The sequence below is a fragment of the Raphanus sativus genome, chromosome 9 (assembly GCF_000801105.2).
Source record: "Raphanus sativus cultivar WK10039 chromosome 9, ASM80110v3, whole genome shotgun sequence".
Lineage (NCBI taxonomy): Eukaryota > Viridiplantae > Streptophyta > Magnoliopsida > Brassicales > Brassicaceae > Raphanus > Raphanus sativus.
The window spans coordinates 16,812,315-16,878,650 of NC_079519.1; the positions used below are offsets into that span (position 1 = coordinate 16,812,315).

Below are 66,336 nucleotides of genomic sequence, written 5' to 3' on the forward strand. Positions count from 1 at the left end.
TCCGATAGGCCCAGAGTACTCCGTGTAGTTCTTCTGCCCATCGTCCATGGGCGTCTTCTAGGCGCTTCTTGAGCATGTTCACCACTGTCTTGTTAGTGGATTCTGCTTGGCCGTTAGATTGAGGGTGTTGTGGTGCTGAGTAGGAGAGCTTGATGTTCCAGTCCTTGCAGAACTTTCGGAAGTTATAGCTTGTGAACTGTGGTCCGTTGTCTGTGACAATCTCATGGGGTGTTCTGAAGCGTGTGATCACGTTAGTGCATAGGAATTTCCTAATTTGGAGATCAGTTATCTTGGCTAGTGCTTCAGCCTCCACCCATTTGGTGAAATAGTCTGTCACGACTAGGAGGAAAATCTTTTGCCCCGGTGCCATAGGGAACTTCCCTACGATGTCCATGCCCCATTTTCGGAAGGGCCAAGGAGAACTTAGGGATTTGAGGTTCTCTGGTGGAAGGTTGGAGATTGGTGCATGCTTCTGGCATTTACTGCAGAGCTTTGCTTATCTGAGGGAGTCCCTCGCCATGGTTGGCCATCCTGCTCTTCTAGCTCTAGTACCAGGCTCCGACCACTAGAGTGGGAACCACATTCTCCTTCATGCAGCTCTTCTAATATCCTGACGGCTTCTCTAGGGGTAAGACATCGTAGATAGGGTCCTGAAAAGGATCTTCGGTATAGTTTCCCCCCGGAAAAGCAATACCTTGCAGCTTGGTGCCTTATCTTCCGACTTTCGTCTCGATCTTCAGGCAAGGTGTCATACTTTAGGTAGTTGATTATGGGTGTCATCCAGGTCTCTCCTTCGTCTACCACGGATATTTCTTCAGGTTCCGTCTCCTTTTCGGTCGCGGGCCATTGGAGTACCAGTAATGGGATGCTCATATGACTTGTAGTTTCTAGGGCGGACCCTAGGTTAGCTAGAGCGTCAGCCTGGGAATTGTGCTCCCTAGGAATCTGGGTGAGCTTACAATGTCGGAACCTGTCGAGTAGTCGCTTAGCCACGGATAGGTATCTGATCATACTCGGATCTTTCGCCTGATAGTCTCCTTGGACTTGGCTTATGATCGATTGTTAATCGCTGAAGACCTGGATATCTTCCACCCCCATCTGTTTGGCGAGTGTCAGCCCTGCTATTAGAGCTTCATACTCAGCTTCGTTGTTCGTTGCTTTGAAGTTGCAGCGTACGGCCCTTGAGGCTGATTCCCCCGTGGGGGAAGTTAGGACCAGTCCCACGCCTGCGCCTCTTACGTTACTAGACCCATCGACGTACAGTGTCCATTCGCCTTTCTCCCCTTTGCTATCACGAAGCTTTACCTCTTGTTCCAGGGCTGGAAGCATGGCATGAGAGAATTCAGCTACGAAATCCGCCAGGACTTGCGATTTGATGGCTGTTGCAGGCCGGAAGATCACATCGTATTCCCCCAGCTCTATAGCCCATTTTACTAGACGTCCAGACACTTCTGGCTTATGCAGAACTGCCTTGATAAGGAAGGAGGTGACTACCACGATTTGATGAGCCTGAAAGTAGGGACGCAGCTTTCGGGCTGCATTGACTAGAGCAAGGGCCAGCTTCTCTAGGTGACTATAGCGGGTCTCCGCGTCTAGTAAAGATTTGCTCACGTAGTAGATAGGATGTTGTTTTCTTCCTTCTTCCCTTACTAGGACCGCACTGACTGCGTGTTCCGATACCGCCAGATAGAGCAACAGGACCTCTCCTTCCAAGGGTTTTGAGAGGAGAGGTGGAGTAGTGAGATAGGCCTTGAGATCGGACAGGGCTTGCTCACATTTCTCGGTCCATTGGAAGTCTTTGGGGTCCTTCAGGGTTTCGAAGAAAGTGTGCGACTTATCGGATAGCTTGGAGATGAATCTGCTCAAGGCGGCCATCCTTCCTCTCAGTCTTTGCACCTCCTTAACGTTGTGAGGGGAAGGTATCACCTGAATCGCTCTCACCTGCTCTGGGTTTGCTTCAATGCCCCTGTGGGTGACTATGTACCCTAGGAACTTTCCAGAGCTTACTCCGAATGAGCACTTTGAAGGGTTCAGCTTCATGTTGTACCTCCTGAGAGTGGTGAAGGCTTGTTGAAGATGTGAGATATGGTCTTCGGCGTCTAGGGACTTCACCAACATGTCATCAATGTAGACTTCCATGGTCTGCACTATCTGATCGGCGAACATCATGTTGACCAGCCTTTGGTAGGTTGAGCCGGCGTTCTTCAATCCGAAAGGCATAACCTTGTAACAGTAGATGCCCCTTGAGGTCATGAATGAGGTCTTCTCTTGATCGTCAGGATGCATTAGGATTTGATTATATCCAGAGAATGCATCCATGAAGCTCATCAGCTCGTGACCAGCCGTTGCATCGACCAGCTTGTCGATGTGAGGCAGAGGGAAAGGATCTTTAGGGCAGGACTTATTAAGGTCCGTGAAATCGATACAGACTCTCCACTTCCCATTCTTCTTCTTCACGACCACCACATTGGCTAGCCATTCTGGGTATTGCACTTCTCGTATGAATCCAGCATCTAGTAGGTTCTTGACCTCTTCGTTGATTATCTCATCCCTTTCAGGAGCGAATTTTCTCCTCTTCTGTCTGACAGGAGGATGCATTGGATCCACCTTGAGTTGGTGCATGATAACATCAGGATCAATTCCAGGCATGTTTTCATGAGACCAGGCGAAGCAATTGGAGTTGGATCTTAAGAAATCGATCAGTCTCCTTCTCAAGCTTTCTGGAAGCCTGGAGCCTATCTTTAATTTTCGACTCGAGTTCCCTTCCGTGAGCGGGACCTCATCCATTTCTTCCACTTCCGGCTCTTCGGTGTGTGGGGCCGGAAGTTTCTTCTGTAATTGCTATAAGACCTGAGTCTTTCCCCTAAGGATAGTCTTCCCTTAAGGGTAGTTTGACCGCTCTGATGCCCCAAGGGGTTGGGAACTTGACCAGCTGGTGCAAAGTTGAAGGTACGGCTCCCATGTCATGGATCCAAGGCCTTCCCAATATCACGTTGTATGATGAGGGGCAGTCGACGACCAGGAACTTCGTGGCCTCGTTTACCCCTTCGGCATACACAGGAAGAAGGACCTCTCCCAAGGTTTGTTTGACTTCTCCACTGAAACCTACGAGGGGAGTTGCCTTTCTGGTTAGAGCTGCAGGTTCCAAACCTAGATCGGCGAAGGCCGAATAGAAGATTATGTTGCTGGAGCTTCCATTATCTACCAGTATCCGCTTGACCAAGCAGTTTGCTATGGTAAGTGAAATGACGAGAGCGTCATGATGAGGGACGAGGACCTTCTCCTTCTCCCTTGCAGTGAAACTGATCTAATCTGTTCCAAGGAGCAGGCGCGTGGGACCCTCGGCCCCTCGGCAGTTCCTGGCATTGCGAGTACTTTTCTTGGTTGCGGCACTGCTAATTCTGCTCACCTCTGATCCGCCGGTGATGACGTGGATCACCCGGTCTTGCTGTGGTGGCAATGCAGGAGCTGCCTCGATAGGGAGACTGGAACCTTCTTTATTTAGAAGGTTCTTGGCTTTATCCGAGAGGAACTCCCGTAGGTAGCCTTTCTTGAGGAGCTCAGCGACTTCCATCTTTAGGGCTATGCAATCCTCCGTAGTATGGCCATGATTACTATGGAACTCGCACCATCGCTTGGGATTTCGATTAGCCTCCGCGGCCTTCATCTTAGGAGGCCACTTAACTTGAGGACCCATTTGTCGTAAGAAACCGATCTGCTCCGGTTTGGTTATCGCGAGATGGGAGATATCAGGCCAAGTAGACACCATCATCCCTTCGGATCTAGGCAAAGGTCGATGCTGATACATGCCCCTATTCGGGTTGCTAGTCTCCCTTGCGGACTTAGAGTAAGAAGACTTGTCGCGGTCACTCCTTGCAGGTTTTGATGGCTTCTGATCATACTTCGGACCGGCTTTAGCCCTACTAGCAACATCTTCTTCCCATCTTACTTGAGCCCAATCACGGGAGAGCACGTCTTCCATAATCGTGCACTTATATTTGGTCAGCTCCTTGTAAAGGTCTCCCTCTGGAAGTAGACCCCTCTTGAAGGCTGAGATGGCCATATCAGCGTTGCACTCATGAGTAGCCACATTTGCCTGGTTGAAGCGAGCTATGTAAGAACGAAGGGGCTCATTCCTATGCTGGAGGATCTCGTAGAGATCATCCAAATTCTTCTCTAGATCACGGCTGCTAGCGAACTGTTCCACGAACTTATCGCTAAAGGCCGCAAAGGAGTTGATGGATTTGGTGGGCAGGTTGATATACCACTGAAGAGCGGGTCGGTCAAGGTTGATCCGAATCCTTTGCACATGGTAGCTTTCCGTGCATCCCGAGGGATTGCTACTGCTAGCATGCGTTGCTTGTACTGAGCAATGTGATTGTCGGGATCCCCAATACCTTCGTACATCTTTATGCTTGGGAAAGAGCACTTTTGCGGCATCTCCACTGAAGCAATCTCTTCCACGAAAGGTGTATCGGAGTAGGACCCCTGATTGCTTCTTCGAATAGGAGGAGCTGCCCCTGGGAGCCTTTCTACCATAGATTGAATGGTGCCGAACCTTTCGGAGACCACTCTTTCTAAATAGGCTGCTAGGGCTGGATCTGAGATCTCGGGATCGTCGGGTGAATACTCCTCGTCCTCCATATCGGAATCGCTATCTACTTGTACTCGGGTCCTATCATTCGCGGCTCCTCGGCTCTCGGGTTTGTCTTCGGTTGAGGCGGGTCGACGAGGTACCTCTTCACTGTGTCGCGGCGTGTAGAGTGAAGCCATGAGTCGTACCTTAGTCCGGAACCGCTTTCGCTTGTTGCTAGCTTCACCGAGGGTATGGTTCTCTTGTCGGAGGACAAGATTCTATGCCTCTATGGCGTCTAGCTTCTCGCTTTGCTGTAGTTGCTTGGAGTGCTCTCCAAGTTGGTCTTTTAAGGTTTGAACTTCGAGGAGAAGTTTGGGACCTCCGGGTGTTGTCTCCCGAGCTTTGTGAAGATCGGTGATCTGACTCTGAAGAGACTCAAGCTTGTTGAGGAGCTCGATCTCTCTCGGAGTCATCTCCGTCTGGTTAGCGTCGTCCTCTAATGCCATCGTCACGTAGTTGGATCACTTTCCTCTCTCTAGCGCCAAACTGTTAGGGTATTTTTGTGTAGGATCGTTTTAGTACTACGGAACACTAGAGAACTTATATGAAAGAGTTGTAAATCGAGAGGAAAGAGATGTTATTGAGTTATTGATCGGGACTACAACGTTTTGTGGTGTATGAACCCTAGTTCTAGCCGCCTAAACTCTAATCTCTATGTCTCGAAGTGCCGATCCCTTATTCTAGGGTTTGGGCTCCCCTTTTATAGTTGTAGATGTCGGCTTCAAGTAATAGAACTCTTCCATAATCCGAAAAATGGAAGTTTTCCCTTAGGTAGAAAACTTATATTTTGCTCCAAGGGGTCGGTCCGATCTAGGGGTCGGACCTAAGGTAGGGGTAGATCCCTGGTATCTTCTTGAGCAAGGGTCCGGAAGTCGGGGACCTAGCCAGAAGCTAGAGAAAACTCATGTCTGGATATTTTTCCCCAACAAGAATGGCCGTTCGACGTCAAAAAAAAGAAAGAAATTACGTCGACGTTGAAAACAAAAGCTATCATAAAATTTGACTAATCATAGGAAGTTAAAAACAACGTTATTACATGTTTCCGATATAATAGTGTTTAGAAAAATGATATCATATAGGGGAGACCTAGTATAGCTCGAGCAGACATAGCGGTTTCAATTATAGCTGTTTATAGCTACAAAAGAATATTATAGCTGTTTTCTTGTGCTAAGAAAAAACTTTTTTTTCTTGTAGTGCAACCCATAACAAACAAAATTTGTTCACAAACAAAGTCAATCTATGAAACGTAGACAAGTCAATAACTGTATTCTTTCAATCGGTTCACATAATGAGTCAACAAATAATGACGACACTATTTTCTTAACAATCAAACATGCAAAGAGGAACCCGAGGAAGACAAACACATAACAACAAAACCCTTTTCACTTGAACAACATGCAAAGATAAAGGTTGTCTAGGATTATCCACAGGAGGACATAGCAGTAGAAAGGTTCTTCTTTACGAGAAATCTGAACCAGAAAGTTTCGAGAAAGGATTCGACTTTGCTTCAGTGATCTGGTAGAATCTTTGGAGTGAAACGAAGGGTTTCAAATGGAGAAGACTCGATTGTCGCTGGTCACCGGTCTCGTGTTGTCTTCACGGAGAGAAGAGACAAAAGTTGCGTTGTGTCATGAGAGAGAGACGAAATCGCCTTCTTGGCGTGAGAGAGAGACGAAACCGGGATTTGGTTAGATATTTAGTTAGTTTAATTTGGGTGTTTTAGAAACCACACGCCATCATGCACCGCTCCGAGCCCAAAACAGATCCGGAGGAAGAACCAAGGTGATAGACCCAAGGAAAGGCACTCGTCCGGTAAAGTTGATATGGACTCTGATCCGGAAGGATAGAGAACTGGTGGGATGAATGGTGACACAATGGGATGCGGAAAGGCCCAATGATACTACCAGACTTCGATCGTTGACGGATGTGACGCACCGGTCCAACAAAAGAAGGATCGAGATTTGGAGATAAAATCACAAAGAAACTTAAGAAATGTTATAAGCAAAGAACAAAGAGAAAAACTCATAAAAGGAGAAAACAATCTGATTTTATTTCATTGCAGAGATTACATATTTATAAGGTTTATAGTCAAAGAAATACTTAATGAAAGCACAGAAAATAATGCCTAGAAAATACAATATTTGACTAGATAATTATTAATGAGTCAAATGTGCGGAAAATGATATAGTCTTGGTCAAGGTTGCGGAAACTGATGAAGACCAGTCAAAGTGGCGAATTTGAGACAGTCTTGGTGAAGGGTGCGGACTCTGATGTAGATTGGTCAAGATTCATCCAAGCGTCCAAGTGCATCCATGATGATCGGGTCCATCGCGGTAAGTAGGGGTGGGCACTTCGATTATTTTATCGGTTCGGTTCGGGTTTGGTTCGGTTTGGTTAATTGGGTTCAATGATTTATCCAACCAAAGTAAACCATAGTTAGTTCGGTTTGGATCGGTTTCGGTTCGGTTTGAACTCAGTTCGGTTTGAATTCGGTTCGGTTTTAAAACACAAACGCATGGTCATAAAATCATCGTGTTGACGATTATAAAAAACTAAATTATGTTGACTAAATTCATTATAAAACCGAAAAAACTTTTAGAAACACAAAACATTTATAAGAGCACAATCAAATCAAAGTTAACTATAATAAATAGAAAATTAAAAAAACATCATTAATAATACCTCTACAAAATAAACTATGTAAATTAAATATAATGTAAAACTGAAACAAAAACTTTAACAAATTATAAACATCAAACAAAAATTAACTAAAGTAAATAAAAAACTAAAAAAAAAATCCTTAATAAAATTAACAATAACTTTAAACTTAGCATTTTAGTATATTGTAGTATATTGCTAATATGCACATTACCGAACCCATAACCAATGTGCATATTAGCAATATACAATATACTAAAATGCTAAGTTTAAAGTTATTGTTAATTTTATTAAGGATTTTTTTTTTAGTTTTTTATTTACTTTAGTTAATTTTTGTTTGATGTTTATAATTTGTTAAAGTTTTTGTTTCAGTTTTACATTATATTTAATTTACATAGTTTATTTTGTAGAGGTATTATTAATGATGTTTTTTTAATTTTCTATTTATTATAGTTAACTTTGATTTGATTGTGCTCTTATAAATGTTTTGTGTTTCTAAAAGTTTTTTTCGGTTTTATAATGAATTTAGTCAACATAATTTAGTTTTTTATAATCGTCAACACGATGATTTTATGACCATGCGTTTGTGTTTTAAAACCGAACCGAATTCAAACCGAACTGAGTTCAAACCGAACCGAAACCGATCCAAACCGAACTAACTATGGTTTACTTTGGTTGGATAAATCATTGAACCCAATTAACCAAACCGAACCAAACCCGAACCGAACCGATAAAATAATCGAAGTGCCCACCCCTACCTAGCGGTAAGGAGAAGGATGCACGCTGGCTGGTCGGGCTGGTTGGCCGGGTGATCTTCTTGAACGAAATGAGCTGATGGGTTGACACGTCAGTAGATTCAACACGATCTGAAGGTAAAATCTCGGTTTGGTCGAGCTGGTAAACAAGACGCCATCTTGGACCGTGTCCTTGAACCAAAAAGGACGGTGCTCGATTTTGGTTCTATCATACTCCCCCTCTTCAAAAGGATTTGTCCTCAAATCCATTTTACCTGAATCAAAAGAAAATGAATCAGACAAAAAGAATTTTAAGAACATCAAAAATTCAATGAAGGAAAATTTGGAAAGAAACTTCTTTGGAGTTTTGAAGTCATTTTCTTCAAGTACTTCCATCTCCAAAGGCTAGGCTGATAAGCACGGTCACTGCTTTCATTTCTTTGAGATTGAACCTGTTTATCCTGAATACTTAAAGCAAACATTAAAATACCAGGATCATATGTGCAAGGCAAGTACTTGTTCAATTCAAAAATCAAGATCTCTTTTCCAAGAACAAGTAGCACACATTTGAGCCTTTCAAGATGTTCATCAAAGTAGACATTACAGACCATAATGGTGTCAAAGCATGCAGCAATATTAATCATTTTTAAAGCATGCATATCCTTCTCAAAATCAGAACACAAAGGAGTAAGTTTAGATTGAGAAATGTTCATCAAAGGCTCACGATGTTTTTCAAAGAAAGTGTTGTAAACCAAAATATCATCAAGGCTCAAACAACACAATTATCACGAAATGATCTCAGAAAATGCCAAGTTTTATCAGTTCTAGAACACACAAGACCAGGCTGCAGAACATAATCACAAAAATCAAGATCACAAAAATCAGTTTCGGTTTCAAGTGATTTCTGTTCCAGAAACTTCTTAGTCAAGTAACTGTCCAAGGCAAGAGAAGATGCAAACAAATCACCAGTGATCAGTGTATGTCCAGAAGAACTCAGATCAAAGCCAATGCCTTTTAAAACAAATGAATCAAACGGTTTTTTAGCATAGAAATCAGGCGGCTGCAAATCAAGCTCAAAAGTTTCTTCAAAATGATCAAAATATTCATTATGCTCGCTGTAGACATGAAGGATATTCATTCAAGCTCAAAAGTTTCTTCAAAATGATCAAAATCCTTTGTTGAACCTGAATGTCCGGCTGCTTCACATGAGTTGTTGGGGTTTCAAAATATTCATTCTGCTCGCTGTAGACATAATCAATAATCTTGCTGATAGTAGTCATTATTCCTTTCTCATGATCTTCAGTCATCTTCTCTATCATGTAATCAAACCTTTTACTTCGAATTGCTACAGCTTCACTGAAAAATTTACCTAGGAATGCGCTTTTGATGTCTTCCCAACAAGTTAGAGATCTTGGCTTCAACTTACTGAACCAGCTAAAAGCATCTCCAGATAAAAAATAGGGGAAGATCTTGCAGATAATGTGATCTATATGTACCTCATTCTGCGCGCTTGCTGATGAGGCTAACCCCTCGAGTGTCTTGATAAGATCTTTGGGGTTTTCAAAAGGAAGACCTTTGAAAGGGTCCTCGCTTCCCAAATCATACCATTGGCTTGTCAAAGCAAAGTCGTTTGTCTCAGCAACATCAATCACATAAGGGATCACATAACCCTCTACATTGATCTATTGTCCTCAGGTGTTGCAAGGACGACCTTCTTCGTCTCGTTAGATACCTCTCTTATCAATCTTAAGTATGAGTGCTCTTACCTCCTTTGTTTCCCCGCAAGTGGTGTCGGTTGACTCTTGATGAACAGAATTTTTCAGCGTCGGATGAACAGTGTCCGGATGAACAGTACCCGAATGAACAGTGTCGCGGTGAACAGTGTTTAGATGAATAGTATCGCGATAAACAGTGTCGCGATGAACAGTACCCCGATGAACAGTGTCACGATGAACAGTACCGCGATAAACAGTGTTTCAGTGAACAGTGTTTCAGTGAACAGTGTCAATCGACGCGGGATGAACAGTGTCGATGGACGTCGGATGAATAGTGTCGCGATGAACAGTGTCACGATGAACAGTATCGATCGACACAGAATGAACAGTGTCGATCGATTTCGGATGAACAGTGTTCGGATGAACAATGTTTTCGTGAACAGTACTCCGATGAATAGTGTCGGGATGAACAGTAATCGGATGAATAGTACCTGGATGAACAGTACCTGCGTGAATAGTACCACGATGAACAGTACCTCGGTGAACAGTACCCATGTGAACAGTGTTCGCGTGAACAGTGTCGTTTGACGATTTGTGTACTCTGTCGATCACCGGTTCTTGTAGGATATCGATCGATTCGTGATGGACGATGTCGATCGATTTGTGGTGTATGCTATCAATCGATGCTGCTTGGAGGGTGTCGATCGTTGCATCCCTCGCAGACTTACAGATCGTGCATAAACCAGCAGGTTGCTTCTTTGAATAAGCTAAAAATCTTTTCTTCATTGTTGCTTCTGGTATGTACCTGAAACAGAAGAAATTTTTTTTTATGAGATTTTGAACAATAGTAAAACCTAGACTAAATCTAACAAGAAAAGATCTAATGGCGATCGAAGCTCCCCGGCAACAGCGTCAAATTTGATACCACTCAAATTACCCTAAGGAGTGAATTACTCTCATCAAAAGAGGTCAAGTTATAGTACTTAGGGATCGAATCCACAAGGAGCTAAGGCACACACTAGATCTAATAGTTATGATTAAGCTAGGCTAACAGTAAATAGATTATAAAGCAGTAAATGAAATAGTAAATATATTAAATAGTAAGGGTGAACAAGGTAGTTGTTCTTATGAAACCAAGGTAGTTGATGGAAGGATGGTTGCTAGATCTAGGGTTTCTATTTAGGTATTGGGAATTATAATGTCTATAAATGCTTTAACAAGTTGCTTGCATGATACTATAGATCTCAGCCGCTTAACTCAAGTGAAGTATCACTGGTTAAATAATCTAGATCTCCGGCCACATCTTTCGCATGATGATACAGAAAAAGTGTCGGTCGATATCCTTTTGAGATATCGAGCGATACACCTTTCGCAGCGCCGATCGATTCACCAGTCGGGATATCGATCGATGGCTTCTAGATCTGCCTAGGCGCAAGCCGAATATGAACACAAGGTCTCAAGGAGGAGCTGTCGCTCGTCTCAACGGGAGACAAGCAAGTTCAAATGGATAATTCAAGATAATCAAAGATCCTAGTGATCTATGTTCTAGTTAGCTAATCTAGAACAAGCATTGGGTGCAATCCATTTGATGAGTACCACAACTTAGCAATTATAGTTTGAGGCTAATCCCACAAACCTATCTGAACCATAGATCTAACAGGTGGATCTATTCAGACATGATAGTTCTCACAGAAATCATAGATGAATAGATGAAAATGCAATAGATAATATAAAACCAAAAGCAAAGGAGTTCCAGGAGGACTCTCAAGGAGTTCCTCCCTTCTCTCCTCACTAAGAACAATGAAACCAAAAGAAAGCGTAAAAAGCGTCTAAAGCATAGCCGTCAACAATGGCTTAGAAATAACATAAATAGGGTTTCTGGTCGTCAAGAGTATTTTGGTAACTTTGTGGTGACTCCTGGGCTTCAGTTGGTTATGAAATATACTCAGCCCACATTCTGATGTCCCTGTCGATCGACTTGCAGTGTGCTGCATCGATCGACATACAATCCTCTTCTCGGCAGCCTTCTCTCGCGAGGCAAACTAACCACTCTTCATTAAAACGGGAATAACTTCCGATCTAACCGTTGGATTGATCTCACACCGGTGGCATTGGAAAGATACCTCAAAGCTCTATCTTGTATCAAAAGATGGGAAAAATCCAACCGTAGGAAGGTCTCCATCGAGAGCTAAACATCTAAAGCGTCTGTGCAGTTCTGCACTTCGAAAGACTCCAAAAGACACCAAAATCACCATATATCTCCAAATCGTCCCTGAACCTGTAAACACTCTAAATAGACTCCAATACATAATAAATAGTATATAAAACACTTATAAACCATGGGTAAAAATGGGTAAAATCCATGGTATATCAATATCTCTACATCTTTAAGACGATCCAGCTCCTCCTCGAGCTCGAACCCGCCCTCCAAGTATTCGGCCAAAGCCTCGATATTTGCGTTAACCTCCTGTAAGCGCATCTCCGCAGCGCTTTCCGCCTTCTTCCGTTGGATAGTCTCTCTAGCCTTATCGAGGGCAGCATCGTAACCCTTGGCTACCAACCGACAAGCAGCTCGCCTCTCGTAAATTATTTACCCACGTTCACGTTCAATTTCATCGGAATCCGAGAGAAGTCAAAATCCCCAACCGTCACTGGATCGACCTTGAAGACAAAAAACTTGTCCGTCCAATAAAAGTCTTTCCCGGGAATGTCGGTAATAATCGAGCGACCTGCACGCGGAGAAAGAAGAAACGCTCTAGTAACGCCGCTACCTCGCTTGAGAGTGTAGAGCTGCTTTAGTTCGGTCAAACCGAGCTCTAATCCTTCCTCTCTGGCTCGAACGAACGTCGCCAAGACGTAATCTTGGTGAACGACAGCTGTAGTTCCGCTAGAATCTCGAGGAGGAACGAAGGAATAGGAAATGACATAAGGCCGTCACGGAAAAAGCACATGTAGGCTCTGCAGTATCCTGGTCTCACGCTTCCCGGAGTATCGATGTTTGGATAATTATTGACAGCTTCGTACGGAACCCCCCGAAGCTCCATAAGGGCTTCGTATTCAGCTGGGGTAAGCGGGTCCGGTTTACTCTGAGACGCCATGATATATGAACGAATGGGAGAAGTTTGCAGAAGAAAGAAAGTCGAAGCAGAAGAAGAAGATGAGTCCATTACAAGAAAAATCTATCAAATAAATAAAGGGAAAACGACAGTTCCCAAGACAATCTTCGCAATCAATGAGAGCCGCACGATCTGGGAAGAGTGGCCGACAGGTCAAATCAAAACAAACGCGTGTGGCCACTTCGCTCCGAGATTCGCGACCAAAGGAAAAGTGCTCGCCCTTTCGATTTCTTAAAAATAAACCGCATGGGCTGGGGGACAAATGTTAAACCCAATTTCGGTCTTCTAAATGATTGGGCTTATTTTGGATTATGGGCCACAAACAAAGAAGCCCGCGAGGAAATATCGATCTGTTCCATAGGAGATAGTCAAGAGAATGCATAGCTCGAGTCAGAGATTCTACGGATATAATGGACTGGGCCGAAGTTAAGAGGCCCACAGCGACGTCAACAAGGTGGAAAAGTAGGTCGCCGAAGTCGAGAAGGTCGCGGAAGCAGTTACAAGTATAGCGGAGTCTAACCTATAAAAGGAAAAGGATATCAGGGCTAAAGGAGACAGCAAAAACCCTAGAGAGAGACCACACCACACATTTACATCTTTCTTACTTCGTTTAGATCTCATTCTTGACCGACCTCCTTGTTATAGTCGATCTCTTAGCTATTCTTTGTACTCGACCTCTTAATCAATAAAAGTCCATTTTTGACTACCGAATTCCGATTACATCATTGTGTTCTAAGGATATCGTTGCCTACATCTTTTGTCACTTCCCTAATTTACTTACAAACACTACAAAATATTTGAGTGTAGATTTTAGGTTCTACAGATAGTCCAGTGGCTCTTCCTCAAAAACCTGTGGAGACAAAACTAGACTCTTCGGATGCTCCGGTTGCAAAACAGTTAGTTTTAAATAGTCTGATCATTATCAACAATATACTCAAGTTCAATAGAAGGAAAATCAAAATTTTTCTCACAAGAAAACAAGCTTTCAATTGGCTCTTCATCAGGTTCATCAAAAATGGGTAAAGAATCTGAAAAATCTTTAAACTCTTCAACATGGATTTCAGATTTACCTTTAGGTTTTTCACTGATGAACAATGATGGCTCAGCTACAGGTGCACGTGTGGATGTGCTCTTCTTATGGATCTGGCTGATGTCCTTTAGGGCTTTCATCATTTCCTTCTCAAAGTTGTCACATATCTCTTTGACATCAAACTGAAAGGATCGCCTCTTTAGATCAGCAACATCTCTAGATGATCTAGACTGCTCTCTACATCTTTGGTTTGGCTTTTCCTGCACACTAACAAACTCATCAAAATTATTCAAAGGATATTTAAATGGAGTTTGAGAGATAGAATGTCGTGTGGGCTTCTCCTTGCTACTTCTCTTTTGAAGACCAAACATCATAACCTGAAATTCTCAACACAAAAGTTAGTAGATAAAAATCCTCACTCTCTTAAGTGTTTGATCTCACCCACTCAAGTTTTTCTCTCGATTTTATAGTGTTCACTCACAAGCTTTATACTCAAAGTTCTAAGAGAACAGATCAAGAAATCCCAATGGGCAAATCCAAGCAAGATCAAAGTGTTTAAGATAGAAAGATAAGAGATTTTTTTGTTTAAAATCCGTTTTAACCACCTCAAAGGCCGGATTTTTCCTCGGCCAGCAGGCTTTCTCTTCCACCACCAATCCACAAAACAAACTTTGAAATCTTTGGAAAACTTTGAAACTCTTTTTTTTGATCGGATCTGATTTTTTTTTTCTGTTTTCTTTTCTTTTTTTTCTCTTTTTCTTTTTTTTTATATAGAAAGTGGATGGTAATGAGGGGTCCGGATTTAGGAAAGATAGAAGAAGAAGTGTTTAAGAAATGGAAGATGAGAAAATATGGAATGAAATAGAGTTACCGGAAGAGTGGCTCTGATACCAAATGATAGACCCAAAATCGGGAGGATGGCTTTGGCCGGGTGTTGGATATGAACCGAGAAGTCGAAGGAACTTCTGGAACTGGGATGGATTGAACGGATCATCAAGAGGTGTGTAATGACTCTTTATATACCAACGATCTAAGGCTAACCACCAAAGAACGGATGAATGTGTTGGCTAACCACCAAATAACACACAAAGATGATTGGCTGACCACCAAATCAACAAGCCGGTTCAAACCGATGAACTAGCTAAAGAACTCTCTCTCACTCAAAGAAGAAGGACAAAAATAAACAACCAAATTGAACTGATTTTTTCATGAAAGGGACTACATATTTATACTACTTGTAGTCAAAAAGAGACATAAAGAAATTGTGGAAAATAATGCATAGAAAAAGACAACATTGGCTAGAAAATTATTAATGAATCAAATTTGTGGAATTTGATGAAGACTGGTCAAGGTTGGTGAAATTGAGGCATACTTGTCAAAGTGATTCTTCAGACACTGTCCAGGTTCATTTTGGTCGTGCTGGTCCATGGTGGGAATGATCAGGATGCACGCCGGACGATCCACACAGCCTGAATTCGCGAGAACTGAAGATCACCTGATTTGTAAATTGCATAACTTCCACATCTGAACTCTGTTTGATCTGATTCTTCGTCGAGGAGCTCCGTAATTGAGTTGAGCACATTCTCCAAGTGATTTCATGCGTATAATCCTCGTGGTTTGGAAGATATGAGTCAAACAATGAACATATATCATTACTGCTTTCCATGACCAAACCATGTATGTCTGTTTTGCCCGGTGTGCTATTCAAGGGTGCATTAAAACCAGCTACTTCTTCAGTGTCACTTAGCTCATCCAGCTCCATAGTAGTGCCACTATCTGATGGAAAAATCTCGGTTGGATCAAGCTGGTCGACATGATCCCCATCTTGGGCCATGTCCATGAACGAAAAAGGACGGTGCTTGATTTTGGTTCTATCATACTCTCCCTCTTCAAAAAGATTTGTCCTCAAATCTGAAACATTAAAAGGAAAATGATTATAAGCAAAAGAACCGTAATTGAAATGTGGCTCACCTTGAGTTTGGTCCGGTTTGTGAATGGAAGAAGATCCTTCTTGATGACCACGGTTTTGCTCTCCATCTGACTCTTCTTTCGGTTCATGTTCATAGTCATCGAAAATTGGCAGAGGATCTTCCTTTTCTGGCTCGGTTTCAACTTTCTCCAAAGTCAATAACGATTTCTGTTTTTTGCACTTGTTAGCATAATGACCGACGTTATGGAATTTGAAGCAGCCGGTAGAAAGAGCCTTGCTTGTGGGTTTCACAGCTTTTCTTTTATCAAAAGAAATATCATTAGTTTTCAAATCAAAATTTGAAAGATAAGAAGACTTACATTGCTGTTTTGGTGCTGAAGAAGTGTTGGTGTTTTCCTTCCTTTTGAGTTGTCGGACAGTATGAATCGCCTTATGCAACATCTTCTCCAAACTGGCATAAGTCTGAATCTCATTCTGATCAAACACATCACGGCTGCTTCTCTTGGTTTTGGTAAAGGGACGATCACCACTTCTGACACACTTCTCATCATCCGACCTGTTTTGTCTCTTCCTTTATTTCTGCACAAAATCAAACTTATTAGCAGCAAACTGTTTCTTATTTCTAAAAATTAATTGCTCTTTTTCCGAAACAGTTTTAAAAGGAAAGAAGATATCATCTTGTAGTGGTTTTGATTTCTTGAGAAGTCCAAACATCATGAAACACTTAACAAACGTTAGCACATAAAAATCTTCACACTCTTGAAGTGTTTAGCTCACGATTTTTAGGTGATCACTCAGAGTTCTTTTACTGGTTCAAAGGATGATAGGCATTCAAAATTCAGCAATCAAAAACCCAAAATAAACTTTGTGGAAAAAGAAAAGAAATGAAGATGAAGAGATTTTTTTTTGTTTTGTGGATCCGCCTTAACTGTCCTAAGGCTGGGTTTCTCTTCAGCCAGCAGGATTACTCTTCCACCACTCCAAGTGATTCAAGACAATCTTTTACTTTTTTCTTTTTTTTCTTTTTTCTGATTTTTTTCTTTTTTTTTTATAAATGGTCATCACAAGAGAGTAAAGGAACAGCCCAGATCCAAAAAGAAATAAGAAATGATGAAGAGATGAGAAGATGAAAAGAAGATAGAAAACAAACCATCCAAAGTGGCTCTGATACCAAATGATAGACCCAAGGAAAGGCACTCGTCCGATAAAGTTGAAATGGACTCTCATCAGGAAGGATAGAGAACTGGTGGGATGAATGGTGACACAATGGGATGCGGAAAGGCCCAATGATACTACCAGACTTTGATCGTTGCCGGATGTGACGCACCGGTCCAACAAAAGAAGGATCGAGACTTGGAGATAACCTCACCAAGAAACTTAAGAAATGTTCTAAGCAAAGAACAAAGAGAAAAACTCATAAAAGGGGAAACAATCTGATTATATTTCTTTGCGGAGATTACATATTTATAAGGTTTATAGTCAAAGAAAGACTTAAGGAAAGCACAGAAAATAATGCCTAGAAAATACAACATTTGACTAGATAATTATTAATGAGTCAAATGTGCGGAAAATGATGTAGTCTTGGTCAAGGTTGCGGAAACTGATGAAGACCAGTCAAAGTGGCGAATTTGATACAGTCTTGGTCAAGGGTGCAGACTCTAATGTAGACTAGTCAAGATTCATCCAAGCGTCCAAGTGCATCCATGATGATCGGGTCCATCGGGGTAAGGAGAAGGATGCACGCTGGCTGGTCGGGCTGGTTGGCCGGGTGATCTTCATGAACTAAATGAGCTGATGGGTTGACACGTCAGTAGATTCAGCACAATCTGAAGGTAAAATCTCGGTTTGGTCGAGCTGGTAAACAAGACGCCATCTTGGACCGTGTCCATGAACCAAAAAGGACGGTGGTCGATTTTGGTTCTATCATAAGGGACCTCAAAACGAAACACAGCCCTCGGGAGGAACTCCACAACAGACTACATGTGCCAATAAAACCAAGAAAAACGAGGAACAATCTGCCCCATGGTTCGCTGAAGAAATCCCACAACGGGACGATCGGGGAGCCGATGGAGAAAACGAAACATTCCAAAACTACATCGACATGAACGAGGCTGAGCTTAAGAAACTACACGGCATCATGCACTTGGCGACAAGTGCGGCCCCGGACATCGATCTCGCTATCGAAGAAACCAGGAGAACTCCGTTTACCAACCGTAAATTCGGGGATAACAGACGTAAAAGCCCATATTCTAGCCTTCAGACTTGCGGTATCAATGGCGCATCTGAGCAATGATGAAAAAGAGGCAGGATATTGCCGTTTATTCGAAGAAAACCTTACTGGTTCTGCCCTAGACTGGTTCGCAGGCTTGGAAGAAAACCCGATCGATAATTTTACACAGTTGGTCTCAGCTTTCCTAAAACAGTACTCAGTGTTCATCAAAAAAAGAGCAACCGAGGCTGATCTCTGGAATCTCAAGCAAGCCCCCTTCGATCCACTGAGAACCTATATAAACAAGTTCAGGGAGATCATAGCCAAGATCGTGAATCTACACGACGAAGTAGCTTTGGCAGCCCTGAAAAACGGCGTTTGTTCTCCTCCAAGTTTACAGAGGAAATGACGGTCAGAGCCCCGATCTCATTAGATGACACCTTGCACCGATTTACCTTCTTCGCGAACTACGATCTAAAAGAACTGTTCTTAGCAAGCAAAAATAACGCCAAAAAAGATCAAAGCAACCAAAGGACAACCCACCCGCGGACAACATTCTTCCGCTATAGACAAAAAAATCTTTGACCTATGACCCGAGCAAGTATTGCACTTTTCACAAAAGAAAAGGACATTCGACCGAGGAATCTCGAGCCGTGCTCTGTAATAAATGTCAAAATAGTGAACGATATTAATTTTCTCAAGAAGAAGAACCGCCATCCACACCAAGAAACAATAAAAAATTAAAAGTGTCGTCTAACAAAAGAGCTTGAGAAGCCGAGAACGAATCGCCGAGATCACCACTGCCCACCCCTAAGAAACGAGTCGACATGATCTCATGGAAAAGAGACCATCAGCATCCATATCACAAAACACCTGCAACGAAAGATATGTCAGGCGGAGACAATGTGTTTACAATCCAAATCTCGGGACATCAAAACAAACCTGGCATAGCATAGGAAAGCCGGCCTAACGGAACCAAGCTAGCGAACAAAGTCAGAATATTCCAGAAAAGGCTGGAAACACCGATAACTCGCAAATTAAAAACAAAAAGATTGACAGCATTCACCCATACAATCACAAACTGTCTGGAGGCAAGGACAATACCAACTTGTACTAACCAAGAAATGGTATCACCCCACACAGAGCAAGTATCAGTCCGTACGATGTATCAACTTTATTTACGGACGACCAATTTCTGCAACCCCGTGAATTCCATCAAGGCCCACCAGCGAAGAGCCGAAAAAACCATCGGAACTCGAGAATCCCTGTCAGGCCCCAACAACAAAATCACATTGGACGAGAGCGAAACCACTGACCTCGATCAACCTCACGACGACACTCTCATTATACGACTTGATGTCGGTGGACGCAAACTATCCCGAGTCATGATCGATACCGCTCGGCCGAAGTTCTTTGCTACGACGCCTTCAAAAGAATGGGATTCACCAAAGCTGTCCTCAAGCAGGAACGAACCCCACTCATCGGTTTCGCTGAAGAAACTACTTATTCCCTAGGATTTATCGGCTCGCGGTCACCGCAGGAGACATAACGAGGATCGTCAAATTCATCGTAATTGATTGCCCGACTCCATTTAACGCCATCCTCGAGAGACCTTGGCTGTGCAGTATGAAAGCAATGCTGTCGACCTACCATCAATGCCTTAAGTTTCCAACCGCAAAAGGCATCGAAACCATTCGAGGAATTTTTCGAACCTGCTACCTAGCAAGCTTCAAGGGCATCGAGCCACAAAACTAATCGAGATCGACGTCCCGAATCAGACCTCCCAGGATAGTACGACCATCCGTACACAAACAAAAGCGCAAACGACCTTACATCTAGGGGAAATAACTAAACTATGTTATAAAATGATCCCTCTTCGAGGGTACGTAGGCAACAATAGATGTTTTATTCACAAGCAGAATCAACCCGCTCCGGTTACCTTTGATTTATAATCTCTATTGTATCAGCATTTCGAATATAATAAGAACAACGTTGGCAAATTCGCCTCCTCAAATTGCTTTTGTCTTAAACTCAAAAACGAAAGACACACTATCATCTCCAAGCACCTAACGATTGGTTGTAATTCGGAACTATGATCAAGTCTTTGAATACAACTGGTCCTGCCAGAAGCGTGTCATGATGGTTTTAAAGAAAATCTCTTACTACACCATCGCATGCATCGATATACTATCAACTAGATTCGATCGAATGTCCCTAGAGAAACAGGGTCCAATCTTTAACAAAAGCAACCAATAAAAAACAAACGAATTCTCCTCCTTTATTCAAAATAAAAACTTAAAAAGCAAACAATATGAGAACCAACGAGTTTCTTATTCAGAAACATAAAAGCAAACACCGAGACCTAGTCCCCTAGAACTACTCTTAAGCGTCAAACTCACCATCCTCATAGTGACCATCCACCCGCTTCAACTCGTCACTGTGCTCGCTTTCCTTGGAAGCCTCCTTCGCAAAGAACTCCTCCGGCAATCTCTCAAATTACGAGGAAGATCCAACTTCCCAACAAAAAAATCCGACACCGCAGTCACGTCGAGCTCACCCCGAGCTCGATCTCTTTAGCCCAAGACGTGGCAATTCGTCTGAAACCAGTAGGTTGTTTTTCATTATCTCTTTTAGGAGATCAATGTTCGCCATAACTTCCCTCAGACGCAATTCACAATCAGCCGAGGTCTTCTTCTTCTCCCATTTTTCCTTGAAGGACATCAGGACATCCAGGTAACTATCAGCCAAGACCTTCTTCGCCTCATACGTCACACGACGAAGATCGTCGGCATGTTTCAAGGAGCGAGACTCAATCTGCGACTAAAAAAGAAACCTGCTCAAGGGCCGACTTCCTTTCATTGCTCACGACACGAAGATGAGCTTCGAGAGAGGCAGCCTGATTTCCCAGCTTCTCAGCAGCAGGCAACTGATCGTCATTCGCTTGCTCCAGATCTTGCGCCAGCTTCAACTCTCAAACAACCTTATTAATCTCATGAAGCTCATCAGATCGAGGGACACACTGCAAACGCTTCTCCAAGGTCACCGCGAACACGTTGTTAGCTTCCATAGCCTGAAATTGTGGCATGAGCAATGGCCATCTTCAACTAAAGACGATCAAATTAAAGTTTCAAGGCGGCGAACTAACATTGGCATGAGCAATGGCCATCTTCACATAAGCTTCTCGTTCCGTCAATTTTTGGATAGAAGGAAGCGGGCATCCAGCAGGCTTAAAGTGTCTCACCAAATGGGCCACGCTATCCGGATCCTCTGTAATCGGGCAATCTTTAGAGTGAGAAAACTGCCAATGAAATGGCTTCGTGGCCACATCACCTGAGATACGGGACGATGTTCAGAGCCATTCGTCTTTGCTTTCTTCGGAGGACGATCACACCCTTCCGACCCAGTGGGACTACTCGACTTCGTACGAGTAATGGACTTCTTACCATCAGAATATTTCCCATCTGGATAGGATAAAGCTTTAGGAAGATGGGTCTCCTCACGAAGAGCCTGTGTGAGGGCCTCACTCACATCTCCTGGACGAATACATTACGTGCTACTACTTCCAACTCGGTTTCGTATCCTCTCAGATTCACGAAGACTCAACCTTCTCCATGACATATCTCGTCAACAAAAAGAGAAAAACGAATTCGAAGTGTAGAGATGAGACTCAAGCAAAACAATGTCTTATAAAGATCAAGAGCCCACTGAATCTCAACAGTATAAGCAAACGAAATATCGAAAAATAAGAGGACAAAGATATCCCGAAAATTTGTATTTACTCGAAATATTTGGAAGAAACTGAAAAATCGATCCTAACTGAGAATCGCAAAGAAAAAGGATAAAGTTCGGTTTAATAAAATAAAAAATAAAAAGAGAAAGAAAGCTCAAACCAATAAAAATAAAAAATAAAAAGAGAAAGAAAGCCCCGTCAGCAGCAGACGATCCCTCGGCTTCACCAATCGAATCTTCAGAAACTTGAGGAAGGTCGAGCTCGGAGGGCGCCAGTCTGGCACGACAGCCAAAGAAACGAGACCCTCACAATATTTCTCTATTTCCTTTAGTCAAATTAGCTCGGCATCCACGGATAAGCTTCCATCGTTAAGCTCATTCAGAAGATCGATATTGGCAAACACTTATTGAAGTTGAATTCTAGCAGAAGTTTCCTTCTCCTTGCTCACCCACTTATCTTTCAAGAATTCCAGAATCCCTCGGTACTTCTATGCGATGTCACGTCGAGCGATGCGAGAAGATCGTCTGATATCACGATCTCTCTCTACCTCAAGCTCCACAATCCTGGCCCTTTTAATTGCGACATCGGCAGCGAGGGTTGCACTTTTCTTGCAAGCTCTCTTCCAATCTTTGGTCAAAGCTGCGATCTTCCCAACATCCCTCTTACCTTCAAGCTTGGTTACTTCGAGCTCCGCCAAGAGTCTCTTAATTTCCAAACCAATACTCTCAATCTCCTTATCGTTTCGGGAGGCCTTCAACACGATGCTCTGCTGCTGAAACCAGTTCGTTACAAGCCTCCATAACCTACGAAGACAAATCTAGAGAATTCATAACACCGTTGGTAAAAGAACAATCACGTCAAACAACGTACCGAGAAGCTTGCAGTCACCATCTTGGCATAAACCTCTTTCTCCTCTTAAGTAGGAAAGGACAGAGGAGGAACGCTCCCAGCTCTTACACATCGAGCCAAATACACTAGATCATCCTTGGAAGCAGCCAGCAGACCAACTCCTTCATGAATGAACCTCGGTCCCGTAGATGCCGATCTACCTGAAGAAGGACCGCGGTCCCCAGCGGAACCGTCCCAGATACGCAGCGAATCTGAGACTTTGGAGCAACGAACTCGTCTCCTGAATCAGAACTCAGCGAAATCGGTGACCCCTCTGAGATCTCAGTACCAGCTTCCCTAGAAAGCAGAGCAAGGTCTAGAGGGGACCCGCTCACGATTTCTCCCCTAGCTGACGGCGTTGAAGTCCGAAAGGACGATCTCCCGGACCGTCGAGGAGGTCTGTTTAGGGGCGAAGCGTACTGAAAGGAGGAGCTCCTTCAGAACCAACTCCCTCACCCTGGCATTCTTATTGTACGCAGGAGCGACCCCTTTGCCACGAGGGAGCAGGAAACCAGTTCGAATTTGAGCTTCATCGAATGACGACCACAAAGCACAACCCCTTTGGAAGACGAATAGTAGACCCCAAAGCTGATCTGATACGAGTGATTCCCATGAACGAGCTGAAGAAAATAACGAGAATGTTAGGAACGTAAAATGAATTCGGCTAAAAGAAGGAACAAACAAAACACAGAGAAACTTACCTATAGTCTCAGCCTAAGACCGAGGAAGCATTTCAAAATCGAAATCATGCACCCACAGACGCCCAATCCACCTTGAAAACAAAGAATTGCTCACATCATTTTTCATCACGATAAAGAACATTCTCAATGACGTGATGACCTGGATGCAGAGGTAAAAGGAAGGTCCTGGCACTCTGGTTATTCTGCTTTACCAAAACAAGGTGACGTAACTCATCAAGACCAAAAGGAAGACCTTCCTCTCTGGCTCTAACCAAGAACGCCATAAGGTGCTTAAGAAAATTTGGGCAAATCGGAGTGAACACAAACCAATCTCCGCCAAGATCTCGAAGATGGACTCTGGGATCGGGAAAGAAAGACGCAAGATTAGAGGAAAGAGAAATAAGCTCCGCAATTCCCCCCTCCCCCCCGAACGGTCTCGGGAGTCTCAGACGAAGAGGCCACGTCAAGAACGACGTAGGGATCGACTCCATGCACCTTATAAAGATCTTCGAGGTGATCAACCATTGTTGTCGGACGAGGAAACGTGAATGATGAACTCATCTCAATAGAATTCGAAGATCAAAGAATCGCCAATTGATAAATAAAAGATCGGGAAAGAGAGAGATCAGAGTTGAAGCAAAAAAGAAATCCTCCGTATATTTATAAGCCTCCGGAATCCTAACTGCTCTAGATAATGATGACCTAAGGTTAAACCTAGCAGTGGCTAATATAGCTGTTACATACAAGTTTAAAAACGCGCGGAAAAACAGTCTTTTGTTTCCTTCATTAAACTGGACCGGAACCAGTTTTCAATGACAAAATGTAGGTTAAAGTGAACCGCCCCTTTCCATTCATTCGACAAGATAAAGAGGCCCACAACGAGTACGGGAGCTCAACATGAAGTCTTCGAGGTTCCGGAGATCGAGGAGGAGGTTACAAAGATCGTGGAGCGGCGAAGCTATAAAAGGAGATTAGAGGCGAAGTAGGAGAACACGTGAAAAACCCTAGAGAGAGCATACAATACACATCGATCTCATTCGAATTTGTTTTAGAGCTATTCTTTTATCGATCTAAAATACCTTAATAGATAAAAGTCTATTTTTGTCAATCGATTTCCAGTTACACTGTTGTGTTCTAAGGATATCGTTGCCGACATCCTTTTCATTCCCCGTTTTACATCTCAAACACTATCAAATACTTAGTATAGGTTTTAGGATCTAAAACACTGGTTTTAGGATATTCATGACTTTAATATGGGATGTAGTAGCGAAATAATTATGATACTATTTCAATATCATGACTCACCAGCATGGCAGGCCAGACCTAATTCTCCGGCTGTCCATCCTTGCATAATAGTTAGTACCTTCTTTTGCGATTATAAGAAGGAATGGAATGTTGAGATTGGAGAAATTTGTAGCACCAGATTATATACCATAAGCCAAATCTCACACCGAGACAATTATTATTGAAGTTTTACAAAGAGTGGTCAGTTACTGTTTACACAGTATCTCATGACACTGTGTTACTAGACATATCCTAATTATTAATAAGATGTTGTATATTTAAAGCCTCGTATCATGAATCTCAAAGCATTCCTTGGAAAATAAATGCCTCACAGAAGATGCACCATCTTATGTGGCTGTCACAAAGAATTTAAAACATCTTGTCATATGCAATGTGATAATATTTATCCTAGATGTGGGAAACATGATGAGTCTGTAACTCATACTATTTTTGAATACCCATTGCTTTATAAGCATAGGTGTTACTAGCTACAACATATCATCCTAACACTTTCCCAATTTCAAGCATATATACCAGAAATATGAATTTATCTCTTTTGGCGGAAAGATATTATTGAAGATTAATCTAGTATTTATGGAAAGTTTGAAATTGTAAATTAATCAGAGTGATTAACAAGGATCCACTTAACCTGATCAGATATACAGAAAGAAAGAGAATGTCGAGTTCTGTTCACAGAAAATGCATGAAATGATATTTCGACACAAATAACATCATTATCTCGGCAACTTTTATGCTTGGATAACATATATTGTAAGTGCAAAGATGAAACTACAATAGTACTGCAGAAAGTAAATCAAGAGAGACAATACACAAACACACCCAATAGCTTTATTAAAAATCGCCTTGTACAACTTAATTACAAGTTCTGCTTAATCAGCCTCGCTAGCCTGTTAACACCCTAACAACTGCTACTGAACAATTTCTAAGCTACCCGCTTATGTCTCTCCACCGTCAAGTACTTCAGCCCCTGCTTCAGCACGACCCAGAACACCTCCAGGAGCTTCTCTCTTTCTCTATAAGATCAGCCTCTGTGTCTCTGTCTCTCTACAGACGACTCCATAGGTATCTTATACTAACTCCACGTTCCCGAAATCCTAGTCTCCAAGGAACCACAATATGGACATCTTCAAAAACATTAAGTGCAACTTTTTTTTTTTTTTAATGCACTTATTCCTCTTTCCTTTAAGTCATAAATTTGCTCCTCAAGTTTATTCCTCTTTCAATTTATCTAAGATACTCCCTTGCTCTTCAAGTCCACACGACTCCAGCTCAGCATCTCGACTCCACATGGTCTTCACCACTCAACACGACGTCTGCCTCATCAACTACGTCAGCGACTACTTCAGGGCGGACATCTTACATCAACAATCTCCCCCTTTTAGCTTTGTGTGCCGATCAAGCACAACCTTTTTATGGTTCAACAACCACGTTCCCCACCTGGAAACATCCACGCTAAATGTGCTCTTCTCCTCCATGAGATGTGCACCACACCATGCTTTTCTCCCCCATGAAACAAGCATCATCTACTTCAGGACGTCCATCACTATGCTCTTCTCCCCCACGAGATATGCACTCCTTGGACCAGAACGTCACCATTCTCCCCTCCTTAGATGTCAAGCCTTACATACACACCCGTCTGCTACTGCATCACCATCTGAAGCACATGTCGAGCTACCTCTCGACCCACTTCTGTTGAGGACCTGGCTTCCATCATGTGTCGTCTCCTTGACCATAAGCATCTTCTCAACCCCACTGAGTGCACTATGCAGTTGTTGCTACTGTCTTGGAGTGATTTCGCTATCACCCCCCTGAAGATCCTCTCGTATCACTTCCTGACGCACTTCGATCTCCTTCTCTTTTGTGTCACAAACAACTCAGTGTTCTGACTCCTCACTTGATGCTTCTTGATCTTCCTCAAGATCACTCCTACCAGAGCTGCATCCATCTTCTGATGTTTCTTCCTTGACCTCATCAAGTAAGCCACTCTTGGCTACAAACACCTCTTCAACCCTCTTGGGTTTAGTGAACGTCTTGTTCACCCTCTTCGTCATGTTTCTGCTCTTTTCACGAGAAAAACACTCCATCTTTTTGTGTCCAACCTTTCCACAGAACCAGCAGCACATCCGATGTTTCTTCTTCTTTGGCCTGACAAAGTTGCTGATGCACCGATCAGCCTCCTTCCTTATACCAGCTGCACAACCATGCTTCAGAACCCCATGTCTGACCTTCATGTTTCTGCACTGATGAACAATCTTCGGCTTGTTGCTCACAGCCACGCGCTGTAGCACTTCCTGTCGTACTCCTTGTCTTACGTCCCAACGTACTTCCTGACAAGCTCCTTTGACTCCACCTTTTGATGTGCTCCCTTGCACAACGCGTGACAGACCCTTCTGCTCATTCTTCTCTTTTACAGTCGCAAGTTCCTCACGAAGTTCCTCAAGCAGCTCGTTCTGCTTCTGAGCCATATTTTTGAGCTTCAACCACTTTTTATACAGCACATGATACTCATCACGGTCTATAAAAACATCTGAAGCCGAGGATTCACTAGATCCCTCCTTGCGTGCACCAAATGCAACCATATTCTTAAACATATTCTCATCTTCTTCAGACTCTGACTCATCAGACGACTGCGATGAAACTCCTTTTCTCTTTTTTGAGTTTGGACATTCACGTCGTGTGTGTCCAACACATCTACAGTCAAAACACTTAAGTTCTCTTCGTCGTGCTACAGGACAATTAGCCCTTATATAGCCAACTCCTTCACACTCATAGCACTTGAGACCTTCTCTCATTCTGCGATTGCCTCGACCACCTCCATGCTTCACATGAGGAGGCCTCTTCCTATCAAACCAGCCCATGAACGTGCTGAGGTTCTTGACTAACCATCCCACGGCATTGTCAATCTTTTGAAGTCTATCAACTTCTTTCAAAGCCACAAGGGCTATACTATCTGGCATACCTCCTGATGTAGACACTGAGCCACTGCATGTCTCCATTTCTTCCGCCTTCAGCATACCCACAACCTTGTCAAACTTGAGCTCATCCGTGTTTGCAGTCATATTCATGACCTCCTTCTGGGCTCCAAACCTTGCTGGAAGACAGCGTATCAACTTTTTCACCAGCTTCTTCTCCTTGTACTTCTTCCCAAGTACACATGCTTCATGCGCCATAGCACTGAGTTTGACACTGAAGCTCGCCACCGTATCAATATCTGACTACTTGAGGTTCTCGAACTGCGAACCAAGATGATCCAGACGTGTCCTCTTAACACTATCATCTCCTTCAAACAAATTCAGCAGGATCTCCCATGTCTCTTTAGCTGAATTACTCCCCTTGAATCAGCTGGAATGGCTCCATTTCTACAGCTCCAAAAATCGCCGATAGCGCCTTTGCATTAAACTTTGCTGCATTGCGCTCTGCCTCTGTCCAATCCGCCTTTGGCTTAGGCTTCTTCTCACCTGCTGTGACTATGGTAGGCTCCTCCCAATCAGTCTCCACAGCTGTCCACGCATCTTCATTGATTCCTTGAATCATCTGCCTCATGCGAGCCTTCCAATGACCATACTGGTCAGCCTTCAACATGATTGCCTTCTGCATCGTAACAATCGTGTCCATCTTCACTTCAGGATCACTCGAAAGTAGTCGTTAACTCTATCGAGCCCCGCTCTGATACCACTTGTAAGTGCAAAGATGACACCACAACAGTACTGCAGAAAGTAAATCAAGAGAGACAATACACAAGCACACCCAATAGCTTTATTAGAAATCGCTTTGTACAACTCAATTACAAGTTCTGCTTAATCAGCATCGCTATCCTGTTAACACCCTAACAGCTGCTACTGAACAATTCCTAAGCTACCGCTTATGTCTCTCCACCGTCAAGTACTTCAGCCCCTGCTTCAGCACGACTCAGAACACCTGCAAGAGCTTCTCTCTTTCTCTATAAGATCAGCCTCTGTGTCTCTGTCTCTCTACAGACGACTCCATAGCTATCTTATACTACGTTCCCGAAACCCTAGTCTCCAAGAAACCACAATATGGACATCTTCCATAACATTAAGTGCAACTTTCCTTTTCTTGAAATACACTTGTTCCTCTTTCATTTAGGTCATAAACTTGCTCCTCAAGTTTATTCCTCTTTTCATTTATCCAAGATACTCCCTTGGTCTTTTAAGTCCACACGACTCCAGCTCAGCATCTCGACTCCACATGGTCTTCACCACTCAACACGACGTCTATCTTAGCAACTACGTCAGCGACTACTTCAGGGTGGACATCTTACATCAACTTATATTTGGTAGATAGTTTTTGGAACACCACATCAATATTTAGTAGTTGTGGTTGAGTTTGGAAAACAATTTCTGGACAAACCGAACTTATGGATACTAGAAATCAAAGACTAAGATAATCCGTCTTGCATTCAAAGATAGAAGTATTAGGCTGGCCAACAGAAACTATGCTAAATTTTTATGTAAGCCAAAGTAAACTGCCAGAACTTGATAGCAGTGCTATGGGTAGCTCATGCTCGCACACATTTTCACAGAGCTGAAAGAAATATAAACTCTTCAAAGAAGATTATATTCCTTTAAATATTCTACGTACATCGGAGATCGAATGTAACTGCTGGCTCATTAACTAAAACCTCTTGATATTGTCATATGCATCTTTGTTTTTGTTTATTACTCTATCCGGTCCTTAAATATAGATATTTTAGAAAAATAAATTGTTTCATAAATATGTATTTTTATGTTTTTTATACAAAAATTACAAATTTCAATAAAATTAATTTAATTTATTGAAAGACTATTGATTAAAATGCATTAGAATTTGATAATTTCTAAAATTGATATATGATTAATGTGTTTTCTTAATATGTGTGAAAACACTAAAACATATATCTTTAAGGAACAGAGGAAGTATTTTATTTCTTTTAGGTTTTAGACCATTTTTTGTTTGAGGAATAGAACAACATTTCGTTACAAGAAAAAAAAAAGCCATTATACGGTAAAGAATACATGTAAAAAGCTATTGTGGCATACCAATTTTACTCCCTCAAACCAATGAAGCCCTTGATTAAAGTCCTTAATTATTATACAATAAGGTCAGTGCGAGACTATCTGGATTTTATTACGTCATTTGGGAGCACTAGAGCATCCGCATTAGCGGATCTAAAGCGGATCATGGGCTCGAGTTCTAAGGGCCGAATGAATAAAAGAAAATGAAAAATGGGTTTATTTGCGTGAACCGGGCCTTACGGATGAACCCGTAAGAAGGGAGTTCAAGCCACGCGTCGATCACTGATTGGCTTCTCCTTTCCGCGTTGACGACGAAGAAAGCAGGGTTTCTTCGTGACTCGACTCATTTCTCTTTTCTCTCTAAAATTTAGGGTTTGTTCTCTCGGGGGCGATATTTTGTGCGACGGCGATTCCCGAAGGTTCTCTCCATCCAATCGACGACGGAGTGTCATCTACACAATCTCAGGTGAGTATCTACTAGATTTACGGTTTGTAGAGTCCATGTTCGGGTCGAAAGCGGTTACTCGATTTGAAATCGATTTGGGCGTTTCGAGTTTTAGAGTTCAATATTGTCATGGGGTTTCGATAATCGTCATGGGGGTTGTATTTACCCAGTTAGGGTTCGTTAATCGGGGATTCGATGTTGATTTGGGGATTTAGGGTTACGGTTCCAAATTGATTTGGGGGTTTTAGGTTAGGGTTGTTAATCGATTGTCTGGGTTTCGTTTGATGGTTTAAAATCGTCCATGAGTGGTTTATTGATTCGTTTTCATTTGATTGTTAACTTTAATGAGTTTGCTAATGAGTTCTGTTTGTGTTTCTGCTACAGATGGATCCCGCAGCAGAGAGAAGAGACGCAAAGAGGAACATTGAGTACAACAACTCATTAGGCTATGTGGCGGATTCAGAGTATGGTATTCCAAAAAGGTGTTACTGCGGTGGGAGAATGATTGCTGAGGTTCAGAGGAAGGAGGAGCACGACACTCTTCCTGGGAAACGGTTCTTCACCTGCATAAACTACGAGGTAAGAAAGAAAACATAGTTTAGTGTTTCTGTTATTATTTTGTTTATGTTTTTAATTTGAGTACATGGTTTTACCAAGGGTGATGGACTCCACTACCGTCAGCCTTGGGTGATTGGTGTACAGGAGGAGATCGAAAGGCTGACTAGCCGGCTGGAGGAGGCTGAGAAGGTTATCAAGGAGGTGCCCATCCTCAATGACCAGATCGTGTCTCTAGAGGTTAGTGATCATTCATTGAATTGTAATGGTTATTGTTTGTTGCTCTTTCATTAGTTATTAGTTAAATTAAAAGAGAGTATTAACTCATTTTCATTGTTCTTTCCATGTCCAGGAACAGGTTAAAACCCTCTCTGGTCTGCTCGATGTTCTCACTGTGAAGGTGCATGACCTGGAGATGGTGTGCTTCGATTAAAAAGCAAAGGTACCGTCTTATCTCATAGGTCGCTTATTTGTGATGCTTTTGTGATGCTGTGATCTCGTTATGTTTTTTTTTTTTATTAATATGTTAACGTTAACTGAGCTACTTGTAGTTCAGTTAAAGTTAAACTAGAAGAACAACTTCATACTAGAAGTTGTTGTGTTTACTAAACTAGAAGCTAAAACTAGAACTTGTAAAAATTACCATAAATTCTTTATGTTTGTTGGTTGGTTGCTGTGATTAAGAGCGATTGTACTGAGCTTTAAATAATTGTCTCTACTGATTTGATAGGTGTAGTTAAATGAAGTTGTTGTGTGATCAATGTTTGGTAGTTAGAGTTAACTGTAGTTGCAAATTGTAGTTTAAAAACATAACTAATGCACTTCTAAAACACACACATTCCAAACCGAAACAAAAATGGAACCTTTTCCCCAAAACCCCCAAGCCTCTCCCGTTAACCAAAGACGCAAGTGGTCAACCAAAGAGGACGTTGTGCTCATCAGTGCTTGGTTGAACACCAGCAAGGATGCAATCGTCAGCACTGACCAGAAGGCTGGAGCTTTTTGGAAGAGAATAGTGGACTACGTGAACTCCAGCCCTCAGCTCAGTGGCGCCGTCCCAAGAGAGTGGAGTCAGTGTAAGCAGAGGTGGGGGAGAATCAATGAGCAGGTGTGCAAGTTTGTCGGCTGCTATGAAGCAGCAGTGAGGGAGCAAGCCAGTGGCCAAAACGAGAATGATGTCATGAAGGCTGCCCATGACATCTTCTTGAATGACATTGGCATCAAGTTCACACTTGAACATTGTTGGAGGGAACTTCGGTTCGACCAAAAATGGAAATCACTGGGTGTTGCCAAAGATGGTCCCAAGGAGAAAAGAAAGGAAGTTGTGGAGGAGATGGCTGAGGAGGAAGCTGCGGATGTTCGGCCTCCTGGTGTCAAGGCTTGCAAAGCAGCCAAACGCAAGAGGCAAGGTTATGATGAGATACATGGCATGCTTGCTGTGAAAAAGGAGATACAGAAACAGAAACTCCTTGAGCGTCTCCTAGCCAAAGACCCGACCCATCTCTCTGCAAACGAAATCACTCTCATGGACAAACTCATTTCTGAAATGATTTGAAATCGGTTTGTGGTTCATTTTTACTTCATGTTTGTTGCTTGCTGTTGTGGTTCATTTGTACTTGCTGTTTGTTGCTTGCTGTTGTGGTTTGTGGTTCATCTCATGAGTATTTAATTTTGTTTCTTGTTTTCTTTTGTCTTGCAGGTCACGGGCTGGAGTTAAAGTTGTATGGCAGGAAGGGAATGCACATGTTTCATTAGCTTTAAGGTTGTAGTGTATCACGGGAAGTGTAGTGTTTTGTTGCTTTCTACACTTCATTTCAATTATGTATTATTCTGTACTTGTTTGGTTGCTCACGGGTAGCAACCACATCTCTTGAACTTGTTTGGTTGTATCGGCTATGTACTCTGCCTTCTCTATATATAAAGCTATGTACCCTCCTCTTTTTTACTATCTCTCCACAAACATTCACTCTCAACTCTCCATCTCTCGACAATACTAACTGTCGACAAACATTCACTCTCTGCTCTTCTTTCTATATACTCTGAACAACACTATCTCTCAACAAGACTAACTCTCACTCTCCATCTCTCGACATACTATCAAGACAAATATAGTATACTCTTCTCTCTATCTCTCTTTGTCAAGATTAATTTTTTTTTAAAAGATATATTTCTCATGAACCACGATCATGAGATTAAACTAGATCAGACATAAAAGATATGTTATACATAAACTAGTGAGATTAATTTTTTTTTAAAAGATTAAACTAGTGAGATTAATTTTTTTTTAAAAAGATTAAACTAGTGAGATTAATTTTTTTTAAAAGATTAAACTAGTGAGATTAATTTTTTTAAAAGATATAAACTAGTAAGATTAAATTAAATTTTTTTAAGGCTAAGATATGTTTTATATAAAACTAGTGAAAATTAAACTAGTGAGATTAATTTTTTTAAAAGATATAAACTAGTAAGATTAAATTAATTTTTTAAGGCTAAGATATGTTTTATATAAAACTAGTGAAAATTAAACTTGTGAAAGATTAAACTTGTGAAAGATTTAAATATGTTTCTAGTGAAGATTTATATTTTTTCATTTTCATTTTGTATGAAGGAAAAAGAGTTCAAGTGATGTCTTTCTCATCAGATGATGCAGCAGATAAATTAATTGAAGATACGTTAGACCAACATGTTGATAATTTTATCGACCAACAAGTTGATAATTTCATCGACCAACAAATTAAAAAGCCAAAGAGACGAGCTTATATCGAAAGACATAGGGAGCAAGGCCACCAAGACCTTTGGAACGACTATTTCAGTGAAAATCCTACATACCCACCAGAAATGTTTAGGCGGCGTTTTCGAATGACCAAGCCATTGTTCCTTTCCATTGTCGATCGCCTGAGTAATGAAGTTCCATACTTTCGTCAAAGACCAAATGCTCACGGAAGGTACGGCCTATCTGCACTTCAAAAGTGTACTGCGGCTATACGTATGCTAGCATATGGTCAATCGGGCGATACGTATGACGAATATCTCCGACTTGGTGAGAGTACCGCACTTCTATGTTTGGAGAAGTTCAACGAAGCGATAATACAATTGTATGGAGATGAGTATCTACGAAAACCTACACCAGCTGATCTTCAACGATTACTCGATATCGGAGAGGTACGCGGTTTTCCGGGAATGATAGGCAGCATCGACTGTATGCATTGGGAGTGGAAAAACTGCCCAAGGTCTTGGAGAGGGCAGTTCACACGAGGTCACGGAAAGCCGACCATTGTCTTAGAGGCTGTGGCATCACAGGATCTTTGGATATGGCACGCATTTTTCGGTTTACCAGGTACCCTCAACGATATTAATGTTCTCGATCGGTCACAAGTTTTTTCTGACATTATACAAGGTCGAGCTCCTAAAGTTAATTTCACGGTCAACGGCCACAATTATCGTATGGCGTACTACCTTACAGACGGAATCTATCCCAAATGGTCAACATTTATCCAATCCATCCCACTACCTCAAGGTCTTAAAGCTGAGCTTTTTGCTGAAAAACAAGAATCCGCCAGAAAAGATGTCGAACGTGCTTTCGGAGTTTTGCAATCGAGGTTTGCAATAGTAAAAAATCCTGCTCTACTATGGGACAAGGAAAAGATTGGAAAGATTATGAGAACTTGTGTCATACTACACAATATGATAGTAGAGAACGAACGAAACACATATATTCTGGCTGATACATCTGAGTTCGAGTCGGGAGAATCAAGCAGGAGTTCACAGGTGGAAATCTCGCAACCTACGGACTCCCCTTCCAACTTCGTTAATAGGCATGGCATTCAAGCTCAAATTCGGGATCAACAGAAACATGATCGTTTGAAAGCCGATTTAGTTGAAAATATATGGCAAAAATATGGTAATCTAGATGAATAATCTTTGTATGTTTTTGAATTTCCATTGTATTAAATTAAAAAAAAATTTAAATTTTAAAAAAAAAAAATTAATATTATTTTATTCTTATGAACCCCATTTTCGGGTTCACTAATGGAAGAACAAAATTAATACGGGTTCGTCACTATTCCCGGACCCACATAAAAACAATAAAAAAATCCCTATGAACCCCCCCTTGGGGTTCACTAATGGGCATGCTCTAAGACAAGTATCATTCGGTGGCCAATGAATAAAAATCCCACTTCTCATACCAAAAAACGACATAAATCGGAAACCAACAAAACACACTCTCGTAGGATATTAAATTTAGATATGCGGGCATAAAGCATTATTGATTATCTTTTTTTTTTTTTTTTTTTTTGAACATTCGCATTATTGATTATCAGGACGTCCACTTTAGTTATCCTATCCTTTCCTTCCCTTTCTTTTAGTTATTCTAATGATTTCAAACTTTTCTTTGTGATAATATTATATATTATTTACATACATACTTCAGTTATATATAGTACTAGGATCGACCCGCCCTACGGGCGGGATATACTTTAATTGTGATTTAGGTTATTAAGTTTTGTACGGTTTTGAGGTTTATGTTTTAAATTTGCATTTGTAAAAAATATGTATGATAATGATTTTTATCTTTAAAAAGTTTTAGGTGAAAAAGGATTATATGTGACTCAAATAGATTTTTATTGTTAAGAGATGGGGTTTAGAATGAGTTAATCCTAGACTTTGGTTTTGGAGTTAAGATTGCAAATTTGTAAAATAGAAATTAAGTATTTAAAATTTAAAATAGTTTTGTTTTTAAAATAGTTTCAAAAAGTATTTTCGACTTCCAGAGAAAAATTTTGATTTTTTTTGGAAATTTGAAAACATATAATCAAAAAATTATAAAAATTGTATTTTATTTTATTTATTTTTGTATTTCTTTTTAATTTTTATTATATATATATAAGGTAATGGGTAGATGAGTTTTTTTGCTTATTTACTAAAACCTATTTTGGTTATTTTCCATGTCGAAGAATTTTTTGTGAAAATTTTAAAATGGTTGTTTGAGAAATCTTCCCATTAATTTTTATATAGTGGATTACTTAAACATTAGTCATCTAACTATTTATTTGTTGTTTAACCATTATGTTTTTTATCCCGATACGTGAACTACCATTTGATGAAGATTTTTCTTTAAACCTTTCCAAATCTTTATATTCATATTATGTAATGCCCATTTGAAACAAATAAGACCTTTTGGATCAGGTCTGCTCAAAGTTTATCATCTCTAATTCTCTAACATAGCGGTCAATATTGTTCTTATTGGAGTAAGTAATAACTCTGTTTTTGTTGCAATGAAGTTAAAACTTTTTGTCTGTTTTGTTTATGCAACTATTTTTCCTATAATCTAATAGAGCTACACGTGTGGCAGTTCTGGAAAAGAACCTAGAGAAATTAGGTGTGGAGTAACTTAGTAAAGATGTTGTTTAGAGTATGCAATGAAATGTTTAGAAGCCAAATGTGAATATATGTACAAACTCATCTTTAAAAAAAACCTTGATAGATCCATTTGTTTGAGAAAAGAAAAACTTAATAGATCCATTTCTTGTTCCTTCTTTTACACGCATTTACTTTTGTTGTTGCCTGCACTGTGACCTGGAAAACTCTTATTTGCTGTGTAAAAGAAAATCTGCAACCATATACTCGACGGTTTTAAGTCACTAAGTAACAATATTTTGGTGAAGTTACTGTACATAGTTTCAAGGAGGCTATTTAAGGCAAGAGATCACCGAGAAAATGTTTGTCTTATTAGATATCTATGAAATAATGAGTGGTTCAACCTGAGGAAATGTTTTCTATCTCACCGAATGTTTGTTTTGTTAGACATAAACTTCTCAAATCTGTATGTATAGAAACTGAAGGCTCTATGATAACAATTAACTGAACAAAAATTATATATAAAATCCCAATATATATCTACCAAAATCACCAATCATGTCACTGCAACTCATTTGAAAGTCTCATAACTCATTAGAAATAAGAAGGTGATGCATATCGTTCACCACTGTTGTTGACATTCTTATCGTATAAACATAGATTATGAAACAGATGAAAAAGGCAGGAGATGAAACACTATCCTCGGCATCATCATTATACTCTAGCTTTCTATATTGTTTGGAGGCCTTCGAGATTGAGCAACAGCTCATGAGAAGCTACGTAGTCATGTCAGACTCCCCCACAGGATCTTTCACCCCTTAATGTACAGAAACTTTGAAAGCATGAACCTAATTTTGCAGCAAAAAAAAAAACAACATAAACACAATCCTTGATTCACCTTCCTGTACTAAAACAAACAGAGAAAATTGCAGCTCCTATAAACCCACCCTGTCTGAGAGCCTATCAACCTCCCTTGTACCATTGAACTGCAATGATTGCGTTTTCTATCTCTCGTCTCACCCTCTGTTGCTTGTTCCATAGCTGTCCATCTCGCCCTCTCGGTCACTTTCTCCATCAGCTCAACGCCCCTTGTTCCATCGCTCTCCATCCTTGCTCTGTTGCTCCTGCTACTTTCTCTATCTCTCTCCACCGTTTACTCCGTCGCTCTCCTTACTCCGTCGCTCTCCGCCCTTGCTCGGTCGCCCTCCATATCGCTCTAGTGACATGCGTCGCTAATGAGGACTTTGAGAAAATATTAATGAAGAACAGTTGCAATATCTGAGAAAAGGGTTTACTATGATTTTGTTTTAACGATCTTGATTCTGGGTAAGTCACAGTTCTTCATCTTCCTCGGTTTCAGATTCTGTGTCTAAATATTCTTGTAGGATCCTCGTTTCAAGTCCAACATCAGAGCCCACTAATAAGAAGCTTGAACTGATGAATTTTGATGGGGTAGAACATAACTTATTATAACTGGAGATCAAAGAAATTAATGGGATATGCATTCATTGATAAATCGTGGAATGAGTGGAGAGATTTGGCTAATGCGTGTGTTAATGACGACAATTGGGTTCAGTCAGCTTTTTACGCCTCAATTTTTTCTGATGAACAGATGAAGAAATTTGACGGCAAGAAGTGTAGAGGGAAGAAGGTAAAGTTTTCTGTCTACAAATGGGTCAAATTTTAGTTTAGAAAGGCCTAAAAAACTTCTGGCAGCACAGGATAAAAGCCTATATAATTCTACAATAAATGATACGGTGAGTTTTATCTTTTTGGACACGTGTCGTATGTACAGGCTTCGAATTTCTGACGTGGCGTCCTAGCTGTCGCAACAGGAGTGAAGATACCATACTTTATAGTAATAGATAATGAAATAAAGTTATTTTAATGATACTATGAAACGGAAGAAAAGAATCCAAAGATCAAAGTAGATTTTTTTTTTTACGGCAAACGGCTAAGCTTGACGGTAAAGTAGATTTCATATTGAATTTTAAGCTTAGTGTATGACATAAGCCGGTGTATCCTTTAAGACAGGAAAAATTGTCCATATTTTAGATATTGATTATTTGTTTGTTTAAAAGTTTTCTTTTTATTATTAGGCAGAAGAGTAGCTCTTGACTCCAAGACCTGAAACCAGAAGTTAAGACCATTTTTAATTGTTTGTTTTAGTTTTTACATAATAGAGTACATGTTTGATAAAATTTTAAATTTATTAATTATCGTAAAGACTATATTTACAAAGTTTACATGAATTTGGAAACAATTTCAGAAGAACCTTAGGCTACATGATCTCCAAACCATCGACATAACAAACCCTTCAACTTTCTTTTTTGATAGCATAATAGTTATAATAGAAAAGGATTTTGTTAAACGGTTATTTATTTTTTCTATTCTAAAAATATATTTAAATGATTATTTTAATTAAGAATAGAAAAGGACTTTGTTAGTTTATTAATTATTTTTTATACAATTTATATCTTTTACAATACTGAAACTTTAATTTTTATTTTATAACAATATATTACCACAATTACACTATATATACTAATAAATGATTATTTTAATTAAGGTTTTTCTGACAACGCATAATTACAAACAAATGGTGTACTAAACATAGCATTTAAAAGTGAATTATGCTACCCTAAATTTTGATTAAAATTAAATTAACTATTTTAAATTATTTTAAAATGTTTAATAATCATTTATAAAATTTTATAAATCCATATTTCTTTCAGTCGAGTTGCTAAAGCACCTGGGATGAGCGTTCTCAATCCTTAAATAAACCTTAAACAATAATCAGAAAACTTTAAATTCAAATGTTAATATATTTTTGATTTAAGGTTTTTTGAAAAGTAATATACAACTTGCGATATTTGAAGTTATTTCTTAAAAAAATGAATGAAAATTTATAGAAATTTAAGAATCATTTTTAAAGAAATTATTTAACTTAAAAAGGGTAAATAAAGAGTGTTACTCTATATTTGGGGTAGCATTATTTAGGTCTCTATATTTGGCATACTCATGGAATGACTCTTTATTTTATATTGGACTTAAAAAATAAAGTACCATAAAAGATGTTTGATGTGTAATTCTTTACCAGTAAAATTACTCATAAAATAATTAATGTCCAACAGTATACACTTCCATCATGTTACCTGATTCTTGCACAGTGCCGGTCTAATGTTTAACAATGCCCTAATCCAATTTTAAAACTATGCCTTTTAATATTTTGTATTGAAATTATAAAAAAATTAATATAAAAGTAATTTAAAATTTTGAACTAAAACAGTAAATCTAAAACATTAAAATATACTTTTTGCATTTTTCCATGTAAAAGCATTCATTAAATAAATATAATCAATTCTTATAACAGTTTTGATCGATAACAAAATCAATTTAGGTAATCAATATTTAACATGTATGTTTTTAGTTTTTTATTTATAAATAATATATTTGTAATATTTAAATAAAAATTTAGATTAAAAATTAATATTTGTAGTTATAATAAAAACTAAAAGTTTAAAAAAATATTTTGATATAAATTTTAAATTATTAATTAAAATAATATAGAGATGTGTCATAATTTTTTCCAATTCCAAAATCTTAGCATTTTTAATAACAAATAAAATAATTTATAAATACATAAAATATATAAACATATTTAAAATTAAAATAAATTTGTTAAAAAAAAAATCTTACGCCATTGTTGTTTATTTCTATAGTTTGACCTGTGGCCCTATAAATATTTGCTTTCACTTTAATTTTTTTCTTTGTTATATATATATATATATATGTGTAAATTAATATGTATTACATAATTGTTAGTATAACATTGTAAAACAAAAATTTTATTTATTACTTTAAATAATTATATTATGTGATTTTAATAGTCTATTATATCACAGTGTATCATATAAAAATCTAATCTTTATAACTAATTGGACTTATATTATAAAAGTGTTATACTAACAATTTATAAACAAAATATTTTATATTTTATTTATATGATATATAAATTGATTTTGATGTGTGATTTTTATTTTATTATTTTTATTAATAAATATTGAAAATATTAAATATTAACAAAAAATCTATTAGGAAATTTATTTTGGTTAAGACTCATTCTATTAAAAAAAATCTATTATTTAAATTAGAAAAAGACATTAAATACTTAAATATATCATTTAAATAAAGAAAAAACAAAATTTTCTACTATCTTTGTTACCAAACAAAAAAAAAATTTTAAAGACTCCTATCCCTGTTACCAAACAAAAGTTTAAAGTACTTCTACTTTAATAAGATAGATATTATACTACTAATAACTACTTTTACCTTTTAAAACTTCTTTATATGTGATGATCGATATTTCTTATATCCTAAAATGCATCCTAAATAATTATTTTTCATATAACAATCATTCTTTAACAAACAAATATTATAGTAGGCGATCTAATCTATTTTGACATTGATTCTTGTAGAATAATAATTCCATAAATAAAATACCACTAGTTATGTTCGAATGAGTATCACTTTAAAGAAATTTTCAGTATTTGAATTATGCATTCAAAATATCATAAGTAAAATGCTTTCAAAATATCATAAGTAAAAATACCCACTAAATAATTTATATTTGTCATATAACAATCATTCTTCAACAAACAAATATTATAGTAGGCTTTCTAATCTATTGTGACATTGATTCTTGTAGAATATTAATTCCATAAATAAAATACCACTATTTATGTTCGAATGAATATTATTTTAAAGAAATTTTCAGTATTTGAATTATGCCTTCAAAATATCATAAGTAAGAATGTCCAATAAGTATAGTTTCAATTAAAATTTTTTATAAAATTATTTTTATCTATATAGTAACAAAAATTTATAGAAAATATGCCCCTTTAAATTGGATGCCCTAATCGATAGCTTGGGTGGCTTCCCCTCTGGGCCGGCCCTGTTCTTGCAGCATATTGTGGATTCAAAATTTTAAAATGTATTTGGTCTGGTATTTTTTGACAAATGGATAAGGGAATCTCTTGGTTATAGTTTACAATAACATGGAAAGAAAAAGTTAATCTCTAGTCTATAGATATGCATAAATTAAGAAATGATGAGCACTCACTACGTATTAAAATTTGCAAAATAAGGGAATTTTTTAGAGCTTAAAGTGAATCACTCATGCCTGACGAACGCAGTTTATATATATTTTTTTTTCCTTTTAACATCAGAAGGTCATTTTATTTTTTACACAAGACTAATTCATAGTAATATAGAACGACTAATAAAACATGTAATCCCTATAAAAAGTACTGCGATCTTAGTCAAAATAATATATTGTCGGATTTTGCGTCCTCGTATTCTAAATAGTTCTTAGAACAGGGACAAATATTTTAGTAATCTTTCTAAACTGCATAAATTAAAAACGGATATGATGAAGTGGAAACATTGAAAATTGTAAAAAAGTTTCTTAACTATATTTTGAAAATAGATTTGTTAAAAACTTATATAGACTAAAAAGAAATATTTACATAACAAAAATCTAATACATAATTCAAATACAGTTCTGAACATAAAATAATGTTGAAGATTGTATAACGATATAACTATTCTTTTCAACAAACAACTTCTTTTTTTTTTTGCCGTCTAAACATATTTCATTCATTATAAAGTGTTACAATCAAGAAATACTATGGTATTACTATCATCTGGAAACATCCAAATAGCTTCAAGACTCTTACAAAAAATCACCTAATAACCATCTAGGATAACCCCTAACCACATACTACTGGAATCTATCTCCATTCACCACACTAGTAGCTATCCTCCGGGCATCTCTGTTGACTTCACCCGATTCAACGAGCACCCTCCACTCCTGCAGCTTCCCAAGCAAATGCCTAATTCATTTATTTTATACTTGAAGGAAGGCCAAGCTTTTGGTCTGTCGATGGCATTAACCAACATTCCCCCTTCAAGTGCAAAGTATACTCTTTGACATTTATGGGACATCATACTTTCCACTGTCCAAGCCAAACTAATAAAATGTGCTTCATCCTTGGACCATATTCCAGCAAAAGACCTTCTCCCATGTAGCAAGACTGAACCCTCCGAGTTTCTTAGTATCCAAGCAGCCCCAAGTTCCTGTTTCTGTTTGGACCATTTCATTCCTATGTTACATTTGACAAAGTTTGACGGCGGAACAATCCAGCCATCATTTTGTCTCATGTCAGTCCTGCTATCAAATATCCCATCATTGGATACTTCCTCTTGTGCTGAGAACCACAGTTGTGATTCTTCTAGCGCTTTGTTACAAATCTGCTCCCCATCATAGAGCACCCCATCAAACAACAAGGAGTTTCTATTCTTCCAGAGATACCAGAAGATCCAGGAAAATGATTGAGTAATGGATCGCATGTCCTCGGTATTCTTCCAAACCATGAAGAGATAATTCAATTTTTACATATACTGACATCTCATCAAACCCTCCTCTGGAATGTGGAAAGCCTGATATCGCCCATACTTTTTGAGCCAGAGTGCAAGAAAATAATATGTGATTTATAGATTCGCCATCTAAACCATATGTTTGGCAAACGGGCTCACACCTCATATCCCGACTTTGAAGGGAATCGAACACAGATAAAGCTCCCGATAAAGCTTTCCACATAAACACCTGCAGTTTTGATGGTGCTTGACACTCCCAGATCTGAGCCTTTAACGGGTTGATAGATGGCAATTCCAACTGCCCTCTGATCACACTTGTCATGTTTTGTGACATTGCGAGCTCATACCCTGTCTTGACTGAATAAACTCCACTTTGTTGATACCTCCATACCCAAGAGTCTTGTTCAGACACGGCTGGTTGATTTCTTTCGATGATTCGCACATCATCAGGCACAATGATATCTGCCAATCTCCTTGTGTTCCACTTTCTGCGACGATTATCAATCAAGTCGGAGACCATCAGATTAAGATCAAAACAGCGTTGTCTCCGTAGAGGTCGTCTACACACGCCATCAGCATCCTCCAACCATGGTTTTGTCCAAACTTTTAAGCTCCTTCCATTTCCAACCGAACGCTTCAAACCTTTCATCAACAAGTCTCTTCCGTATAGGAGACTTTTCCATGCATAAGATACATTTTTGCTCTGTTGGACGTGCACAAAAGTGTCTGCTCCTAAATATTTTGCAGTTAAAACTTTTGTCATCAGACACTCTTCAAAATGTATAAACCTCCATGCCTGCTTTGCGAGAAGGGCATGATTGAAACACTCCAAGTTTTTAAATCCCATTCCCCCATCTGCTTTAGGTAGACATAATTTCTCCCAACTCAGCCAGTGTATCTTACTTCTATGCTCCACATTATCCCACCAAAAATTTGCCATAGCACTATGTAAGCATGATATCACTGTTATAGGAAGACGATACACAGACATTGGTAGTACCGGGAGAGCTGAGGCAACAGCTTTAAGGAGAACTTCTTTCCCACCTTGCGAGAGGGTTTTGGCATGCCATCCTGAAATTTTTCTACTCAAACGCTCCTTAAGATATGAAAACAATTTCACTTTGGAACCTTTCATGCTCTCAGGAAGTCATAAATATTTGCCCTCCTGATAACAGGATTTTGCTAAGATCCTATTCAAATGTTGAAGTATAAAGGATGTCAATCCAATTCTAAGAGAATGCGAAGCACTAGAAATGCAAGACCATGCTTAAGCTAAATGCTATCAAGATGAGATGAGAGATTATACTAAAATAGGAATAAAAATGCAATAAAGCAAGAAACTTTCTTTAGATTATGAGAGTAAAGGACTCATGGGGATAAGGGAATATGACTTTGGGTGATCAAAATCAAACTAAGGTGCCAAATATCAATCAATCTATCTACCTTAGGCCTAGACACAAGACTAAACAAACTCTATCTCTAGACGAATGCTCATTTGCTTCCAAAACTCAAGCATCTAATCTCTTAGGTTGAATGTTTAGGAAGCAATCATTAACAATAAGCCTAATAGCCATCTTAACACCTTTAACAACAAATCTCTTTGGTAGAGTATGTTAAAAGCTTAGGAGAGTTGGTTCAGACATTTCATCGAACACCTTGTGGGTGGGAAATGTCTAGAACTCAACTTTAAGGAGGCCAACCCTAAAGAAGCATTAAAATCACTCTACTAGCAAGGAATAAGAAGGATATATACCTAAACACCTTAGATCAAACCTAATCACCCATGATCTCCCTAACCCATGAATCCAAAAGTGGATCTACTCACTAATCACCATGATTACTCTTGAACCCATGAGGTTTCCAAGCTTAATCATGTTTAAGAAAGATCAATAAGAAATGAAATTATATACACTCAAGAACACAAGAACAAAGGGGAAGAACTTTCACCCAAAAGAGGTTTTGTGATTCTTAAGAGAAAATAAGATAATCTCTCCAAAATGGAGATTACAAAGTATTTATACTTAGGTTTAGGGTAAAGAAAGATACATAGGATAAAAGACTAGAGTGCCCCTTGGATAAGGCTAATTAAAACCTCAAAATAGTGTTTAAAATGACCCAAGGTCGAATTGGGTCGAACCAGACCGGTTTGAGAAAACCAGCCTAGACCACTCTCTCACCCAAGCTGCCTCACGCCCGGCATGGTGATCCCGGTCCTGCATCCCGGTCCTGCCTCACGCCCGGCTTGCTCTTCATGGTCCTCCATTCCGGTCCATGGCTTCACGCCCGGGGTGTACTTCACGGTCCTCCATTCCGGTCCATGGCTTTACGCCCGGGGTGTACTTCCCGGTCCTCACAATCCGGTCCTGTCTCTTCACGCCCGGCATGGTGACTCCGGTCTCGACATTCCGGTCTAGTCGAGTCTAAGAGAGTACTTGGTTTGCTGAGCTTCATTCTTCACCTCCTTTGGATCTTTGAGCTCTTAAACACTTCACATCATCTCATAGTATGCTCCAACACCTGATAGGGACATATGAATGCAATATGGATCCTAAAGACACTAAAATCTAAGCTATATGATCAAAATGCATAAGATATGAAAGCTAAAAACATGTAAATATGCAAGATATCAACTCCCCCACACTAGTCATTTACTTGTCCTCAAGTAAACTTTCAAGAACCAAGGAGGAGAGGTTTGAAAACAGGGATTTCATAACCAAAAGATGCTCTTCTTAGCTCTCATCCTAACAACCTTGCATAATCATAACAACTAGCTAGAGCAAAACTTCCATTCTTCTCTAACTTCTCTAGGCCTATTCAACTCTTTTGATCTCTACACTCATCATTATGATTCCACAAACCCAAATCCAACAACTCTCTAACAATCATTAAGAAAACTCAATAGAAAATCTTGCAAATGGTCAAAAGGTCCAAGTCATTTGGTTTGGAAAGGAAATGTTTTTGTTCAATGATGAAATAAGAAGTTCAAAACAATCTTTAAAGGTTGTTTACTCTCAAAACAAAGTAGTTTTGGTAATGCACATAATATAACTAAGAAAGGGATCAACTCATGCATACAATGCTCAATCTCCATTGTTCTACCCTTCCCCATACATATACAAGTTCAAACTTCAAATTCAAATGCCAAAACCCAACTCTCATCACTCACCAAGATATCCCAAAGAACTCAAAACACTTCTTTAAATAGAACTCTTTTCTTTTATGGAGTCAATCAAGGGATTTTTTTTTTTACACTTTTAGATTCAACTTAGCTCTTTCTAAACTTTGCTAGCCCCTTTTCACATTTTTTTTTTAATTTGGGGGCCAAGACATTAATGCCTTGAGCTAAGGATCACAAATTATAATCCCTTGAGACAAGATAATCACTCTTAGAGTTCTAAAAGTTTAATCTTCTCTTTCTTAACCAAACCATACTCCCAAAGATAAAGTCAACAACACTCACCACCCAATCCTAAGTGCTAGACAAAGATGTGTCTAATCTAGCTAGAATGGAGACTAAGCATTGTCGTTCCCAATGCTCTCAACATTATGCGCATGCAAAGCTTTCTAAAAAGACCTCACTCAACAATCAATGATGGCTTGAAAGAAAGCTTGGGTTTAAGGTATGGAGTGCCACTTGAAATTGTCAAAAAGATTGGACAAAAAGGATAAGACAATTCAAGTGTGTATAAGCCATGACTTAGCACACAAAGGACCATAAGCAAGAGACATTAAGTTTAAATAAGACAGGAGCATCTTCAAAGAGAGAGTTTCAAACAATCCAATGAGTTTTGAGAAGAGAATTCAAGGCACAAAGTCTACAAGCTATCAAGAGAATGCTCCATCTCGTTGTCATGATTACAAAGGTTGCCAAAATGAGAACTTAGCATGAGCATCTTTCAAGGTAAAATCATCCCCTTATGTATGAATGCAACTTATATGAATGCTTCTAGACTCAATCCTAAAATGCCAATGATGCAACTAAATGCTTCTTTTTGTGTTTTTCAAATTTTTCAAATTTTTATGGGTTTTCTATGAAATAACTATATACAATGCATGCTAAATGACAAGAAAACACAAGAACATCAGCAACTTGCACCTCCCCCACACTTAATTCACACAGTCTCTTGTGTGAAAAGTGGAGAGAGATGACTAAGGGAAAATCTAAATGCAATATGAAATGGTATATACAATGGAAGGTGGTGGAGTACCTCTATGGAGCGTGAGAAGATGCTGATGCCTCGGAGTTGAGTCTGGTCGCCCTCCTTCTTCCATGGGTCTTTGAAATGAAAATCCAAAAGACATATGTACATGGATAGTTATGGGACTTCCTCCCAAGTGAGCTTGTTTGAAGTCTCTAGCTTGACTTTCCTTCTTTTGGCTAGTGAGAGGGAGGGTCCTTCCCACCTTCAAGAGTGATGGTGAGGACCTGAGAGAGGAGTTCTTGAAGCTTGAGTGGATCATCTTGGAGCTGAGGGTTGATGATGGCTCTTGCACTTGAGAATGGCCTTGACTTGCCCTTACACCTGAGCTTGTACTCAATGACACCATCCTTGAGCTTCATTGGATGGAGAGTGAGAGTGTGTGAGATCATATCAAGAGATGGAGGATGAGTTTCTTGCAGCAACTTCTTCTTGCCATGAGTGGCCTTTGAGGTTCCACTCATCCCCTCCTTTTTAGCACTTTCCAAGTGCTCAACACACAACTCTTCAGAAGTCTCTCCATTGAGACCTTTTGTCTCACAAACAACAACTTCATCTTGGGGCTTCTTATCAGCTTCTTGGCCAAAAGTGATTGTCCCACAATAGCCAGCATCCAATGGAGATTGTAATGGGTAGGAGACAGTTTTGTTCACATTCATAAGAGTGACCTTCTTGTTGGGAAAGTCAATGCAAGCTCCAACTGTTGTGAGGAAAGGGGTGCCCAAGACCAAAGGAACTCTCTTCCCAGTCGACATGCTAAGGACAGTGAGGTCAATGGGAATGGTGCATGCTCCAATCTTCAAAGGGAAGTCTTTAATGATACCAAGTGGGGTTGTAGAAGAGGAATCCCCAAACTGTAGTGAAGACTTGTCTGGTTCCATACTCTCAATCCCTATACTTTTCACCATCTCCATTGAGATTACATTCACACTAGCACCAGAATCAACAAGAGCATCTTTAAGAGTGAGCTGGCCAAGGGAGCAAGGTAAAGTGAACATCCCTTGGTGTCCAAGCTTAAGAAGAGACTTTGGAGGGACTGGTGGGTCAAGCTGCAGTGTTGAGATGTTCAGGAGCTCTGCTACTTCTTCTCTGCGAGTGAGAATGTCCTGGATGAGCAGCATTTGGACATGAGCCTCACACATACCCGAGATCTCTGGAAGCTTGACGCCAACATCACTTAGGTCCTTCCTGAACTTAGAGATAACCTTCTTCTGAGCTTTGGTGAGGACCCTTTGGGGAAATGGGAGTAGGACCTCATATGGTGGTGGCTCAACCTTAGGAGCTTCTTCTAGCTTGTGGTCAGCCCTCTTCTCAACTTGTTTCTCAGCCCTAGTCTCAGCTCTCTGCATATTTGTTGCTTCAACTTTCCTTTCAGCTTGTACCTGAACCCTTTCCATAGCCTTATCCACCATATATGCTTCAGCTGTTGCTACAATCTCTGTTCCATGCAAGAGTCTTTCAATCTCATCCACCTCTTTCTCATGATCACTGAGCTCAATCTTTGAAGAAGTAGTAGAGAGGACAACATTGCAAGACTCCTTGGGATTCTTATCTGGTTTCCCTGGTAGTAATCCCATTGGGCTCTTGGAAGATGATGGCATAGAGGCGACCTGACTCTCCAAAGCGTTGAAGCGAGAGACAAGTACTAGGAACTTGTTGTTCAGCTCGGTATAGCTAGTATCAATCTTGGAGTGCACGGTTTGGAACTCATGGCCAATGTCCTTTGCTAATCTAGACTGAGCATCCATTATCTGCTTGAACATTGACTCCATACTTGAGTCAGGAGCTGTAGCTTGAGAAGAGCTTCCTTGAGCTTGAGTGGACTGATTGTTGTTGTTCCCAAAACCATGAGGTGTGTTTTGCCTAGGCTGGTATTTGTTGTACTGAAAGTTAGGTTCCTTCTTGTACCAAGTACCATTGTTGTTGATGAAGCAAAGCTCCTCTTGCCCTTCCAAACCATCAACCTCATTCACCTTAGGAGGGACCTCTTGACTAGGATCACCAACAAAGCTAACCTGCTCCTTCTTAGCTTGGTTTGAAAGAACCAAGTCTCTTTTCTTGCAAGGACTTGATGTCTTTCCTTGTTTGCTGATCATCTCCTCTGTTGGCTCTATCATTCTCCTCATTGTAGACTGAATCACTCTTTTGCCATGTTCTCCACCAGTTCCTCTGCATCTTGCTCGGTTCTGCCCAAGAAGAAACCATTGCTAGCTGTGTCAAGCCTGTTTCTGCAAGATGGTAGAACTCCCCTGTAGAAAGTGCTAAGCAAGCTCTCCTTGCTGAAACCATGATGAGGACACTGAGCAATGTAGCTGTTGAATCGTTCCCATGCTTCACTAAAACCTTCAAGATTCTTTTGTTGAAATCCTGAAATCTCATTCCTAAGCTTTGCAGTTCTTGAGTTAGAGAAGAACTTGGTGAGGAAGGCTTCTTTGCACTCATCCCATGTCCGGATGCTATCTCTTGAGAGACCCTTCTCCCATGTGTGAGCTTTATCTCCCAAAGAGAATGGAAACAGCCTAAGCTTTAATGCATCTTCAGAAACACCATTAATCTTGATCACACAACCGATCAAAGTTGTCCAAGTGATCTAGAGGATCTTCCAAAGCAAGCCCATGGTACTTGTTGCTTTGGATCATGTTGATCAAGCTTGACTTGATCTCAAAGTTGTTGTTCTCCACAGCTGGTGCTCTAATGCCAGCCCTATTTCCATGGATGTTAGGCTGATCATGGGCACCAATTGCTCTAGCTTGGCGCTGTGGATGTCTTGGTCCAAGGTTGGCAGCTCCTTGACCATCTTCAGCAGCTCTATCTTGAGGCAGGTTCTCCATATCAAAACCCAACCTCTGAATGTGAGCCTGTTGCTCTTCTTCCCTTCTCCTTCTCACAATATCCCTCTCAAGTGCAGAAATGTCTTCAACAATGGAAACAAGGCTTGATGAACCTCTGCTCCTCAAGTTCATACACCTGAAAAGTCAAAGAAAGAAAGAAAGAAGGCAAGAAGCAATATAAAAATAGAAAATAAAAATGATTTAGTCTCAAGCAAATGACTAAATCCCAATGTCACAATCAACTTAGAAGTTGGCAACGGCGCCAATTTGATAACAGGATTTTGCTAAGATCCTATTCAAATGTTGAAGTATAAAGGATGTCAATCCAATTCTAAGAGAATTTGAAGAACTAGGAATGCAAGACCATGCTTAAGCTAAATGCTATCAAGATGAGATGAGAGATTATACTAAAATAGGAATAAAAATGCAATAAAGCAAGAAACTTTCTTTAGATTATGAGAGTAAAGGACTCATGGGGATATGGGAATATGACTTTGGGTGATCAAACTCAAACTAAGGTGCCAGATATCAATCAATCTATCTACCTTAGGCCTAGACACAAGACTAAACAAACTCTATCTCTAGACGAATGCTCATTTGCTTCCAAAACTAAAGCATCTAATCTCTTAGGTTGAATGTTTAGGAAGCAATCATTAACAATAAGCCTAATAGCCATCTTAACACCTTTAACAACAAATCTCTTTGGTAGAGTATGTTAAAAGCTTATGAGAGTTGGTTCAGACATTTCATCGAACACCTTGTGGGTGGGAAATGTCTAGAACTCAACTTTAAGGAGGCCAACCCTAAAGAAGCATTAAAATCACTCTACTAGCAAGGAATAAGAAGGATCTATACCTAAACACCTTAGATCAAGCCTAATCACCCATGATCTCCCTAACCCATGAATCCAAAAGTGGATCTACTCACTAATCACCATGATTACTCTTGAACCCATGAGGTTTCCAAGCTTAATCATGTTTAAGAAAGATCAATAAGAAATGAAATTATAAACACTCAAGAACACAAGAACAAAGGGGAAGAACTTTCACCCAAAAGAGGTTTTGTGATTCTTAAGAGAAAATAAGATAATCTCTCCAAAATGGAGATTACAAAGTATTTATACTTAGGTTTAGGGTAAAGAAAGATACATAGGATAAAAGACTAGAGTGCCCCTTGGATAAGGCTAATTAAAACCACAAAATAGTGTTTAAAATGACCCAAGGTCGAATTGGGTCGAACCGGACCGGTTTGAGAAAACCAGCCTAGACCACTCTCTCACCCAAGCTGCCTCACGCCCGGCATGGTGATCCCGGTCCTGCATCCCGGCTTGCTCTTCACAGTCCTCCATTCCGGTCCATGGCTTCACGCCCGGGGTGTACTTCACGGTCCTCCATTCTGGTCCATGGCTTTACGCCCGGGGTGTACTTCCCGGTCCTCACAATCCGGTCCTGTCTCTTCACCTCCTTTGGATCTTTGAGCTCTTAAACACTTCACATCATCTCATAGTATGCTCCAACACCTGATAGGGACATATGAATGCAATATGGATCCTAAAGACACTAAAATCTAAGCTATATGATCAAAATGCATAAGATATGAAAGCTAAAAACATGTAAATATGCAAGATATCACCTCCCCTCCCTCTGTGTGAATTCCAAGCTTCTGTTTCACCCGTATTTTATCTACCTCCTGCACCTTCTTGCCAAAATTTATAGACGACTTCGTCGGATTCAACACTTGTACTGTCACGCCTTCGTACCGTCTCAGAGTTTTGATCAAATTATCATTCTGTTCCTCATTGGCCTCACAAGCAAACATAAAATCGTCTGCAAAAAAGAGCTGATTAACAGAAGGCCCGCTCACGCCAAATTGTATACCAGAGATGCTTCCTTCACTATTCGCTTTAGTCATCAAATGAGCCAAGCCTTCAGAAGAAATGACAAACAATGACGGAGATAATGGGTCTCCCTGTCTTAAGCCTCTCTGTGGTATTATCATTCCGTGTGGTTGATCATTGATAAGCACAGAGAAGGTGACAGAGGTGATACACTTCATTACCCAGCTCACCCATTGTTGATGAAAGCCTAATACGCATAAAAGAGACCGCAAGTAACCCCACTCCACACGATCGTACGCTTTCGACATATCTGTTTTCACCACCATCTTGACTGAATTGGGATCCTGAGCTTCCCCTATCGAATGTAGCATTTCATGGGCAATGGTGATATTATCCGTCATGAGTCGTTCAGTCACAAACGCCGATTGAGTGGGTGATATTATCTCTTGAAGAACCGGGGCGAACCTTTTCGCCATGATCTTGGAAATGACCTTATATGTCACCGAGCAAAGGCTTATTGGGCGGAGATCAGAGATAGACGTAGGGTCTGGGATTTTGGGAATCAAGCAAAGATGAGTATAATTCCACTCTCGCGGTAATATACATGTCTAAAAAAAATCTTTGAACTTCACCAACAACCTGCACTTGCATCACATTCAAAACTTCTGGAAAAACAGAGCAGACATACCATCAGGGCCCAGCGCCTTTGATGGATGAATCGAGAACACAGCTTCTCTTACTTCTGACACCGATACTCGCTTGATCAATTCTTCATTCATCTGGGTAGATACTCGGGATCTCATGTCATGAAACAACTCTTCAAACGGCTGAGGATTAGAAGATTTAAAGAGATTAGAAAAGAAATCCACCGCAACTTCACCCTTAGCCGCCTCAGAGTATACTGCAACTCCTTCAGCAGTAAGCAACTTATCAATATGCTTTCTTGCGCGCGCTGCCTTAACAGAATTATGAAAAAATGTTGAATTTCTATCTCCTCTGTTAAACCACTTATCTCTGCTCCTCTGCCACCAATAAGTTTCTTCATCTTTTTGAGCTTTTATCAGATCCTTTTTCAGGATATAGATCCGATGTGTCGATGGAGACAGAGCATATTGTTCACGTTCTAATGCCATTTCAGCTTTGTGTATCTTATCTCGGGAATTCACGTTAACTTGCCTTTTTAAATTACTCAAAGCGTTGCGACACGCCTTTAGTCTGCTAGACAATGATCTTGTACCTCGTGCCTCTGGAAACTCCCACGCATTTGCCACAGTCTCTTGGATTCCATCCATTTCCAAAATTCGTGTATCAAATCTGAAACGCCCTCTATACGACTCTTGTGCCTGCATCAAGTGGATGAGCACCGGTCTATGATCTGATCCACACTTGTCCAGAAATGTCTGATTAGAACATGGAAACTTCTGGAACCAAGCCTTATTCCCAGAACATCTGTCCAGCCTAGTGTGGACCCATGAATTATTTCTGTTTCCACTCCAAGTATAGTCATCCCCATGACTCTGCAACTTCTGTACTTTACAAGCTTTCACCATAAGATTAAACGGCTCGAATGATTCATCAGATCTCCAAGAACCACCGATCTTCTCACCGTTGTGCAAAATGTCATTAAAATCGCCAAATATACACCAGCTATCCTTCCTATTTACACCAATCCTGCTGAGATTTTCCCACAACTCCAACCGCTTTTTCCATACTGAAGGTCCATAAATACATGAAGCAAAATAAAAGAGATGTTTCCATACTGAACAACACAGTCCATCATATTTTTATTTACATCCAAAAGCTTTATATTTACAGACTTCTTCGAGAAAATTGCCAAACCCCCCGCATGTCCAACCAGATCTACAGTAAACACCTTATCATATCCTAACCAGACTTGTAAGTCAACCAAAATATTCCTACAGTGCATAGTTTCCATAAGAAAAAGAACCTCAGGAAAATGTTTTTGACGCAATTCCCTGAGGCGTGAAATCGTCAGGCGTTGAGGCCGCCCCAAAGCCTGACAATTCCAACTTATAATACTCATCTAGTCTTCGGCGATCCCTCATGTGGGATCACCCTTGCATCTTTTTTCTTCATCACACTGCCATCCTCCAGTTCCTCACTCGAACCTTTCCTCTTTGCTCCCACATGTGCAGCAGATCCTTCTGCACCATATAACTTCTGCAAGATTCCTGTAGAAGCATTCTTTCTCTCATGTCTCTTGCTTATATGGGGGCGTCGTCTATATTTATTAGGCTTCTTTGTAACCCCGGATGGTCCCGACATCGAGAATTTAAGACCATGTTCCGTTGAGTTACCATCAAAGAGAGTGTGTGAGCTTTTCTCCACCAGAGCAGTACCAGCCAAGGTGGTATCAGGGCAATACACAGTACTTAAAATAAGACGCTGACCAAATTCCAATTTCTGCCTCGCTGGTTGAGACTCCGCCAGAGGTTTATGGAACTCATTGCTGCTAGCTCTAATAGCAGATGCCATCAATTTTCCTTCAGCTCCTTTAGCACCAGATTGTGACTCTGCCACTATGTTGAGATCAAAGTCAAACACTCTTCCCTTCCCCTTATCTACTTGCTTAGTAATCACTGGAGGCGCTTCCAATCTGAGTATCGTTTTCTGCAGAATGGGATCCTTCTCTACCTCTGCCACTGAAGACCTGATCCTATCAATACGTATTAACCTGTCCTCCTCCGTGGCCATAATCATGTATCTCCGCATTTCTTCAAGCACCTCCGTGGATATCTTCTTTCTTCCAGTGATCGTACAGATCCCCACTTGTTCTTCTGACAAAACTCCAAATAAAGGATCATTCGGACCAAGAACCTTCTCTGCTGCACTCTTCTCCTGTAAAATCCCCTGTCTCCTCTCCAAAGCAGCATCTTTACGCTTCCGGACCAGTCGAGGGCAAAAATCTTTTTTCATGATTAAGGAGCTGACATTCATAACACCTCTTCTGCACTCTTTCATAGTTGAAGTAGACCAGCGATGATCCACCTTTCGGTAGATTGCCACCATAGATTTTCGAAGAGGTCTCGACACATCAAAGCGTACTTGGATTCTAACATAATCCTGCACTTGTGGTTTATGAGGATCAAAGGCCACGACTTTTACTTCTCCAAGCCATTCTCCGATCAACGTAATCGCCTCTTTTGTGTAATGATTCAACGGGATATTCCTAATCTGAACCCAAATCTTGATGAAATGGAGGTAATCTGGAGGCGGGTTTTCCATCCAGCGGTCAATCGCAATCACCCATTCATTAGATGTATGAACCCCTTTCTCCAAAACCTCAAGTAAATCGTGTTCGTTTTCAAATATAAATTTCATGAATCACCTTCGACATTGTTTGACAATACGGATTGAGAATTCTTCCAATCAAGCTCCGTGAGATCTGCTCGCACGAGAAAAATTGAGGTAATCAGGCAGGTTGAAAGGTTCATCTTCATCATCCAGGGATAAAGCCATCATAGCCTTGTCCATTGCATGCGACATCTTGATCTTCTGTTGAATTTTCTAGGAATCTGATAAGCACCAATTGCTGATAAGAACAAACCCTTAAAAAGATTGAAGATTTATCTTGAAAAGGTGTCTTTGTGCGGTGGTTTGTGGAAACGTGTCAACAACTTTAAGCCAGCTAAAGCTCCACCCACCAAAAAAAAGAAATATTTCGTGAGAGAGAAGCAGAGCCCAAACAAGGGAATCTAGAGAGAGACAATAGACAGTTCATAAGAACAAAATTGTAACTAAAATTCTCAAAAATTAGCCACAATGAACTAATTAATAGGTCACTTTAAGGAGAAGGGTTGGCTAGGATCGGAGATCCCAAGGAACTGATCTAGTTCCTATGACATTTTAAGTATCTTGGTTTCCTTCTGCTCCCTTAGTCGTAACTAATTTTATTATATAAATCTTTGTCCGAAGACGTTTTAGCATAGGGTAGGAAGCCAATATACTTAAATAATAGATAATAACTAGAAATATTGATTATGACCCGGAAGTCGTATTTAAAAAAATAGGTTCTTAGGTGCAGGGAATTACAGAAGTTAGGTTGGACCTTGTCGTTGCTGTCTTTCAGCCTATGGATTCCTTCTCCCCGCACTTCGATTACCTTATAGGGCCCTTCCCATCAGGGGGAAAGTTCCCTGCTGCTTTGTCCTTGGTGTTGTCGAAAGCTCATCGTATAACTCAATCCCTTTCATGGAAGGTCTTGGTTCTAACCTTTTGTTTATATTTTTTGGCAATATTTTGCTGGTAAGACCAGTTCCTTAGCCGTGTTGCTTCCTTTTTTCAATCCAGCAGGTCGAGATTCAGGGCCATTAGTTCGTCGTTCTCCTCTTGAAGAGGAGTTTTGATGCGGTAATCTTTATGTGCACCTCTGTTGGCACGATAGCCTCTGCGTCGTAAACCAACGAGTAGGGTGTTTCTAGTGTGGCTGCCTTCATAGTCTTCCGGTAAGCCCACAGTTCCCCGTTTAACTCTTCTACCCATCTTCTATGAACCTTCTCCAGATGTTTTTTAGCATATTTACCGTGGTTTTGTTGGTGGATTCGGCTTGCCTGTTGGGTTGAGGGTGTCTTGGAGTGTTGAAGGTGAGCTTTATGCTCCAGTCCTTTCAGAAGTCTTTGAAGTCATGACTGGTGAATTGGTGTCTGTTTTCTGTGATGATCTTGTGCGGGATCCCGAAGCGTGTGATCACTTTGGTCCATACAAACCTTGTTAGAGTATTTTTGTGTACAAGCAATTCGTGCTCAGCTCTACGGAATGATAGGAAGAAGGAGACAAGTTGTTATAGTGAATTCTAATGCTTCAATAGTTGATAAATCAGGAGATCATGTTCTTAGGGTACTGCCATGTGGGTATATATGGGCCAGTATCTGTCGTCAGTGCCTTAGTAACAGCATGAGATATGGGTAGTTAGGCAGGAGCTGCTTGTCTATAGAGAAGATCACAACGTCTTCATGATTTATAGTGATGGTTCCAGCTGCCAAGAGAGTTATTTGGTTGCCTAGACGTGGAACCATGGAAAGTGTTTAGGATTTATAGCTGTATCCTTTAGCGATTATTCCCTACGTACCCCTCAGAAGGGGATCAAGCCATATGTAGTTCAAAATTTTGGAGGCACATAACCTAGATTGGCACAAAGCCTGATGGGGGCGCATAGCCTAGATGGACGCATAGCCTGGTGGAGGTGCGTAGACTATATGGAGACACATAGCCTAAATGTAGGCACGTAGCATAGTAGAGGCACATATCCTAGATGGAGGCACATAGCCTAGATGGGTGCGTGGTTCTGTAGTTGATAAGAGACGCCTGGTGTAGAGGACTTGTGGCTGGAACAGATTGTAGACTTGTCGAGGTGCTACTGTGAGCATGGAGTAGTATTGCTGATGAGCTGGAGATCGTGGCCTGAGCCAATAGGTGAAGTTGCAGACGTGCTGCAGTGAGCATATATCTTCATATGGTTGATAGTAATTGCAGGGATTCACTGTTTGTTGAGCATGTCGATGAAAATGGTCTTCTAGGTATGAATCTTGCGTTGGCGGTTGTAGAGATGATGATCTCTGTAGATGAACGTGTTTTTCTATTGTGGACGTCTTGACCTCCTCTTTAGGTTTAGAAACCTTATATTTATAGTAGAAGTTGTGCCTCTCTCATAGAATTTGGAAATATTCATTATATCCTTAGATAATAGAATATTTCCATTTTTTTTCTTAAGGACGGCCTATATATTGGAATACTTCTTCATTCTCTTGAATTTACGAAGTTTCCTTCTTGTCTAAGCTGGTTGCCTGATAAATGGAAGATTTTCATTTATCTTAAGGCATGAGAAATTACTCGGTCTGAAAGCCGGAAGCCGGATGCTGGCGGCAGGAACCTGACCCAGGGGCATGATGATGTCTTGCATAATTGCATTGTTTCACCCATTCCTTTTCATGCATTTTCATCATGTAGGTTGGATTCTAGCCATGTTTAGATTGCATTTTGCATACATGAGTCCTTATCAGGTATTAGAGCATCTTATGGAGCTTTTGGAGACATTGGAATGCATTTGGAGCTCAAAAGATGTGAAAAGGAGGATGATTGGACGAGAGGAGCCTGGAGCGACCTGCAGAGGTCGCTGTGAGACCTCGCTCTAGCCGGAGCGACCTTGACGACCAAAGCTAGAGCGACCACTCCAAGTCGCTCGGCTTTACACGGCTCGAAGACGAAGAAAATGCCTCCGGAGCGACCCCTCGCAGCGACCATCCGAGGTCGCTCCCAAGGGCAGAGCGACGTGCTGGAGCGACCTGCGGAGGTCGCTGCGTATTTCTTATTTGCGATTTCTTTTTTATTCAAGGACCTATTTGCAATTACTTATGTCGTTTTGGCACTCTGAAAAACCTAAGTTTAAGACCTGTTGTAGCCACTTTTGGCCAGATTATCTTTTGTTGAAGAGAAAACCACAAAATACTCTTGGAAAGTTCATCTTTTGGATTCATTGTTCTCTTGTTATTGATTTCTTATTGATTTCCTGTGTTCATCTACATGTTTAATCTGAAATCCAGTATGGGTTTAAGGTTTCTCATGAAGATTAGTGAGTAGTTCTCTTTTGAATTCATGGGTTAGGGAGACTAGGGTGATTAGGTTAGATCAAGGATGTTTTTAGTGTAGGTCAATCTCAAGCCTTGCTAGTAGAGTGTTCTTACAGCCTCTTTTGTTCTGATCATTCGAAAGTTGACCTCTAGACATTTCCCACCCAAAAGATGTTTGTTGAAATGTCCGAGACAACTCTGCTAGGCTCTTAATGCATCTTGCCAAAGATATTTGTTGTTAAGAGTGTTAGGATAGCTAATAAACATGTTCTTAATGATTGCTTTCATATCATTCAGCCAAAGAGATTTGATGTTTGAGATGTGTTAGCAAATGAGCATTCATCTAGATATAGAGCTTGCTTAGGATTGTGTTTAGGCTTAAGGTCATTTGTTTGATTCATCATTTGTCATCTTTGTTTGATACTTGATCACCCGAAATCATGTTCCCATGCCCATGAGTTCTCTTTCATCATTTTTAAGAAAGTCATTCATTTACTGCGCTTTAGTTCTATCTTGTCATCATAGTTAGTTATTGTTTCTGAAATCATTTTAAATCATTGGTTGCATTTGGATTAAGTAAGTGCTTGCATTCTTAGTGCTTGAAGTCCCTCAGAACTGGTTCGACATATTACTTTTATTTTACTATCATTTGACTTAGGAGTCTCAAAACTCCTAACATCAAATTGGCGCCGTTGCCAAATTTTGAGTAGATTTGAACATTGAGATTTAGTAGCTTGCTTGAGACTAAATCATTTTTATTTTGCTGATTACTGATTCTCCTTCTTCAATTTCCTTTTGATCTGCAGGTGTATGAACTTGAGGAGCAGGGGTCCAACAAACCTAGTTCCAAGAGCAGCAGACATCCGAGCTTTAGAGAGGGAGTGTGCTAGAAAAAGGAGAGAAGAGGAGCAACAGGCTCACATACAGGATCCGAACATTGAAATGGCTGACCCACAAGCGAATGGCGCTGGCAACGCCCCACCAGCTCGACCTATTGGTGCCTATGACCGCCAACTAACCATGGCCACCTGTTAGGAATCAGAGAACAAGCTGTGGCAGCAAACAACTTTGAGATCAAGTCAGGGTTGCTGAACCAGATTGAGAACAACAAGTTTCATGGCCTGGCTGCAGAGAATCCATTCGACCACTTGGACAGTTTTGATAGATATTGTGGTCTCTCCAAAACCAATGGTGTATCAGAGGATGCTTTCAAGCTCAAGCTTTTCCCTTTTTCTTTGGGGGATAAGGCACGTCAGTGGGAGAAGTCTCTGCCAAGCAGCTCCATCACCACTTGGGATGACTGCAAGAAAGCTTTCCTAGAGAAATTCTTCTCTACTTCCAAGACAGCTGACTACAGGAATGAGATATCCGGATTCAAGCAGAAGAACTTTGAAGGATTCAGTGAAGCATGGGAAAGGTTCAATGGCTACCTAGCTCAATGCCCACACCATGGTTTCAACAAGGGAAGCTTGCTTAGCACATTCTACAGAGGTGCCTTACCTGAGTACAGAGCAAGATTGGATACTGCAAGTAATGGGAACTTCTTGGACAGAACAGAAGAAGATGCAGGGAAACTTGTTGAAAACATGGTCAAGAGTGATGCCGTCTACAGTGGGGATCATGACAGAGCTGATAGGTCAGCAGACAAGCAGACAAGAAAAGAGATAAAGGCTTTGCAGGAGAAGATTGACATCCTCATTGCTGATAAAGCTTCTCAAGCTCAGATGAACTTTGTTGGTAACCCACAGCAAGAGATACCAGCTGCTGTCAATGAGGTCGAAGGTCTGGAAGGTCAGGAAGAGCTGTGTTTTATCAACAACAATGGTACTTGGTATAAGAAGGAGCCAAACTTTCAGTACAACAACTATCAGCAGAGACCTTATTCCAACAACCAGCAGAATGGATATCAGCCTAGGAACAACCAGCAACGTGGCTATCAGCAAAAGCAAAACCCTCCTCCTGGTTTTTCCAACCAAGGTCATAACTCTTCTCAACAGCAGCCTGCTCCATCTAGCTCTACACCCCAAGAGAGCAGCACTGATGCACTTCTGAAAAAAATCTTAGAGTCACAGACTAGAAGTGGGAAGCATGTTAGTTATGAGCTGAAAAACCTTCACAACAAGATTGATGGGAGCTACAATGATCTCAACAACAAGTTCAGAGCTTTGGAGAACCAGTTTGCTTCCATGAACACTCAGCAAAATCACCAACAAGGCTCTCTACCTGGAAAACCTGAGCAGAATCCCAAGGATGCAAAAGCTATCACACTTAGGAGTGGTAAGGAGTTACCTCCTAGAACTCTCACCAAGGATGCTGAGAAACTAGGTGAGGGGGTGGCCATCAACATAGATGATGAAGTGGTTATTGTTGATGAGAAGACTAATGATGAGGTCTTGGAGAAGATTGTGGAAGCTAAGGGTAAAGGAAAGGTTGGAGAAGAGAAGAAGACTGTAAAAGATGGTGAAGTTGTTCCTCCAGCAAAGGAGAATGCTTTTGTCCCTCCTCCTTATGAACCCAAACTTCCATTCCCTGGTAGGTTCAAGAAGCAGTTGCTGGAGAAGTACAAAGCTCTGTTTGAGAAGCAGATGAGTGAGGTTTAGATCACAATGCCAATCATTGATGCTTTCATGCTGGTTCCTCAATACAGCAAGTTCCTGAAAGATGTCGTAGCATCAAAGAATAAAGAAATGGAAGGTATGATGATTCTCACTCATGAGTGCAATGCCATAATTCAGAGGCTTGATATTCCAAAGAAGCTAGAGGATCCAGGATGCTTTACACTTCCTTGTGCTCTTGGACCCATGATGTTTGAGAAGTGTCTTTGCGATTTGGGAGCTAGTGTGAGCTTGATGCCTTTGTCTGTTGCTAAAAAGCTTGGTTTCACTCAGTACAAGAAGTGTAGACTCTCTCTGGTTTTAGCTGATCGTTCGGTGAAGTATCCTGTTGGTATTCTAGAGGACCTCCCAATGATGGTTGGAAATTGTGAGATCCCTAAAGACTTTGTGGTGCTTGAGATGGGTGAAGAAGCTCAAGATCCCTTGATCCTTGGTAGGCCTTTCTTAGCCACAGCAGGAGCTATTGTTAATGTGAAAGAAGGCAAGATCGATCTCCATTTGGGTGAAGGGAACATTCTCCAATTTGACATCAAGGAGGTGATGAAGAGACCAGTCATGCAGGCACAAATCTTTTACATAGATGAGATGGATGCTCTTGCTGATGAGCTCCTTGAAGAGTTATCCATAGAGGATCCTTTACAGCACGCTTTGACCATTGAGAGAGATGATGAAGTGGTTGAGAACCTGGCTAGTACTGCATATGGACTGATGCTGGATTCACACAAGGGGTTTGATGATAAAGATCAGTTTGAGGAGTTGCCACAAGAGGTTCATCAAGAGGCTGCAGTCACTCAACATGAAGACATCCAGCAAGATGACTGGAGTGAGCTTAAGGCGCCTAAGGTGGAACTAAAACCTCTTCCCCATGGTGTAAGGTATGCATTTCTTGGTCCCAATGAAACCTATCCTGTCATTGTGAGTAGTGAACTTACTAAAACTGAATTGTCTGAACTTTTGAAAACACTTAAAAGGTTTAGAAAAGCAATATGTTACTCACTTGATGACATCAAAGGAATTTCACCATCTTTGTGCATGCATAGGATACATCTTGAGGATGAATCAATGACTTCTATCGAGCATCAAAGAAGGTTAAATCCTAACCTGAAGGATGTTGTAAAGAAGGAGATTCTTAAGCTCTTAGATGCTGGGGTTATTTACCCTATTTCCGATTCAAAATGGGTATCTCCTGTGCATGTTGTCCCAAAAAAAGATGGAATCACTGTGATTAAAAACGACAAAGATGAATTGATACCAACAAGAACTGTCACAGGTCATAGAATGTGTATTGATTAAAGAAAACTGAACTCAGCATCTCGAAAATATCATTTTCCATTGCCATTTATTGATCAGAAGCTTGAGAGACTTGCTAATCATAATTCTATTGTTTTCTTGATGGGTATTCAGGTTTCTTCCAAATCCCCATATATCCCAATGATCAAGAGAAAACGACATTCACATGTCCTTATGGTACCTTCGCATATCGAAGAATGCCATTTGGACTATGTAATGCTCCAGCCACTTTCCAAAGGTGCATGATGTCAATTTTCTCTGATCTAATTGAGGATGTTGTGGAGGTGTTTATGGATGATTTCTCTGTCTATGGATCTTCGTTCTCTGCTTGTTTGTCAAATTTGTGCAGGGTCCTACAGAGATGTGAAGACACCAACCTTGTACTGAACTGGGAGAAGTGCCACTTCATGGTCAAGGAAGGGATTGTGCTTGGGCACAAGATTTCAGAGAAGGGGATTGAAGTGGACAAGGCTAAGATTGAGGTTATGGTCAGTTTGCCTCCACCTAAGACAGTGAAAGATATCAGAAGTTTTTTTGGACATGCTGGTTTCTACAGGAGGTTCATCAAAGACTTCTCCATGATCACTAGACCATTGACCAGGTTGCTTTGTAAGGAAGCCACTTTCAGCTTTGAAGTAGAGTGTCTTGAGGCCTTCAAGAAGCTGAAAAATGAACTTATCAGTGCCCCCATAGTCCAACCACCTGATTGGGATCTCCCCTTTGAGATTATGTGTGATGCTAGTGATTATGCTGTGGGAGCTGTACTAGGGCAGAAGAAGAATGGGAAAACTCATGTGATCTACTATGCAAGCCAGACCATGAATGAAGCTCAAATGAGGTATGCCACCACAGAGAAGGAAATGCTACCCATTGTCTTTGCCTTTGAGAAGTTCAGAAGCTACTTGGTGGGATCTAAGGTTATTGTCTACACTGATCATGCTGCTTTGAGACATCTTCTAGCCAAGAAAGATGCAAAACCAAGACTTTTAAGGTGGATCCTATTGCTTCAGTAGTTTGATTTGGAGATCAGAGATAAGCCAGGAGTTGAGAATGGTGTAGCTGATCACTTGTCCAGGCTGAAGGTGGAGTGTGGAGTACCTATTGATGAGGGACTTCCAGAGGAGCAAATCATGGCCATTGGAGCAGTAATGGCAGTTTGTGACACTGGTAGAAAGCTTGAGGAAGTGAAGGCAACTGAAGAGAAGGAACCTTGGTATGCTGATTTGGTGAACTACCTAGCCACAGGAAAAGAACCTTTGAATCTTGTGGGCTATGCCAAGAAGAAGTTCTACAAAGATGTGAAGAGGTACTATTGAGATGAGCCTTATCTCTACACTCTCTGCAAGGATCAGCTGTATAGGAGAGTGGTTGCTAATGAAGAGATAGATGGGATCCTCACACAATGTCATGGATCATCCTATGGAGGCCACTTTGCTACTTTTAAGACTGTAGCAAAAGTGTTACAAGCTGAATTCTGGTGGCCACACATGTTCAAAGACACACAAGATTTTGTCTCAAAGTGTGATTCATGCCAAAGAAGAGGAAACATCACCAAGAGGAATGAGATGCCTCAAAATCCTATCCTAGAAGTTGAGGTCTTTGATGTGTGGGGTATTGACTTCATGGGACCATTTCCTTCATCATATGGGAACAAGTACATTCTTGTGGCTGTTGACTATGTCTCAAAGTGGGTGGAAGCTATTGCTAGTCCCACCAATGATGCTAGAGTGCTGACCAACATGTTCAAGAGTATTATCTTCCCAAGGTTTGGAGTTCCAAGAGTTGTGATCAGTGAAGGGGGTTCTCACTTCATTAACAAGCTGCTCGAAGGACTTCTAAGGAAGAATGGTGTGAATCATAAGGTAGCAACTCCTTACCATCCTCAGACAAGTGGTCAAGTTGAGGTATCTAACAGAGAGATCAAGTCCATTCTGGAGAAGATTGTGGGGATCACGAGGAAAGATTGGTCTAATAAGCTTGATGATGCACTTTGGGCCTATAGGACAGCTTACAAGACACCTTTGGGTACCACACCTTTCAACCTTGTCTATGGGAAAGCCTGTCATCTACCTGTGGAGCTTGAGTACAAGGCATTATGGGCAGTGAAGTTGCTGAACTTCGACATCAAAAATGCTAAGGAGAAAAGACTTTTCCAGCTACATGAGCTTGATGAGATAAGGATGGATGCTTTTGAGAACTCAAGGATCTACAAAGAAAAGACCAAAGCTTTCCATGACAAGAACATTCTGAAAAGAGAGTTCCGAGAGGGAGACCAAGTCCTTCTCTACAACTCTAGACTAAAGTTGTTTCCAGGAAAGCTCAAGTCAAGATGGTCCGGTCCATTCAAGGTCAAAGAAATCAGACCTTATGGAGCAATAGTTCTATGGAGTGCTGATGGAAGTTACTTCACAGTGAATGGGCAGAGGGTTAAGCTCTACATGGCGGATGCACCAGAGGAAGATGGAGTTTCAACTCCACTTTCTGATCCTACCCCAGCCTAATCTAAAGGAGGCAAAGTCAAGCTAGCGACTCAAAACAAGCTCACTTGGGAGGAAGTCCCATGTATATCCTTTGTAAATATTGCATTAGTACTTTCATTTTCTTTTTCTTTTCTTTTTTTTCTTTCATCTTATTGCATAAAAAAATGGGAAAGTGAAGTTGTATGCAGGTATTGGGTCAACTTGGTGTGAGCAAAAAGGGGCATCGTCGGAGCGACCACACCGGAGCGAGGTCGAGCAGTCGCTCCAGCTGGGAGCGACATGATCAGAGCGACGAGCCTAGGTCGCTCCAGCTGGGAGCGACCCTCGTGAAGAAACCCGGAGCAACCACTCCAAGTCGATCGGCTCACACGCGACGGAGAGAAGAAAAAATAGGCTTGAAGCGACCCCCCCCCCACAGCGACCACTCCAAGTCGCTCCAGGTCCGGTTCAGGTAAGTGATTTCTAATTTTAATCCCGGTTCGATTCAATTAAACCGGTTATCTCACTTAAATCGAACCGGGCGACCCCTAACCCTACCCAAAACCCTCGCCCCTTTCCCTCTCCACTCTCCTCTCATCTCACAGACTCTCAAACTCTCTCAAACACTCTCACCACCAAAAACTCCCATAACTCTCTCAAATCTTCACCAAATCAACTGATTCTTGTTTCTAAACCCTCACTTTCGCCGCAGTAGCCCCCTTCCCATAATCTACTCGCCATTTACATTCATCCAGAGCAAGGTATGAACTTTCTAAACTCAATTTCGTAGGTCCATGAACCCTAGAAATTGAAAATCGAATTTTGGTCCTTTTCTTGCTTGATTATGGTGAAATAGGCTAGGGAAAGTATGTATATCAAGTTGGGTTGTTGATTTCTTGGTGGAATTGAGATTAATTTGAACTTTGCCAAATTAGGGTTCATGGATTTGGGGATTTCGAAATTGAACTGAAGTGATGGTGTTTGTGTTTGAGTTTGGTGTGTTGTGATGTGTAGAGACTTGTTTCAAGCAATTTTCTCATCCTAGAGCTTTTATTGAGAGAAGTTATACTATCTTGTATTTCTTTTCTTATCTTTTTGGATGAGAATTGTGATTTTTCTTGCTTGTAACTTGGTGAATTGGAGTTTAACTTGTCTAAATGGTTGCATTGAGTTAGCTTGAGCTTAAACTGTGATTCATTTGTTGAGTTAGCTTGCTTTTCCATTTCCATTTTGCCAAGTCTTGGTCCCTTTCCACTTCCTTTACTTACTCCTTTTCAAGCTTTGAATTTTTCAGGTACCAATGGGTAAGAAAACAAGGGCACAGTTGATAGCTGAGAAGGAGGCAAGAGATGCGGAAGATTGGGCACAAAGAGGAAAGTCTTTAGAAACTGAAACCGCTGAAACAGGGACTGAGAGGACTACTAGGCAACGAACTCAGGCTGCAAGGAAGTCCACTGAGCAAGTGAAGAGAACAGAAACGACTTCAGCTGCAAGGAAGTCGACTGAACAAGGAAAGAGAGCAGGAAAGAGTATTGCAACTCCCGCTGATGAGGAGAGTGAGGAAGGTGAAGAGGAGTCAGAAGAAGAGCCTGCACCTGCGAAGAAGGCAAAGATGACAAAAGGGAAAGGTGTTGCTGTTGAAAGGGACAGGGGGAAGACCCCAACTCCGGAAGAGTTGTATGATCACCTGATGAATGGGATGGGCTGGCAGGCAACGAGGTTTGCCGACCTTGAGCTACTGAAGGCACTAGAGATCGATTCTGATATGGCGGAACTGTTGGGGCATTTGAAAATGCCAAAGCTTCTCACCATGGCTTATCCCACCTACAAGGAGCTCACTTCCCAGTTCTTGTCGACTTTGGAAGTCACCTACCACGACTCTAGACATGTACGGCAAGGATGGGGGAAAATCAAGTTCAAGATTGATGGAAGGGTCTACTACATGAACTTCAGGGACATTGGGATAGTCATGGGATTCCAAGATGCAGAGGAGACTACTCTTCCAAGGTGCGACGGCCTCCCGAAGAAGCTGTGGGAATTGATTACTGGCATCAACCATAGGACCGGCGCTGACAA

At 40.6% G+C, this 66,336-nt stretch overlaps 5 protein-coding genes, 1 long non-coding RNA gene and 2 other non-coding genes across 9 annotated transcripts; 4 read left to right on the plus strand and 4 right to left on the minus strand.

Moving 5' to 3' along the window:
* Window positions 1–2,863: 2,863 nt before the first annotated feature.
* LOC130500119 (uncharacterized) lies at window positions 2,864–4,773 on the minus strand. Its single transcript, XM_056994832.1, has 4 exons — window positions 4,310–4,773; window positions 3,547–4,217; window positions 3,410–3,492; window positions 2,864–3,214 (listed from the first exon to the last, which is right to left on the minus strand). Exons 1-4 carry the CDS (start codon window positions 4,771–4,773, stop codon window positions 2,864–2,866), a joined length of 1,569 nt encoding a protein of 522 aa, XP_056850812.1.
* Window positions 4,774–29,784: 25,011 nt separating this feature from the next.
* Window positions 29,785–32,586, plus strand: LOC108858344 (uncharacterized). Its single transcript, XM_056994160.1, has 5 exons — window positions 29,785–30,112; window positions 30,476–30,670; window positions 30,749–30,886; window positions 30,999–31,088; window positions 32,346–32,586. Exons 2-4 carry the CDS (start codon window positions 30,476–30,478, stop codon window positions 31,077–31,079), a joined length of 414 nt encoding a protein of 137 aa, XP_056850140.1. The 5' UTR covers window positions 29,785–30,112; the 3' UTR covers window positions 31,080–31,088; window positions 32,346–32,586.
* LOC108848424 (glutathione S-transferase T3-like) lies at window positions 31,503–32,201 on the plus strand. Its single transcript, XM_018621790.2, has one exon. The coding sequence runs from the start codon at window positions 31,503–31,505 to the stop codon at window positions 32,199–32,201; it is 699 nt and encodes a 232-aa protein (XP_018477292.2).
* Window positions 32,587–33,271: 685 nt separating the features above from the next.
* LOC130500120 (uncharacterized) lies at window positions 33,272–34,564 on the plus strand. Its single transcript, XM_056994834.1, has one exon. It carries the CDS (start codon window positions 33,272–33,274, stop codon window positions 34,562–34,564), a length of 1,293 nt encoding a protein of 430 aa, XP_056850814.1.
* Window positions 34,565–36,504: 1,940 nt separating this feature from the next.
* Window positions 36,505–38,032, minus strand: LOC108829819 (uncharacterized). 2 transcript variants are annotated; one of them, XR_008938315.1, is made up of 3 exons: window positions 37,300–37,803; window positions 36,952–37,220; window positions 36,505–36,852 (listed from the first exon to the last, which is right to left on the minus strand). It is a non-coding gene; the product is annotated as an uncharacterized LOC108829819 (long non-coding RNA). The 2 variants fall into 2 exon arrangements; XR_008938314.1 differs by having other exon boundaries at window positions 36,952–38,032.
* Window positions 38,033–48,923: 10,891 nt separating this feature from the next.
* On the plus strand, window positions 48,924–49,030 carry LOC130500608 (small nucleolar RNA R71). The gene has a single exon (XR_008939225.1). It is a non-coding gene; the product is annotated as a small nucleolar RNA R71 (small nucleolar RNA).
* A 4,319-nt stretch (window positions 49,031–53,349) lies between these two features.
* On the minus strand, window positions 53,350–54,555 carry LOC108824826 (uncharacterized). The gene has a single exon (XM_018598205.2). The coding sequence runs from the start codon at window positions 54,553–54,555 to the stop codon at window positions 53,350–53,352; it is 1,206 nt and encodes a 401-aa protein (XP_018453707.2).
* A 4,689-nt stretch (window positions 54,556–59,244) lies between these two features.
* LOC130500455 (small nucleolar RNA R71) lies at window positions 59,245–59,352 on the minus strand. The gene has a single exon (XR_008939080.1). It is a non-coding gene; the product is annotated as a small nucleolar RNA R71 (small nucleolar RNA).
* Window positions 59,353–66,336: the final 6,984 nt, after the last annotated feature.

Excerpts from the sequence above, each read along its gene's own strand:
- LOC130500119 (XM_056994832.1), bottom strand. The coding sequence starts at position 4,773 with ATGGCTTCACTCTACACGCCGCGACACAGTGAAGAGGTACCTCGTCGA. Across the intron at positions 4,218-4,309 it reads GATGCACGGAAAGCTACCAT|CGATAAGTTCGTGGAACAGT; the intron begins GTGCAAAGGATT and ends TGCGGCCTTTAG. Across the intron at positions 3,493-3,546 it reads CGCTGAGCTCCTCAAGAAAG|GTTCCAGTCTCCCTATCGAG; the intron begins GCTACCTACGGG and ends TAAATAAAGAAG.
- LOC108858344 (XM_056994160.1), top strand. The coding sequence starts at position 30,476 with ATGGATCCCGCAGCAGAGAGAAGAGACGCAAAGAGGAACATTGAGTAC. Across the intron at positions 30,671-30,748 it reads TCACCTGCATAAACTACGAG|GGTGATGGACTCCACTACCG; the intron begins GTAAGAAAGAAA and ends GGTTTTACCAAG. Across the intron at positions 30,887-30,998 it reads ACCAGATCGTGTCTCTAGAG|GAACAGGTTAAAACCCTCTC; the intron begins GTTAGTGATCAT and ends TTCCATGTCCAG.
- LOC108848424 (XM_018621790.2), top strand. The coding sequence starts at position 31,503 with ATGGAACCTTTTCCCCAAAACCCCCAAGCCTCTCCCGTTAACCAAAGA.
- LOC130500120 (XM_056994834.1), top strand. The coding sequence starts at position 33,272 with ATGTCTTTCTCATCAGATGATGCAGCAGATAAATTAATTGAAGATACG.
- LOC108824826 (XM_018598205.2), bottom strand. The coding sequence starts at position 54,555 with ATGGAAAACCCGCCTCCAGATTACCTCCATTTCATCAAGATTTGGGTT.